The sequence below is a fragment of the Lygodium microphyllum genome, chromosome 4, assembly GCF_053477565.2.
Source record: "Lygodium microphyllum isolate KBCC chromosome 4, Lygodium_microphyllum_v1.1.10, whole genome shotgun sequence".
Lineage (NCBI taxonomy): Eukaryota > Viridiplantae > Streptophyta > Polypodiopsida > Schizaeales > Lygodiaceae > Lygodium > Lygodium microphyllum.
Window position 1 is genome coordinate 52,881,908 of NC_141138.1, and position 72,089 is coordinate 52,953,996.

Sequence of the window (72,089 nt, forward strand, 5' to 3'; positions counted from 1 at the left end):
TTGAGGTGGGAGACCCTTACATAGCATCTTTTGAAGAAGTTGTTCATGATTACATAGATAAATCTATGGATGGGTTTGTGTTTGTTGGCAACAAAGAAAGGGTCCAAACTTTCTCCTTGGGTGGATGGGTGAGATTTGAATATTTTTTTATGATGTTTTTTTTAAATGATGTTTTCGGGTCCACTCTCTTGTAGGGCACCTTTTCCTTTTTTTCCGCCTTGCGCTTTTCTTCTTGATGCCTCGTTTTCCACTTCCTTCACTTTGCAATAAATACTCTCTCTCATTCTTATTCTCTTGCTAGTTGGTTAGTTTAGTTATTTACTTTATTATTGTCTATTAATATTTGGTTATTTAGTTAGGTAGAGAGAGAGAGAGAGAGAGAGTAGTTTATTATTGTCCACGGAAGGCCAAATTATGACCCATGGGACCTTCCCAAATATACAATGATTCTCCTCTCCCATGGTAGGAAAGGGGTAGCTACAAAGAAAGAACAATTTATGCAGCGTGGTTCTCCCGAAAGCGTAACATGCGGGTGATGAGAGGTCCTATCTTCAATATAGGAGTAGTGGTCAAAAACTGGTGAAGTGGCCCCTGTAAAGGGATATCAAAGTCAGCCCATATGTGTGCATATGTTGGGCCTGTCATAATCATGTGCTCCTCTGATTCTAAACTCCGTAGTCCACATAGCTTGCATAACCTCGTCTCTCTTGCATGTCCACTCCATGCACCTGTCTCGATTAATAAAGTGTGTGATCGAGTTCAAAGTCGTGCAATACTCCGTCTAAATACCACCGAGAGCGGGTTGGCTATGTATGGTTGCGTGTGTGCCTCTACCTGCATGTAGGATTCCCGGCATGAAGGATAGATATGCATACTGTAATAAGTAAGTTTGCCATTTGCTCCCTTGCTTTGATGTTTTGGTTAGTTAGTGTGTTGGTTGGTTGATTAGGTGTAGAGAGAGAGAGAGGGTTAGTTGAACTTTGTTGGTACTAGATATGGGAGTTTTCGTTGTTTCTAAAATTTGAGAATATTTTATACATCCCTCAAGGTTAACATGTGCTTTTTATTCAATATGGAGGCTTCTACAGCAAACAAGAATATGTCTGTAGAAGATATTATACAGTGCATTCCTAAGGTGCAAATGAATGTAAGTAAAATAAAGGAGGTCACAAGGAAGAAGGCAGTTCGTCGTGCACTTAAGTATGTTGAAGGACATGATAGTTCCGTTGGTTTCTTGAGGTTTATTTGTCATTTGGATGGGATTGAAAAGCAAGTGAAGCCACTATTTTGGCATTAAAAAACTTTGATTTCTGTTTGTGAGAACATTGGTGACCATCTACAGAGGATTGAGAGAATGTTGGAAGAGAAATATGAAGGGCACTTTGCCGATGGAGTACAATACAGGGCGAGTTAGAAGAGATCATGGGTTATATAGGTGACATTTATGAACACATCCAGAAAAATTGGTGGCCGCGTGCTGAATCTTCAGATGATCAAGAAGAGAAGTTGAAAGACCTTCTTAATAGTGTGGGTCATATAGAGGATGGAGTATGTGAGTTAATTGCTCACAAGAATGAGAGCTTGGTTACAATGGAGAACATTGCTCTTGATGTGCAACTTACTTCTTTGAAAGTTTATCTTAATAGATTTTTAGCAATGTTAACACAAATGAATCACCGCGTAGACGCATCTTCTTGCACTGGAGAACATTGCCCTTGATATGCACTATATAACATTGCTTCTTTGAATTTTTATCACAATAGGTTTTTGGCAATGTTAACCAACGCTTATTTACCATAGTTTGCTGGTATATGTAATCCCTACAAGACTTCTTAAATGAGTTGTTTGATGGAAATCTCCATTTTGAAACACATTGTCCGTCTCTTGAAAATTATAATACTACTTTTAAACCATTTTAATAGTCCCTCTTTCTCTTTGCCTCTCTCTCGATTACTACACAATTTTGCTAATGTGCTTTTGTAACTTAGATAAGATTAGATACATAGAATGATTGAAGCTTTGACATGTTGGGACGTTTTGTATAGTTTGGTTTTGCAATCAGGGTACATATGCCTCTCTCTCTCTCTCATGTGGGTGGCTTATATGTGGCTCCCTCGCTATGTCTCTCTTTCTCTCTCATTCTTCTCTCACACACATACAGACACACACACTCTCTCCTCTCATTCTTCTCGTGCTTTTCTTCCTCCTCCTCTTCTTCTTCTTCTTCTTCTTCTCTCTCTCTCTCTCTCTCTCTCTCTCTCTCTCTCTCTCTCTCTCTCTCTCTCTCTCTCTCTCTCTCTCTCTCATGCTTAGTGGGTTGGTTGATTTGGTAGTTAGGTTAGCAGGTTTTGTCTTCGTTATTGTGAGTTGGTAAGTTATTGTAAGTCATCTCAAAATATAGTCCTATGGGATTGGCACCAATAAGTATTTCGAGACTCAGGACACCTTCCCGTGTAGGACACGCTCTTTTCTCTCAAGAATGTGCAAATGTAGATGAATGAACATCCATTGGCATGGCCTTTAGGCAATGCTTGGCTGGTGCTTGGTGAGTGCCATGTGTGCATAATGGCACTCATGCATCGCCATGCATGAATTGTTTAATGCATTTAGGGTTTGTGGTTGCAAATGTGACTATCGCTTATGTCTTGGAATAGCTTTGAGATTTATTTATTGTGTGACTCTTATGTTCTCTTTAAAGTTTGGTATAGCCAAGGAACAAAGCAAAGCCATAGGAGATATTTCTGACATATTGCTTTCAACTCCATTGAATGTAGTGGATTCAGTTGAATCAAACAAAACAGTGACAACATCATCTCTTCAATGCTTGCCAGCTTGGAGCTGTTCACATGGGTATGGAAGATAGTTGCTTTAATTGTGCTTGCATCATTTATATATTTAATTACAGCCAACTTATCAACTCTAATAGAATGAATTTGTGAAAAATGAAAGAGGTGGCAAGGGGACAAGGGACACATGTTGCTAAATGTACAAGAACCGCAAAGATTTGGAGAAATGCGAGGACTACTTCAAGTGCTTCAGATTTTAAAATTCTTGAGGCTAGGATGAATGAGTTAATGGAAATGTAGATGGGTTTATGCACAAATATTGATCATGCACTTGCCATGTACTCAATGGAGTTACATGAACATGCTAAAAGTTTGTGTGGTGTTGTGTGTGAGACAAAGCACACATAGAGTGTTCTCCAACAAGTGTCGAGTGATCTAGGTGGTGAAGTAGGGGCACTTTCAGTAATTATTTCTGAGACAAGTAGTTTAATGAATCTAGTAATGAATGATATGTGGGCTTTGTTCTAGGGGCTTGGAGATGACAACGAGCTTGTGATCTGCCGGAGGGGTTGTCGGTTGCCATTCTTGCAGTTTCACATGAATGTTAGTAGGTTTAATGCCTTGCTGCAATAATTGAGTCGCCACGGTTGCATTTGAGGAGAAAGAATTGCTTAGGGTGGAACTTATAGTTTTGGATTGCCTCACATATTTTAAAGTGGTTGGACTAGCACTTTTTGTGATAATATATACTTCTTTTTTGTGAAGCCTACGTGGAATGTGCTAAGATGTGCAATGATTTTGATATAACAAAGCATATTTCAGTAAAATGTATTGAGTGTATATAAGGTGAATGTCTCTTTCTCGAGGTTTACATGGAGCAATTTTGATAATCCATTAATGGTTGGTATATTTATATTTGATATTTGAATGTACACAATACATTTAATTTTGAAATCAAACCATGCCTTTGACAAAATGTGTTGATAACCATTTCTGTGGTTGCATGTTTACTTTGATTTATTTGTTAGTTGAAACAGATCAATTGTGCATGTGCTTATATCTAAATTCTCTATCTCACCTAAAAACTCTCTCTCTCTCTCTCTCTCTCTCATGGGTGAGCTCAACGTCTTTATAGACAAATACATTGACTGAGCTATAGGCATTGACTCAAATACATTGACTCGGTATTGTGTGTCTTGATATTTAATATTTAATGTGTCTGTACATATATGTTGTGCCATGCCTTTGATGGAATGTGTTGATAATAATAGATTGTGTGGCCATCCAATCAATATGGGGTGTTCGCAGCAACGTCCACCATAGCCATTGCATGATTTGTTGCATGGTATGCACTATCAGAGTAAGATATTTAAAAATATCATACAAGCATAGAACAATGATCTTGCATTTGTATCACTTGGAGCTAATGTCCACGAGCTGCCTGTTGTCGGGAATGGTTACACCAGAGTGCATGGCTCTGTTTATCACCATGTAACTACTTTGCTTCCTGATGTGCAACGTTGTCAGAGGGGTTTTTGTGGAAAGGTCGAATCCACCGGGGATCAAAGGTAGAAGGAAGTAGAGATAGGAGATGGAAGAGAAGATAAAGAATACACAAGAGGTAAACACAATAATGACAAAGCACAATGAACCAAATCAATATGTATTGACAGAACCTTAAATCCTTTGTCTAGCACTACTCAGAAGCACTCTCCAGGTATTAGATCTCCTGGAGCTCCCTCGTAGAACAAAAACGTGGATCAGAAATAACAGCTCCTTTTCTGCTACTCAAAACCCAAATCTGATGCCTCCATTGGCTCCGAAAGGGGGGTAAAACCTTGAAACACTTGCTCACGGATCTCCCAGATCGCTCCTTCTTCCTCTTCCAATTCAAACCGTAGTTTTCAACTTGTCAACAACGATTCTGACACGCTCGATTTTGTCAATCTATCTTTTTTATGAAAATCCCATAACTGGCTGAAAAAACAACTTGCTTTTTGCATGCCATCCTAATCTAGAAGCTTTTCTGACTTTTTTGGATTTTTACAATAAATAATATTAAAAATATGCTAAAATTATCCAAAAATCTAGTATTTTTGGATAATCCATGCCATGAACACTAGCACTAATGACTCAAATCACATTGATTCTCTTGATTAATAAGAAAGTCGAATGATAATGCATTTCATGCTTTTTCACACTGTGTCCGCATAGCATCACGACATCCACCCCCTCTGAACCTGCACATCCTCCTGTATGTGCCAAAATCCTAGTTGTCACCGGATTCTTAGTCCTCCTCATCCTCTGTAACCATATCCTTTGCTTCTTCATCTTCCATATCTTCCTGGCTACCCCCTGTATCATGGCCACCATTTTCTTCCAATTATGGCAACTCATAGGCAGTAGATTCCCGCCTCTTGAATAATTTGATTCTTTTCCCTACTATCGAAAGTTTTATGGCTGTCCCATCTAGTTCATTTAATGCATAAGTAGCATTATCAAACATATGTCTTACCACATAGGGCCCAAACCATCTTTTGGAAACTTTACACATGGCACTATGTTGGTTGTCTAAACTGCTATCATAAACCAATACCCAATCCCCATCTTGTATGGTTCTTGGTCTTAGTCTATGTCTTTTGTCAAACCGTTTCTTGTTCTGTATCCTTGCTGCCCTTAACTTTGCAATTGCTACCTCTATGTCTTCTGACTTTCTTTCCAACTGTCTAATGCGCAAGGCCAACAACTCCTCTCAATTCAACTCCTCCTCCCAAGGTAGCACACTCCATGTGATTGTCATATCTTCTATTGGCATGATAGATTTTTGACCATACATTAATTCTGTAAGCATATATCCTATAACGGCACTATGAGTTGTTATGTCAGCCCACAAAGCATAAGGGAGCAATCGTGGCCACTCTTTTACCTTCTTTCCACATGCTTTTGCCAATGCCTTCACAATAGGTGGATGACCTCTTTCACTTTTTCCATTTCTTTCAAGGTTATAGGTTGAAGTCAAACCAAGCTTTATCCCCAACCGTGCAAAGAAATCATGAGCTTCGTTTGCATCCAACTCACCCCTATCTGCTGTAATTTTGCCCACATAGCCATACCTACAAAAGATCTCTTCTAAGAGAGAGTACACACATCATTTGTTGTCTTAGTACACAAAGCTCTCCCTTCCACTTGATTAGTCAAGTCTTCACAGGCAAGCACAAGATACCTCATTTGCAAAAGACCTGTAGGCATTGTGACCAAATCCACCACCCACTTAAAATGAAGAGACAATGGATATGTGGGCTGCAATCCATCCTGATGTCTCACAGATGAATACATTTGACATGTCGTACATGTTTCCACAAAGTGAGCAACATCCTTATACATACCCTACCACCAATGTCTTTCTTTGATCTTTGCAAAAGCACCCCAAACACCTGTATGACCACCCCACAAACTTTCATGAAATTCTTGCATAACTTTTACTTGTGAAGCTCTGTCACCCAAAACTCGCAATGGCATATCCTGTTTCTTTTTAACATGTTTCCATAAGTATCCATCTTTTAAGAAAAACCCATAGGCTTTCCTCTTGATCTTCTTAAACTCCTCATCTGACCATTCATCTCTCTTTGTTAATGTACTGAGGTATTGACCAATTCTCAGCCACTCTCCTACATATTTGTCTTCCAGAAACACTTCTACACAAGATGCAAAACAACTAAAGTGTCTTCTCTTTGTTGTCCAAGCTTTTGTTAATGCTGTAGCAACACCTTGCATTGCTAAATTCACTCTTACAACATCATTTTCAGCCACAAGAAAGTCATCTTCTTCCTTCTCATTCATCATCCCATCTTCATTCTCACAGCGTGCTTGAGATAACATGTCTGTCATTGGGTTATCTCTTCCTGCAATATGCTAAAATTTAGGGTTCAAAGATTTGATGTATGCAATCCACTAGAGCATAGCAATGTCCGGAGTAGCACAGCTAGTAACCATGCCCAATACCGGCAAACAATCTATCTCAATGACTACATGAGCACCCATAAAATACTCCTTATCATATTTAAGGACTGTCACAATTCCCCATAATTCTCTTTCAACCTATGGATATCTTCTTTGTCGTTCAGTCAATACTTTAGCACCAAAGTGTATTGCATATCTTTGCCCTTCCTCAACATCTTGCCCAATTGCCCATCTAGTCCCGATTGGGCTTGTATCAACAATAATAATGATAGGCTTTCCATGTGAATAGTCAACCTTTCTCAATAGAGGAGCAGATTTTAAGAGTTGCTTCAATTTCTTCATTGCTTTCTTATGCTTCCATTCCCAATGAAATCTCTAACCTTTCCTCAAAAGCTGATATAGAGCATCGGCTACATGTGCAAAGTGAGGAATCCATATCAAATAGAACACACATGCACCCAAGAATCTACACACCTCTGATACATTAATGTATACATCTTGCATTCTATCTATCCCATCTATTTTTGCCGGTGATGGACTTCGCCCATAGGGCCCACACATATGACCAACAATCAAAACCTCTTCAACTCCAAAGATTGACTTTTGTCCAGAAAGAGTTAAATGCACCTCTTCTAGACGTGCTAAAATCCTCTCACAATCCACAATATGGTCTACAACAAATTGTCTACATCCATGAGCATCCATCTCTTCATTCTTTTCATCCACTGCACACCCTTTGATTGGAACATCATCCAAGAAGGGCATTGTCAATTGTGGTATAAAATCCATGAGTACCCTATTCATAGCATTTGTCATGTGTGCCACTGAGTTTGTTGCACCATGTGGGAGAGTACACATCCATACTAACCCCAAGGGAGTCTTCATAGTTGTGATATCCCTGCTTTCAATTATAAGCTGAAACTGATCATACCCGTAAAGATCACCCAAAGAATAGATCGCTCTACTTGCAAAAGCCTCTACAAATTCATCAATCACAAGACCTGCACCCACATTTCTTATTGTCACTTTATTGACCGGTTGCATGTCTTGAATAAATCTCAAAGCCCCACTCTTTTTGGGCATAGTAAACCAATGATTTGAGTATGGGGCTGAAGAGGGCTCCAAGATCTTCATGTGAATCTTTTCATTTAAAATCCATCAGCTTTGGCAAGTAAACCAATGATTTGAGTATGGGGCTAAAGAGGGCTCCAAGATCTTCATGTAAATCTTTTCATTTAAAATCCATCAGCTTTGGCAAGTAAGATTTAGGCACTGAAATAGGCCTCAAGTTCCATGGCACATGTGGCACAATAAATATTACCATAGGAGAGACAACATTTGGATCCACACAACCTATTTCACTTGGCTGAAATGCAAATGCCTTTCCATGCCTAGCCAGCATCCGCATAAAACAGTCTCTCTCAGCAAGCAAAAGAAACCCTTTTGCACCAACTTTCGATTGTAATGTTTCAGATGTAAACTGATGACCTATATCTTTAAGATATCGTAAGCTTGTCTACCTTGACACTTTTTCATACAAACCCTCACTCTTTGGTGGAAGTGGTAAAGCAATTGGTTTCATTTTTTTGTCAACTGCCTTATACTTTGTCTTCACAAGGGCTTTATCCCATTGTAATCCTTCCTGCTGAGCAAGCAATGCTATAACATCATACATGTCCAAAGAACATACTAACAACACTTTGTTTTCAACCTCATTTTCTCCATATATAGTTGCTAAAATTTCAGCCATAGTGTCATTAATATTCAGCCCATAAAAGATACCTGAAATGCCTTCATTTTCAGCTAATAGTCCCAATGCTTTCAGTTCCTTAGTAGCCTGTTTCATAGATATGCGTTCAGCTTTGCACATAGATTCCATAGGCTTAAACCAACATGAACTATTTATTGTAAATTGAGAATAACCAATAGTAAATACATGCTTCATTCCATCAAGAGGCAAGTACACCCTCTGAACATCACTATTGTAGCCCTGCATTACAACAGTGCTTAATGAAAATCCAAGTCTTTGAATTCCCTTGCATTTGGAGCCAAAGGAGACTCTCAAAGCATATCCTGATTTCTAGGATGATTAACACAAATAGTAAGAAATTGGATTGCTTTTCTCCTATCCTTGCTTTTAACTCTTGCATAAGCAGAACCATCATCAAGCACCTTTGTTTCCATACGCACTCGTATAATATAGGGTTGTCCCAAAATCACAGCATATGATGAATTATCTTGCACAAAGAAGTGTTGCTCTTCTTGTACATCACCAATCATCACTTTTACATTAGGACATGCAGCATAGAGCTCCCTTGAAGAATTATTTGCGGCCCTCATACGCCAACCATGATCAATATTTACATGCCATGCACCATTTTCATACAATCCATGCTTATCTCAGACCCATGGTCAAGTAAAGCAACACAAGGAATTTCATGCTCCCCTATTTTCACTACCGTTTCAATGGTAGATCTAGCCCAATGATTTCTTGTGTAGTGACTTCGAGGAATAAATCCTAGAGTTTCTTTCCCATATTGTTGCATCTGCCTTACACCACCATGCATATTGCTACAAGACAATGCATTTTCAACCACTTTCTTCTCTTTTCCACATGCTGTCCACTGATTAGTAGCATCCTGCATAGATAATCTAATACTTACTTCATGCTCATATTCAGCCCGAATACCCAACAAACCAGTTTCCTCTTCAAATTGTAGCAATGTACTAATGGTATCACCAAGAAACTGACGCTTTCTCTTAATTATGTCAATGATCTCATCATGAAATTCTCGCTTGGCGATGCCAAGCACTTCTCCCAAGGTGAATTCTATCTGACTATTTAAGATCCATTCTTCAAGAACCTTCTTAAGATCTATGGCTGTCTCAATGTCAGATTGCAACTTATATCTTGGCTGCTTGCCCTTCTTTTTGCTCTCTTATTTGCTATCATGTTTTTGCTCATGTCTGACCTCTTCCATAACATGCTCGAGAGGTGGGTGATTTGTAGCTTTAGGCTGATCCACACTTCTTCTTGTCATTCTTTTAGATGTCCCTGCATTATCTTCATCTCTCTTTTGTTTTTCTTCCACAAGGACATCTGTGTTTTGTACCTTTTCTAAATATGCATACACTGAATATACATCTACCGATGATTCCCAATCAGTTATGCCACGAATGTCTTGCCCTGCATGAGAAATTTCACTATCAGTGACCTTTCTCTTTTCAATTGCATGTAAAGCATGTGTCCATATTTTAGCCTTTGGACCAACCATCAGTTGGTCATGCATTCCATCCAACTGTATACCAAAAGTAGAAGCATGTACCGCAGCATAAGCATTTCAGACAGCCAAGTCTTCCAACAACTTCTGCATACCTCCCTTTTCGAAATTCAAAGCAAGAGGTGATCCCGTTTCTTGTGCATGGATCTTGCCAACTTTCCAAAAGATGAGTTGTCGTGCCAAGGACTCCTGATAGGCATCAAAATCCTTTCTCTCATGTTGCAAACTATCACACCACATACATCTTTTCTTGGCTTAGGGGCTACTGCCTGGCCCCTTTCCTCTTGTCCTTTTTCATCCAATTTTGTAACCTTCAATTGAAGATCATGCATGCCTTTGACCAATTCATCTAAGACATCTTCCCTAACAGAGGGAACAATAGCAGATACAGCCATAGGGTTAGCCACAGAAGTAGGTGGCTTACTGGATACATCAACTATTTTGCCTGTAATAGTGGGCAAGCTAGAGAAATGTAATCTTTCTCTTCTTTTATGCTTCTTCACAAGTGTAGTAACAGCTTCCTTGACATGTCTCCACTCTGTTTTAAGACTTGTCTCTGTAGTCTGATCCTCCAGCAAATCATCAAGCTTCTCTTGAAGCTCAGGATCAACTGCCTGTAAAAACAATTCAATTTTCTGACTTGCAAGAGCTTGTTGTTTTGCAAGATCCAATTGCTCAAATCAACTTTCAAATTCTCTTAACAATTCTATAGCCACAAGACCCTTATTGGGTTGTAAAACTCACTCCTGAAAAGTCTTGCACGTAATCAAACTAGTATCCTCAATGTAAAATTCTTCCTTGAGTGTCTTCTTGAAAGCTACCCAGTCAGCATCCTGCATATATAATTCAGTAATCCGTGCTTTCAGTTAATGTATAGTAACACGTATAAAATATCGGCTCTATGCAAGTTGAGCCACCCCAAAGAATTTCATCTTCTAAGCATAGGTATGTACATATGCAGATACATTCCTGCCATTGAATAGCTTCACCTCACGCTCAACTCTTGCAAAGCATTCATCACAACACTTTCTGTTTGAGCAAAAGCTTGCATCACCTGTTGTCGTTGTTGTACCTGCATAAGCATATTCATATTTTGTGCAAATTGTTGCAAAACATCACTGGAGATTGTGTTCGAAGGTTCTCCCATCTTGTCTTTTCTTCTTCTAATGACCTTTCACGTCAAGTTCACTAATGTCAGAGGGGTTTTTGTCGAAAGGTCGAATCCACCAGGGATTAGAGGTAGAAGGAAGTAGAGATAGGAGATGGAAGAGAATATAAAGAATACCAAGAGGTAAACACAATGATGACAAAGCACAATGAATCAAATCAATATGTATTGACAAAACCTAAAATCCTTTGTCTGGCACTACTCAGAAGCACTCTCCAGGTATTAGATCTCCTAGAGCTCCCTTGTAGAACAAAAACGTGGATCAGAAATAACAGCTCCTTCTCTGCTACTCAGAACCCAAATCTGATGGCTCCATTGGCTTCAAAAGGGGGGTAAAACTTCAAGACACCTCCTCACAGATCTCCTAGATCACTCCTTCTTCCTCTTCCAGTTCAAACTGCAGTTTTCAACCTATCAACAACGATCGCGATGTGCCCGATTTCATCAATCTGTCCTTTTTTATGAAAATCCCATAACTGGCTGAAAAAGCAACTTGCTTTTTGTATGCCATTCTAATCTAGAAGCTTTTCTAACTTTTTCAGATTTTCACAATAAATAATATCAAAAATATGCTAAAATTATCCAAAAATCTAGTATTTTTGGATAATCCATGCCACGGACACTAACACTAACGACTCAGATCACATTGACTCTCTTGATTAATAAGAAAGTCGGATGACAATGCATTCCATGCTTTTTCACACTGTGTCTGCATAGCATCACGACAACGTCAAGAAAGGCCAAGATTTGCACCAACTCTATGTTTATGATACCGATCATGAGTTGCTTAATCGATTGGGTGTTATGCATGATTTATTACCAAATTTTCCAGGGAAGCTTCAGTATATGATGCATCGACACAACATATATGCATAGGCTTTTAGGTCTATCGGTTTGCAATTCCAAAATAATCCCATGCAAGAACTAAGAATTAGTATTTTTGGTGTTCAAAGAATTAGGAAACAGTACTCTGCTCCTACAACAATTGAGGTTGTCGCTATCATGTCGGGGCAAGGTGACGAGGATATTCTTGATCGTCGGGATATTCACGTTTACACTCGGGGTGGTCGATGTGTTGCTATTTCAAACTTGCATATACATATATATATGCCAATGCTATATGTCCTCCTTTTTCCTATGGAAGATGATGGTTGGCATGTAAAGGTTTCCTACAGTAATATCAGTGTTTCTGTTAACACATATGAATTTCCCAATAAAAATTGTGTTATCCAAATGCAAATTGATGCATTCCGTCTTCACATGCGAGAATATATTGAGGTGTGCATATTGTGTAGTGGTCGACTATTGTAACAATTTATTGTTGATGCTTATTGTAGTATAGAGCAATGCAGGTTAACTTGGTGTTGCTAGAATCAATTATCTTGAGATCAGAGGCCTACAAAGTCCTAGCAAACATGGTGGGGGAAAATGATAATGGGCCAATGTAGATTGTTGGTGCCTTTATTGGCAAGAGGATAGTTTTACCGTCATCATTCATAGGTGGCGGGGCCAAGGCACGTGTATCAACTATATCAAGATGCCATGGCTATAGTGCGATGCAAGGGGAAACCTGACCTTTTTATAAAAATGGCACACAATCCAAAGTGATTGGAGATAACTAATTCTTTGTTTCCTGGGCAGACTCCTTATGACCGTCCGGATTTGACTGCTCACGTATTTCATAAAAAACATGTTGATTTAATGTACACGTTTGCGAAAGGACCTCTTTGGAAAGATTGCAGGCTATGTTACTATGATTGAATTCCAAAAGAGGAGGCTACCACATTCTCATACTTTGCTACTTTTAGAGAGGTCTTTTGAACCTTCAGAAGCATGTCACTACGATAGATTGGTTTGTGTTGAGTTGCCAGATAGAGTTAAGCTTCCAACCTTATTTGAGACAATTTCAAGTGCAACATTCATGGCCCTTGTAGAGGATTGAATCCCAAGAGTCCTTGCATGGATAAGGGTAGATATACTAAAGACTACCCACGAAAATTAGTGGGCATGACAACTGTTGATAGTTTTAGCTAACCCATCTATCAAAGACGAGATGATGGAAACTATGTGATCATAAATGGTAATGTTATTGATAATCAATGGATTGTTCCATAGAATCCTTTCTTGAGTAAGAAATACAATGCACACATAAATGTGGAGGAGTGCTCGACAATAGTGGATGTTAAGTATTTGTATAAGTATGTGTACAAGAGGCATGATTGTGCAACTATCAAATTTTCTGTTGGGGTTGATTCAACACAGAATGGTGGCAATGTTCACGAGGTGGACAAGATTCAAAGTTATTTAGATGCACGATGTGTTTTTGCCTTTGAGGCATGTTGGCTGATCTGTGATTATGCATTGCACAATGAAAAGCCTGATATACAGCATTTGCAGGTGCACTTACTTAGTAAGAATTATGTGGTGTTTCGAGATATATATAGTATACCAAATGTTATGAAAAATGAAGACCTCCAAAAAACTACTCATACTGAATAGTTTGTGCGCAATCGCATTCATCTAGAGGCTAGGACTATTCACTATCAGGACTTTCCAATGTATTGGGGTGTGGAATGCACGGCGTAAGATGTGGACTAGGAGGAAGCTTGGGAATACATGTGGTGGGATGTATTTTGTGGTGCTTGCATGTAGTAAGCTCTATTATTTGCGGATTCTTTTAACAGAGTGCCAGAGATGTACTTCTTTTGAAGATCTATGTATTGTTGATAATGTGATCTATGATACTTTTAGGAATGCTTGCATTGCAAGGGATGTGTTGGAGAGTGATGATGAGTATGTTGTGTGCTTGGAAGAAATTGCCTTTGTGCAAATTGGTGCTCAATTTCATACTTTATTTATTGCAATTTTGGTCTTTTGTGAGCTAATTCAGCCTGGCAATCTATGGGAAATATTTTTGGTACCAATGATAGAGGATATCGTGTATAGATTGTAGCTACAACACATACACGCCTCTCTTGGCGTTCTATAGCATGAGGCATCTAACATGGCTTTGTTACATCTACAAAACCTTTTGCACCATGTAGGGTGAAGACTCTCTGATTCTGATGGGCTACCTGAACCTCATCAACTAAACTAACAATTGCATGCTAACCCCCTTTTGCAAGATGAATATGCATACAACACATCAGAACAAAGTACGGTTTTTGAATCCATGGAGGGAATCTTGAATGAGGGCAAAGAATTGCCTTTAGTATAGTTATGGATGCTCTTGATGCAAATATTGGGGATATATTCTTTTTGGATAGTCGTAATGGGTCTGGGAAGGCTTTCTTGTATAAATGTTTACTGGTGAAGGTATGCAGTGGTGGCTGTATAGCATTGGCAATAGCATCATGTGGCATTGCTGCCTTGCTTTTATTAGGTGGTCATACAACTCACTCACGGTTTAAAATCCTAGTAGAATTAAATAATCAATCCACTTGCAACATTCATGTTCAAAGTGATCTTGCTCAGTTATTGAGGTAATCGAGCCTTATTTTGTGAGATGAGGCTCCTATGACCCATCAATACGCCTTTGAAGTGGTTGATAGAACTTTAAGAGATGTTATGAGTTGTGATAATCCATTTGGTGGAAATGTTATTTTATTTAGAGGGGATTTTAGGCAGGTCTTGTCGGTTGTGGTAAAGGAAACACATGAGGATATTGTTAACGCTACATTGTGTTACTCTGATTTGTAGCACTACATAAGGGTACTAAGGCTATTTGGGAATATGCGAGTGTTAACAACTAGTAGTGTAGTGGACAATGGGTTCATTTGTTGGATTCAAGGAATAAGGGATGGAGTGGGTATTATCGAAAATTGTAATAAGTTGTGTGTTCCACCTAGCATGGTGTTGGAAGGGCAATCTATCGAAACCTTGATTGGTAGTATCTATAGTGACGTGTCCAATGTGGGTGACTACACAACGTATTTTAGTGACTGGGCTATACTTGCCTCGCGGAATACAGAGGTGGCTACTTTGAATGATCATGCATTGCAACTAATGCCAGGGGAGGTTAAGCAGTATTTTAGTGCAGATTCGATTGTAGAGACACATGACTCAATTTTGTACTCTGTTGAGTATTTAAATACATTGGACCTTGGAGGTGGATTTCCTCCTCATTTTGTTGTTGAAGTTAAATGCACCTATTATTCTTCTTAGAAACCTAAATCCATGAAGGGGTATGTGTAATGGTATGCGGTTGATATGTAAGGCTTTCAATAGGAAAGTGATAGATGCTAAGATAATAACAGGGACAAATGTGGTTGTTTATTCCCCAGATTACTTACGTTTTCAATGTTCTACAATTGCCATTTACAATGAAATAGAGGCAATTTCCCATCCAGTGGACATTCACTATACGACAATCAACAAGTACAAGGACAGACTCCAATTGTTGGGCTTATTTAAAGGCACCAGTATTTACACATGGTTAGGTGTATGTTGTATTTTCAAGGGTAAATTTTTTGCATGGTATGAAAGTCCTAGTGGGTAAAAAGGATGGGGATATGACTACAAACATTGTATACAAGGATGTACTTTGAAAGGTGCAATAATGTGCATTGCTCTCTTTGCAGATATGTAGTTATTGACGACTATGTAGGGACATTGGATTTGCATATATGTGAATTGCTCTCTGTGCCATATTTGGTTGGTATATACTCTCTTAGAAGTATATTATTTCTCATATTTCACTATTTATTTAACTTTTGCAAATACCTACGCTAGAGTGGCACTATTACCCAGCTTTTGACTATCAAAAGGAGCTACAGTACGCACGTTGTGCGCAACAACGAGTGATGATATCATAAGAATGACACTTGCAAGGGTCATCAAGTGTTTATATGATGATGTTAATATTGACATCAAACTCCTAGCTTTTATTGAACTTGTACATTGTGGATATACACAATGTTTTTGGGTACATATGTACAAGGTTGACCATAAGAAGAGATTTCAATGCTCTTATAGTGATAAGATACCGAGGCATTGGTTTAGGTATGGGTTCAAGGATTTGGGTCATTTTGTGACGCTACATCTGTTGACAAACATGGATCTAGAGCATGGCTATGGTGGTTCAAAGACGGGAAGAAGACTCATGTAGACATAGACTCAGACACTGACTATCACACAAGTGAATTAGGTTTCAAGATTGAGACTTGAACTCATAAACACAATCTTGTGTGTGGACAATGACACTGACACTTTACTGGAAAGAAAAGAGTACTATCATTGCATTAAGAAAAGCGAGTACAATGCTTTATAGGAAAGTAGAAAACTGCAGTAGGCATCACTGTGCATATGGGATAGGTAAGCCTGCATGTCCTTGGCCTTGAAGCTCCATACAAAGAGACTGTTAGTGAGTGTGATTTTTGAATCTCAACAACATCAACGTTTGTTAGTACCTACTGAATGGTTCACAAATGTTCGACTAGGTATTATTATTGTTAGAATGAGATGGTCTTTGTTGGTTGTTCCATGTACTTATATTGTGATTTTTGTTCCAATGTAGGTGGTAAAGAAAGAGATAAGACTATTGCATCGCCCATGCAATTACCAACAGAAAATGTGGGATCATTCCTTGCTTCGCCTTCACATGTTTTGCTCAAGGAGAAAGATTTCGCTAATGATTTTTCAAAGAAGATGAAGCTTTCTTTCTATTAGGCATCTTGGAGACATTGTCTTTTTGTATTGGCATCAGCCATTTGCATGTGGTGCTTGGAAACAATTAGTTGTCGCCTTATACTTGGCTTTCGTGGCTTGCTAATGGAAGGTAAATTGTTTTATATCTTGCCATCATATCATGATTAGTGGAAAGAGGCAAAATATATTGAAGCCTAGCTCTACTTTACTAGTGAGTGTCTTGCTTGGAGATAAGAATGAATCCTCAAAAAAAGAGAGAGCTTCATTTTGACTAGGTCTCTTATAGAAATTCTTTTTGTGGTGCTTGGCCTTTGTTTTAGTTATGACGCATCTCAGTATAACATTGTTATTTCTAAGTATTGCACGAAGCAAGTATGTGATTCCTTACATTCATGTTAAGAGGAAAGTTTGTATAAGTATGGTGCATGGAAGAGATTGTTTCTATGTCTGGCATTCTGTGTTACAAATTTTATAAACTACTTTTAGTTTTAAGTTTGGAGAGAGAGAGAGAGAGAGAGAGAGAGAGAGAGAGAGAGAGAGAGAGAGAGAGAGAGAGAGAGAGAGAGAGAGAGCAAGCATTGGTCTTCTTACGCTCGTGTATAGGTGAGATTGTATATAGTCTCATGTTTTCCCTTGTGATAATTTATGGAGTAGTTAGACAAACTTTGAAAAGTCTCTTTCAGCTAATTGTAAAGCCCTAGTTCTCCTTAGTTAAATATGTATAGAGAGAGGGCTCTAACTACTTACTTTTTTTAGTTCATCAAAAGAGAGGGATTCTTTTGATGGTAGTTTTCCTAACGAAATTGGGGGTATAGATGAGAGGGTTTGAAGTTCCATGATTGAACATGTCATAAGTGAGAAATTGTGTATAATTTATAGTTTCTCTTATTGAAGCACATATGCATATTGAATTAGTAAAGCACATTTGGCACACCAACACTAAGTTTTAATTAGTTGCTATTTTATAAAGAGAGAGAGAGAGAGAGAGAGAGAGAGAGAGAGAGAGAGAGAGAGAATTAGAGAAAATAAGATAAAAAAAAGGCAAAGATCGAGAGAGGGAGAAAGAGGATTTAGAGAGAGAGAGAGAGAGAGAAAGAGAGAGAGAGAGAGAGAGAGAGAGAATAATAGAGAAAATAAGATAAAATAAAAGGCAGAGATCGAGAGAGGGAGAAAGAGGATTTAGAGAGAGAGAGAGAGAGAGAGAGAGAGAGAGAGAGAGAGAGAGAGAGAAGAAGGAAAATAGGAGGGAGCAAGAGGAGAAGTGGATTATTGAGCGATAGCACGACAACTTTGCTTGCTGCTTCGTGGTAGCCTGGCGTGCGAAACTGTCACGAAGCGGGCTAGTGTTCCGCACACGGAACACTGGTGTTACTTCATAGAGCAAAAGATTTCAAAAACTTATGTTGCATTTGTTAGGCAAACAAGAATTTTTTGTGGCATTTTAATGTAAAGGTACAGTTCCGTGTTTTTGCGCAAAGCCCCTCGACAACGTCCATTTGATGTGCATGCGTGGAAAGCACAATAATTTAAATTTGAACGATCATTAAGGAAGAGAACACAAAAAAAAAGTTCCTCCTGGCCACTTGGGCCCGCCCAACCTAAACAATGGCCAAAGGTTGGGTCGTTGGTTGCGTGTCTTTTTGGTTTCGGTGAAGGGTTCCATTTCACAGCAGCACACGTCGATCCTGGGCTGGGAGGCGTTTTACTGGAATGGGGATCGGAGCTACTGCGATGACGATGATGATGCTGGTGGGAGTCGATGATGCATGAGATATGGATCCCCTGTGACAGCTTCTGAGTTCCTATCAGCTCATCATCTCTCCTTCCGCCATGGGCAGAATTGCTTTGTAAGTTCAGCCTCCAATCCCCCCCAAATTAACTGGTTTCTTCCAGTCATTCCATTCGAACATGCCTCTTTATGACCAGGCAATCTCGCTGGCTCATGCTTGCATTTTGGATGCAGGCTTGCTGGTTTCGCCTTCATGTTTTCTGTCGCTGTTGTCATGCAAATTTTGGTTGGTTGGTCTTTTCTTTTCCCGTCCTTCCCTAGACTGAAAATGAATCAATCTGACGTCCTCTTACAACTTCAGCAAATTTATCAGCTATAGAAACTTGGTCTTTCTTGCAGGCATGCGCACTCTACAATAATTGGTGGCCCATGTTGACTGGTGAGAGTTTGTATTCGGGTTTGCATTCTTACTTTTGGTGGCTACAGCGTTGCCGATCTAAAAATGTTACTTAGTCTGAGGATCACTGAGTTGCAGACGCTAAAACAATAGGAAATAATTGAGTTAATTTTTTGGATGAGCTGAAATACGTTGAATTCACTGCTGTCTAGAAAGGAAACTATCCCTGACACGTGAGTAGTGACACCCTCTAAAATTGAAGCAATGAGATTCCCCTTAGAAGTTAGGAGCCCCTCTGAATACCCATGTAAAGGAGATAGGAAATCTAAAAACTCATGTATCATAGCCTCTAAAGTGTTTGATGAAGAGGGATTTGTGAACCAAAAGAAGGTGAATTACATTATTCATATCCTACCTTCATTAGCTCACTGAACAGTCCCCAAACTCAAATGCAGTTGGTATGTTTTAGTGTTCCGTAAGCAAACTCCCTACTTTTTGGTTGGTTCCTCACCTATAAATAGAGTGCGCTAGATCACTTGAATCCTGTGTTATGTAGGTTACCCCTGCTCATCCTAGCCTACCTCCATTAGGTGCCTCATGCAATTGTTGCTGTGATGATTCTTGGTCGATGTCCATTAGTTTGGTGATGACATTAGCTGATGTTTCATCCCTACTTGTTGTCGTCATTAAGTCTAGCTCCTATAGTGGCCATCGATAGTTGTCATCTTCATCTTGGTGACTTCTTCAATGTGTGCTTTGCCTCAATTAGTGTCCTCACCATTCAACCTACTATTGTGCTAATCTTTAGCTATCTCCCTTTAGCTTGATGACTCCTATAGGGTATCATTTGCTCCAACTTGCTAGCATCATCATCATCTACAATAGGTTGTTTTTGCATTTTTAACACTTTTCCTCATTAGCCTCTATTGTGATTGGTTTGGTTAATGCACTTGGGATCCATCTCCAATGGATGACATACGTCGATAGCTCCTTGAGCCCATCCTACAAGAGCCATCGGGTATTGGATAGCTCTTCCCTTGAGCATTTTGTATATTTTCATTTATGTATTTATTTATTTTCATTTTGTGTGTTTTTATATCAGTGTTTGAGTTCATTGTGTTTTAGTTATGGTCATACACTCAGTGTTTTCTTTTGCAAACCCTGGTGTATCTCCACGTGGTATTAGAGCTAGTGCTTTTCTAAAGAATTAGTTGAGGCTATCATGGATTGCTTGGTTTGTTCTTGATTACTTTATATGTCACATGGATTCACAATGACTTAGACCACTTCATTTTCAAAATCTTTGATGTTCTCTTAGGTCACTCTTCTAATCGAGGCTATGATGAGGGATCACAATCTTGATTTGGAGAACACTGCTCCATATACTAACCTTTCTTCTAGGAATCTTATTGAGGCCTAGCTCTTCTTTGTTTCATATTCCTTTACAAGGTGCAACTTAGTTGGGGCATTGTACTAATGAGATTGTGTTAGCAAATTAGTTAGCTCAGGTGCGAGTTTGTGCTGCAAAGGCTGTGGCATTTCATGTAGTATTTTTTTGGCATTTTCTGGTGCCCTTTTTAGGGCCGGGGAACATTTAATGCTGGCCAACCAGCATTAAATGCTGGCCGATTGCATTTATTGCTCCCCCCATTTTATGCCTATATATTGCTAGGCTTCTCCATCTCTTTGAGTACTTCAGTCATCACTTGTGGATTCTTCAAGGGAGAGAGGAGCCGGTGCCAGGGTGCCCACATAGCCAGTGACTCATTGTTGTATGTTGTTGTCTCGTGTTTGATATGGATTCTGTTTCCCAAGCATACAACTGAGTTCTCATTTGTATTTGTGTTCATTCATTCATTCATTCTCTTGTCTTGTGTTTCAACAGTTTATTTTAGCATGTTGTTTATGCTTCCCTTGTTGCACCACTTCTGACATGGTATTAGATTTTAGGATTTGTGTTTTTGCTGTGTTTTCTTGCTGATTTCAGGACTGTTTTCCCTCGTGCTGATTAGGCAGTTGCTGCTCCAATCAGGCGACCAGTTTTACCTGCGTTTTTTGTTGACGTCAGCATCGTACAGCCTGTGCATTCATTTCAGCCTGCATTTTGGTGTTTCTACATCTCCTCCTGGCTGGGCGCTCACATCATCAGGCCGTTTTTGTTGTTTTTGACAGTTTTTGGCTGATTTCTTGATATTTTACAGCAGTTTTTGTCTTCTTTTGATCAATTTTTGGGTTATATTGCATGTGAACTCTTACTTTTTGCAGTCTGTGTCGTGGTTTGGCTGTGTTTCCTCTCCCAATCCCTTTTTTTCTCTACTTCTTTTCTAAATCTTCTCCAGATAGCTCCTCCATGCACATCCACTGATGACAAGCTCTATGGAACTGATTATTATACGTGGAGTGCGGTGATGAAGGCTTGGTTTATCCAGAAGCGGTTTTGGTATGTAGTTGGTGAAGCTATGGCATGTCCTCAATAACTTTCTCTTGTTTCATCCGATTTTGATGAAGACATCCATGAGGAGGCAGTGCTTACATGGGATTCAGATGATGCCCGTGCTTATTCGGCATTACTTCGGTGTATTTCCAAAGAAGTTCTATTGGCGGTCACCTCTTGTACAACAACTTCAGACGTATGGTCAAAGTTACAGTTGATATACGAGGCTCCTTTCACCATGAGGGCCGTTACTCTCTATGGCCAGCTCTAATAATTGAAGTTTGAATCCAAAGATACGATTCAATTCTTCCTACTTCGTGTTACCCAACTCCAAGACTAGCTTCGCACTCTATAGTTTGCCCTATCAGAGGCACATCTTGTTGGTACGGTACTTTACAAGCTTCCTTCGGATTTTGATGAAGTGGTGAATGCTTTACGGGCGCAGACATCTACGACTCCTATCAGCTTTTTTCACATGTCCTCTATGCTACTTGAGCATGAAGCTACTTTGCGACTACAGGGGAGGCTTCCGTCACATTATGGAGGTTCAGGTGAGGCTCCTGCAGCTTCAGAGAGGGGTTCGAAGATGAAGTTGAAGGCCCAGTGTTACCACTGTGGTAAGAAGGGTCATTTAAGGAAGGATTACAAAGAGTTAGCGGCTTCCAGGAAGAAATAGGAGCAGAAGACGAAGCGGAATATGGACTCCTCCGATGAGCCATCCTCTGCCTCAAATTCCGATTCCGATCCTCTGGCCAAGTCGAAGTCCAAGGCATGGAAGAGATCCTCTTCTTTGGATCGTGGGAAGGGCTTGGTGGCCCCCCTTTCTCCGCTGCCTTTTAGTGGCGGTGATGAGGATATCCCTCACGACTCTCCAGTGCTAGAGAGGGAGTGTGAGAGGATAGTGAGAAGGGGCAGCCGTGCCTCATCTATATGTCTATATAGATGCACAGGATCCAGAGAGGGATATCCTTGATGCATCGACCGAAGTCTGGCAAGGACAAATCTTGGAGTTGGGATTGACATCCAGGTTTATGATGGGCTGGTTACTTGACAAAGAGCGGGAGGCTTTTGTCTGGAGTTCACATGAGGGGACACTTTGGCAGTTTTGGCCGAAGGCGGGGATTCCATGGTCACATGTTCAGAGACATGTTTGGCACATTGGTCTTGTATGTCTTGAGTGACATAGGTGACATCACACAGAGAGCTACTATGATTCATCTCTATTTTCAGGTGGTGCTGTTATGATCGACATCAACGTCAGATACTCTCCGAGGCATCTTGGTGGTAGGTTGGTTGGCCACTCACTGCTTGGATATCCATGGTTCTTCTGGTGGTTCTATGTTGTATAGTTTATGATTCCCCATCATTGTACTATTGTATTGTATCAGATTACCCTTGATCTGAGAGGGTGTTAGCAAATTAGTCAACTTAGGTGTGAGTCTGTGCTGTAGAGGCTGTGGCATTTCATGTAGTATTTTTCTAGCATTTTCTGGTGCCATTTTTAGGGTTGGGGAGCATTAAATGCTGGCCGACTGCATTTATTGCTCCCCCCATTTTATGCCTATATATTGCTGGGCTCCTCCTCCTCTTTGAGTACTTCAGTCATCACTTATGGATTCTTCAGGGGAGAGAGGAGCTGGTGCTAGGGTGCCCACACTGCCAGTGACTCATTGTTGTATGCTGTTGTCTCGTATTCGATATGGATTCCGTTTCCCAAGCATACATCTGAGTTCTCATCTGTATTTGTGTTCATTTATTCATTCATTCTCTTGTCTTGTGTTTCAGCAGTTTATTTCAGCATGTTGTTTATGCTTCCATTGTTGCACTACTTTTGACAGATTGGTCACCTCTTAGTTGAGGAAAGACTATCCACTCCAAACACAATTGAAAGTTTAAATTCTTCACAATCAAGCCTAGTGGAAGATTTGTAGAATCCATTTTTGCGTGATCTTGACTATGTCTACATTGTTCCTTTAGTTATGCAGGGATTGATTGTAAGTCATTGTGGAGACCTAGATTGGTACGAGTTGGATTAGAAGAAGACTCTATGATTAGAGATGCTCTACAAGGTAATCCTTTATCTTTTGTTTCATTTGAGTGTGAGTTTGGTGCCTTCACATTCACCCTCACATTTCCTCCCTTCCCACTGACTATCACTTGACATTTAGATTAATTTGCATTACATCTAGAGCCCTACTTTAGACCTACCATTCATTATCGAGTCTTATCATCCATTGTCTTTGATGCACATTTAGGCTCTAGGCCATCATTGAACAGTGAGAGGTGTACCACTTTGCACCTTGGTGCTTTGCTGGGAATTCTACTCATGCATTACACACCTTGATCCTTTGTTGTATCGCCTAGTCCTTTGGTTTGGATGTGTGGGGAACCCCCATCTAGTTAGTGTACCACCCTCCCCGGTTGCTTGAATGCACGGATCCCCCTATTGTGCTGATGAGTCCCCCCCATTAAAGGAAACATGGAGTGGAAAGGATTGATCTACACATTTAGGCCCAATCTCATTGTCCCTCATTGATCCTAAAATACAAACCATGTTCTGATGTCAATGCTCAATCTCCTTTATGGAAAGAAAAAGGGAGTGGTGATTTGGTAAAGTCCAAGCATCTCAAAATCACTTTTGGCTTTACTTGCCTACAAAGAATAGATTTTGTACCTTTTGCCAAAAACTCGTCCTTGTAGATGACAATTGTTGCTCAAAGGCCAAGGATATTAGACTCACACCCAAAGTCACACCATCCATAGCTATGGGTATTCTATCCCCACCAAACCTAAATCCAATCCCAATTCCCAAACCAATCTTTGTCCGATGGTGGTAGTGCCACTCCAAGGAGGTTGAGAGGGGGTCTTCTCTAGGGAGAGAGCACAGTTTCTCCACTCCTAGTATTTGTGTCCATCAAGCCATGATGTAGTGGATTGTGGATCCTTAATGCCTTATGGCATATTTGACTTGTTTAGTCATTACCTATCCTTAAGGCTAGTTTCTAGGAACCTTAGGCTAGCTCCATTTCCTTCAAGCCACCATAAACTTAGCCGTACTTCTGCATCTTCTAACTAGTTTTCCGTTGCAAACTTAGCCACTTACTTTTCCATCTCTTTCTATTGCATCTACACTTAGCTTTATTTTTTCCTTTAGCATAGTATCCAAAGCATCTCAATATGAAACAACTGGTATGTAAGTTTCTTTTCGATCCTTTCATGTTGGGTTTTGTATTTTAGTTCAGAACTAACATTTCAAGTATTTACCAGTCCTAAGTGGGTTGAATGTTTGCTTTTTTGGTTCTTGCCTTGGTGAGCATTGTTCTCCATTAGCATGTGCCATGGAGACAAAGGTAGTATCTTCTCTTCCAAGATTGGGCCTTGGGCAACTTGTTCTCTTATCTTGGCATTGGTCTTTCTTTCCTTTCAGCTGATTGGTTTTCATAATTTATCATCATTTACTACACTACTAGCTTGTTTTTTTTTCACATCACGTGCATTGGTACTTTGATGGTTGTGCCAACTTACTCGGTTGACATTGGAGCCATCTTTCAAGATCAAGTATGGGCCCCTCCCGATCACCTTGATGGCTGACTACCACGAGGATGTGAAATTATATTGCTTTACTTAGCATTTGTTTAAAAGTTAATCAAATGTGATAATGTGACTTGCACATGTGAGATGCAAGTTAATTATTTCAGAGTGTGGGACGTGTGAGAGCGTGCAATAGAAGAGAAACACGAACGAACACACACACACACACACACACAGAGTGCAAGAAGAGAAGATGAACAAATACACTGCACTGAATCTGAAACGAATGCTGAATACAGAAGGGAGGCATGCAGCCCACAGCAGTGAGGGCACCAGATCAGGCTGTGAATGATGATGACAGCAGCAGAGTCAGACACATATGTTGGAGAGGGAGTGTGCTGAAGCTTTGCAAGATAGAATGAGCTGCCTCCTATTTGACACTGCTATAGATAGCAGTAAATGTCAAAAACTGGCTGATTGCTGCCAGTAAACGCCAGAAAACCTGGCCAATTGCAATAAATGCAGTCCAACTGCAATAAATGCAGTTGCAATGCTGACATGGCATGTGGGGCAGCTAACTGGCATTGACGACTCAAACAAACATTGGCATAGGTAGCAAAACCCTAGGAAATGCACACATTGAATACATACTGAATAGTGCAAAGACAAAAGAAAAGCACACACAACTTATCAGAGTTCCTTTGTCTCTATGAGACTTTGATAAGAGCTCACAACCTAGAGACGATAGACTGACATACAATGAAATAGTTAGGCTAACACCCCCTCTCAGATTGTGGGAAAGTTTGAAGACCCAATAACCTCATATGATGAAGCATGAAAGCCTAAGGCAAAGGCTTTGTGAAGAGATCCGCTGTATTGTCCGCTATGGGATAGTAAGCCAACGCCAACTTTGAATCCACAATCCACTCGCGTACATAGTGGTATTGAATCTTGATGTGCTTCATACAAGCATCAAACACTGAGTTCTTCATCAGAGCGAGGGCACTCTAGTTGTCCACAAAAAACTCCATGGGTCCTTGTTGGGAATAAAGGCTCACTGTGCCTTTTACAGTGTTCGGGCGTGAATGCACCCTTGCACTCTTGTACCTTATATATTATCTAAACCTAAAAGTGGTACACTCGTCATTGTACCAAAATACTAATTTTGTCGTGCTCTTACACCTGCTCACTCTTTTATACACTTCTTCCTGCACTCAGTTTGTATATCTCACTTGGTCTCGATTCTAGCAAGGCCAACAAATTGGTATCAGAGCAGGTGATTGGTGCGAGTAGTTGATAATTCGACATGTGGCATTCAGGACCGATAGGAGACGAGAATGTGGTTCGACACAGGAGACAGGTTGTTGGTCAACATCACAAGCAATAGGTCGCAAGCAACAGGTTTGTTGGGGCGATAAGTCATAGGCTGTAGGTAGTAGGTTTGACAAGCATGGGCAGTGCAGGCGTCAGACGCTGGGGCAGCAAGTCACAAGCTACAGGCAACATGTTCGACGGGAATAGGCAGTGCAGGTGTCGGACGTGGTTGGTTGATCAGGCGGCGCCAAGCGGGCGACATGAAGCAGGTTTGACCGGTGGGAGATGGTCTTGTTCAATGCCAGGGTAGGCCCATTTTCCTTTTTTCTCAATTTTCTTTAAATTTTGCCATTTTTCAATCTTCCCTTTGCCAGGCATTCATACGCACAAGCACACTGTGCAAATTTGCCCAATAAATTGGCTTTTTCCCGGATTTGGGGACTTCAATGTAGGACAAGACAATCTGACTCAGAAATTGCACATTTGGTGCACATTTGCTCGAGAAATTTTGGGGCTTTTCACATTTTAGTGGAATTTCTTCAAATTCACTGAAATTTGTGCACTCCAGACATAATAAAATTGGGGCTTTTGCAAAATCCCTTCAATTTGTTCAACAACTGTTTGGTATATGTACTTGGGTACATGTATTGATGCAATCTGGATGGACTATCTTCTAAAAATTTGGGGTTTTTGATCAAAATTGTCAAATTTGTGCCCAAGAATGATTTTGGAGCAGAAATTGCAGTGAAATTTTGGGGATTTCACATGTAATTGTTGCCTTGGTCTCTAAATGTGTCAGTAATTGCTGGAGGAGTGCAGCAACAAACAATCTTTAATTCTGAAAATCTATTTGCAGATCTGAAATTTCTGCAATCTCGGGATTTTCATTGCTGGTTGGTACTTGCAGTGTACCATGGTTACTTGGTTGAAAAAATTAATGGACTTTCGCATGAAAGAAGGTACAGCCATGCTTGTACATTTGAACGAGTTCAACTCAATTTTCAGTTAGCTGATTGCTTTGGATTTCCATATTGATGATGAGTTCAATGCTACTTTCTTGCTATGCACTTTGCCTGAAAATTGGGATACTTTTAGGACAGCTTTGAGTACCTTGAATGCTTAGTTCTTATATTCTGATGTGGAGAATTCTTTGCTGATGGAAGAACTCAATAGGCAAAATAATTCAACAAACAAGTCTTCCAATGCATTACACACTAGAGGCAGATTTCAGCAAAAGGGCAGGTTTGAAAATAGAGCACGCAACAAGTCTCTTGGCAAAAATGTGGAGTGCCATCATTGTGGCAAAAAAGGGCACTATAAACGGGACCGTTTTCTATTGAAGAAAGAGAAAGATAAAAACAAAAACACTGAAGACAACAAGGCTGAGAAAAAAGACAGCCAGCCTGCAAAGAAGAGCAATGTGAAAATAGAAGGGGTTAATGTAGTCACTCATGAGAATGACAATGACGGTGATGTACTTTTTGCTTCTTCTTTGAGTGCACATGCATTGATTGTAGATTTTGAGGATGACATGCATACTTGGATACTTGATTTAGGCGCGTCCTTTCATGTCACACCACATCATGAGTGGTTTTTTGACTACAATGGTGGTGCACGTGGTGTTGTCCACTTGGGGGATAACTATGCATGTAAAATTGCAGACATTGGCAGTGTGAAACTAGAATTTCAGCATGGCTCCGTGTTTGTTTTGCATAATGTGAGACGTTTATCTCAACTCAAGACGAGCTTGATAAGCACAGGGTAGCTAGATGATGAAGGCTATCACACCACCTTTGGGGATAGCAAATGGAAAATTTGTAAGGGCTCTCGCATTGTTGCCAAGGGCTCCAAAAGTGATACTTTGTATCCTTTGCATGTATCTAGTGTTGTGCGTGACCATGTAGTCACCATAACCAAGCAGCCAAGTGTTTCTTTGTGGCATAGGATACATGAGTCAAATTGGAATGAAAGAGCTTTATTGCTTGGGCTATTTATTGTCTTTGAGGTATGTTGATTTTGAACAATGTGATCATTGTATTTATGGTAAACATGCTCAAATGTCACATAAGAAATCTCTTTCTCTAAAGTCTTTATCCTTAGAGTTGGTACATTCAGATGTGTATCAAATGCCATGATTATCTCTAAGAGGGAAGAAGTAATTCATTATCTTTGTTGATGATGCCATACGCAAAGTATGGGTTTATCCAATCCGTTGCAAAGACGAGGCCTTGGATAAATTTAAAAAATTCCTAGCACTTGTTGAAAATCAGACCAGCAAGACATTAAAGTGCATTCGCTCTAATAATGGTGGGGAATATGTGTTTGAAGCCTTTCAGGACTTTTGTGACAGCAAAGGGATTAAAAGGGAGCTCACAACTCCTCATAATCCACTCCAAAATGGTATTGTAGAGCGTATGAACAGGACCATTCAAGACAAGGTTCATACAATGCTATCACATGTTGCTTTACCTCATGGATTTTGGGCAGAGGCTGTTATGATAGTTGTATACTTGATTAATTAATCACCAAACAAGTCTTTAGGGGGAGGGGGGAGTCCCTCAAGAAGCATGGTTGAGCAAGCCACCTTTGTATGCTCACTTGAGAGTGTTTGGCTGTAAGGCATTTGTATACATTTGCAAGAAAGAACGCAAATCTCCATAGATGTAGAACAAAGGGGGACATGATACTTAGTCTCTATAGAAAAAAGAGCCACAATAGGTTGCTTCTTATTGCTCCAAGAGATAGATCGCGATCCAAGGGAGAAGGTATAACCTATAGTGGACCGTCTTGAATCCACATCACCTACCCAATTAGAGTTACTCCATCTATAAAGAGTGACCTCCTCTCCATACACGATCCCGTAGGATCGAGTCCCTTATAGATGGTATAGAACGCACAGAGCGGCTCTCTAGTGAGCTTGAGTAGGAGTCTTGATGAAAGAAGACAACAAAGCTACCACGAAACGAAAATCCGGCCTAGTGTGAATGGGCCAGATCAATGAGCAAACAAGACACTTGTAATGGGTGGCATCTCTTAGGGGATCTCCAATTGCTACAAGCTTGGGCTTTGGGTCCATGGGGCAAGGAATAGGTTGATACGTGGCCATACCAAACTCCGAGAGTAACTCGGAAATGTACTTGCGTTGGGAAATGAATGCCATGTACCATCTGATAAATCTCCAAACCAAGGAAGAAGTGTAGGTTCCCAAGATTCGTCATGCTGAACTTCTGTTTCAATATCTCCGGAGTCTAATCAACCTCTTGTGTGTCGCTCAGTATGATAATGAGGTCATCAACATACAAGATGACCAAGACACTTGTCTTCCTTAACCTTGTAATGAAGGTTGGGGTCATGATTTGGTCGATGGAAGCCATTGTTCAAGAAGAATCGATCAATCCTTTGATACCAAGCCCTAGGAGCTTGCTTCAAGCCATAGAGGGCCTTCTACAACCTGTAAACATGGTCCTCCTTTCCTTGCATGAGAAAACCAAGAGGCTGAGAGACATAGACTTCCTTCTCCAAGATGCCATTCAGAAAGGCCGATTTTACGCCCGTCTGATAAACCTGTGAGTGCACAACGGAAGAGAAACACATAGAGAGAGAGAGAGAGAGAGAGAGAGAGAGAGAGAGAGAGAGAGAGTAGAAGATGAAGAAAGAGTACTGCACTGACTAAAGAAGAATGTCGATACAATGGGGATGGACTGGTCAGGCCTTGCAAGTAGCCCACAGCGTTAGTGAGGGCACTAGATCAGGCTGATGACAATGGTAGCACCAAGCACAGAGTGTCGCAGTATGCACTTGCAAATGGAAGATTGAAGACTGTGTTTGCCAAGTGGGGGGTTAGGCTATAAATAGCCAAGAAACCCGAAATCTAGCCGATCATGCACGAGTAGGTGCCAAAAAGTTGGATGCTGACCAACATTAAATACTGGTCTGTGGTCACACTATAGAAAATGCTAGAATAAAATAGGGAAGGCCTCGAAAAAATGCTAGATGACAATGACAATGTTAGGCAGGTAGAGGTAGATTGTGGAAAGCAAAAACTGGCCTAGGATTGCACATCAGGAAGCCGACAACTGAAAAAAATGCACCTAAACGGCTAGAGCTTCTATGTTTCCATCGGACTCTAACAGGAGCTCCCAACTAGGAAATGACAAATTTACACCCTCTCTTAGATCTTGGGAGTGTTTGAAGCCCCAACAACCTCATCTGATGAAGCATAGAAGCCAAAGGCTTCGTGAAGAGAATTGCTACGTTTTCTACTGTGGGACAATAGGTCACCGCTAACTTGAAATCCATGATTTGCTCTTGAATATAGTGATATTGAACCTCTCTGCTTCATGTGAGCATGAAACACAGGGTTCTTCGCTAGAGCTAGAGCACTTTGGTTGTCCACACGTAGCTCCATAGGTCTAGGCCGGGAAAAGCCAATCTTTATCAACGTGCGGCGAAGCCAAATCTCCATAGTTGTAGAACACAATGCATGGTACTTTGCATATATAGAAGAAAGGGCCACAATAGGTTGCTTCTTACTACTGCACGAGATAGCTCCTAATCCAAGGGAGAAGGCATAACCTATAGTGGACTGTCACGAATCCACATCACATGCCCAGTCAAAATCACTCCAACCATGATCTTGTAGGATTTAGTCCCGTGTAACTAACGAAGAAGCAAGGTAGCTCTCGTATGCTTCTGAGTGGGAGTCTTCATGAAGGAAGATAACAGAGTCAAACACAAAAGAAATATCCGTCCGTGTGTGAATAAGCTGGATGAGGGAGCTAGCAAGACACTTGTAGCGGGTGGCATCTGTAAGGGGAGCTCCGGTAGCATAAGCTTGGACTCTGGGTCCATGGAGCATGAACTAGGTTGACAATAGGCCATACCAAACTTCGAGAGAAGCTCGGTAATGTACTTGTGTTGGGAAATAAAGATGCCATGTGCCATCTGATAGAAGTGTATAATCCTCAATCTGTCATGCCAAACTACTATCTCAAAATCTCATGAGTACGATCAACCTCTTGAGTATAGCTCCGTGTGATGATAAGATCATGCACTTACAAGATGAGAAAAACTCACTTGTCACCCTCAACCTTGAGGTATAGGTTGGGGTCATGAGCCGATTGATGGAAGCCACTGTGTAGAAAAAATCGATCAATCCTTTGGTACCAAGCTCTAGGAGCTTGCTTCAAGCCATAGAGGGCCTTTTGCAATGTAGGTCATCTTGTGGGCTACGTGTTGATGTCCTTTGATCCATGATCTGGGCTCCTTAGGCATTTAAACTACCATTAAATGCAGTTGTTGCCCCTAGTGTCCTAGTGTCCTAGCACTAAGTGACACTAGGGGTAGGGTTTATTTTAGGGTTTCGTATGATGGTTAAGCCATTAGGGTTTCATATTTTATTATTTAAAGACACTTCGTGCTTCATTTTGCACAAGTGTGGCATTATTCAGTGTGATTGCCTAGAGCGTTGTACTCTCTCTCACTCTCTCCACACACATTAATTCATTACTTCTCATTCGTGATCGAGTATTGTTGTGCATTGATTAATTCTTTCATTCTCCTTCATTTTCCATTAAATTAATTGTACAATTACTCCGCACCTTGGCCAATAGTGGTATCAGAGCAACTTTCCTTCATTGCCCTCGCTATTACTTGCAATCATTCTCCACCAGCCATCGCCATTGAGCTCCTCCCACTCGGCTGGCTGTCCCTTGAGCCATTGGCCCTTGCGTCAGTTCAAGTTTCATTGGTGATTGTATTCCCTGTCGCCATCTTTGCGTGACACTGTCTTGCTGGTCGCCAACCAACAGACTGCAGTGTTGACGTGCCTATCAGTCCCGTAACTTGCTGCGTATCTGTCCGCCAAATGCCTTTGCCCTGTTCATCATGCCAGACAGCCACACCCTCGACCAATTGCCCCTTGTGTGTCACCCACACCACAATTAGTTCCACCTTCCAATTGATAGTCCATGCACTAGTTGTCACCTTTTTTTTGCCCAACCAAACGTGGCCTGACTGTCAGCCAGGGGTCACCACCAGTCCCTCACGTTGTCCAGCCGACACACGGTGTTGCTGTCCTTGCGCAAGGCATCTCGTCACCAACGTGCCACATCCACATGGCAACCTGTCGGTTTGCCACCTCTGGCCTGCGACACAATTATTTTCTCGATTAAAAAGAATAATCATATTCTCTTACTTTAGACATCAACAAGCCCTTGTTCTTGTGTGTTGCCCTACCCAAGCACACATTTAGGTAAATTTGAGCATTTTCATCATAATCACAGAATCTGGTCGAGACTTCATTAGAAATTTGGGGGTTGTCACAATTCTACCAAATTCTTCATCAAATTGAAAGAAATTTGGCATCAGCCATCATCAAATTTGGGGCTTTTCAAGAAATTGACCAAATTTCACTCCAAATTTGCCACCAAAATTGAGGCTTTTCAAGAATTCGGCATTCTTCATCGAGGTTGAGGTAGAATTCATCATCGGGCATGACATTCGGCATCATATGGGCAAAATTTTTACAAAAATGGTCAAATTTCTCTTCAATCTTCCGATAACATTCGGGGCTTTTCAACATTTGAGCCCAATTTCACCCAATTCCTTTGGAAAATTGGGGCTTATCTGAAATTCATTAAATTTCATCAATATTGAGGCTCAATCAAGCTTAAGACACTGCATTCGGCATTAATTGGGCAAAATTTTTACTCAATTTCTTCAAATTGTCTTCATTTTTCAGGTAAATTTTGGGGCTTTTGCCCAATTCCACCACTGAGGCACCCAAAATTTGGGGCTTTTGCCTCAATTCATTTTCTTGGCCCTCGACGTGCTCCAAAAGTATATTATTTGGTTGCTGGCCCTGTTCTTTCCCGACATTGAAGACAAATTTGATCATTTTGGCATCTTATTGGGCAACTTTTCAGTATATTCAGCTGCTGTCCACATTATCGGAGCATTTCCAGCCATTAATCTCTGATTTCAGCATGTTGCTGATTACCGCCTTGATTGAGTAATATTTGTTTCTGAAAATAATTATTTTCTGCATAATTTTATCTCTCCTCAGCAGAAAAACAGCAAGAGAAATTATTGTTCTCCATATTATTCAACTTCATTGAGGCAAACAACAATTATTCTATTAGTCACTTATTATTAATCGGGCATCTATTTTCCCTCTCTTCACTTAGAAAATATGATTTTATTGCTAATCATCACTCATGGTCAGCAATAATAATGATTTGTTGGGCATGCTTGGTGCCGGCGACAAGCTGGATGGCACCAATTACCCAATGTGGGCTTACATGATGCGACATGTTCTTGTTGCGAAGAGTCTATGGCATAGTGCTGACGGCATTGAGCAAAGGCTGGCCTCTCCAACTCCGGCACTACCTCCCGCTTCCACATTGCAAGGTGGCTCTCATGATGCTGAATCATCTTCTTCTTGGACAACACCTTCCACTCAAGATCAGATTTGATGGGATGGCCGTGGTGCCCAAGCACATACCTGAATCGCTTCATCCACGAAGAGATCCATTATTCCACACATCCGATCATGCAAGACATCCAAGGAAGCATGGGATAAGCTTGCTTAATTATATCAAGTGCACAATGAAGCACTCGTTGCTTACCTATGTAAGCAACTGGAAGATGTTCGCATGGAAGGAGGTAATATGGATGCCTATCTCACCAGTATCAAAGATCTTATCGAGCAATTATTAAATATTGAGGGAGAAGTTCTTGATAACCAGCTTGTTTCCATCACTCTTAATGGTCTACCAGAGTCACATTAAGGTTTTGCTACCACCTTGCGGTTGGTAACTATGGGCAACCAAGCTACCTACAGCTTCGACCAGCTTGTGTCTCTTTTGTTTTATAGGAGGAGCAAAGCCGTCTCAACTGCAATGCCACCATGGCATCCGAATGTGCCTTTTCCACCCATCATCGTGGAAAACCCAAGCCCAAGCTAAAAAACAAGGTTGCTGGTCAAAACACAACAAATTTTCATGCTGGTCATTCTTCTTTCTCCACCCCTTCTACATCGAAGACACCTTTCCATGTAGGTCCATCCTCTTCCAATACTTCTAAGGGTTCAGTCAACAAAGCTAAGAGGTGTAATTATTGCCAGAAGATAGGGCACAACGTCATTGAATGTCGTAAGCGTATTGCATTAGAGAAGGAGTCTGGTCTTGCTCGTACACATGAGACCGCAAACTATTCTCAATTTAAGGATTATACCTTTTCCATTTAGTGTCAATATAATCCTTCTATTTATGATATGGTCTTGCTCGTACACATGAGACCGCAAACTATTCTCAATTTAAGGATTATACCTTTTCCATTTAGTGTCAATATAATCCTTCTATTTATGATACTTATTTTTCTATTACTGATGTAGCTTCTACATGGTACTTTGACAGTGGTGTATCTAAGCATATCATCTCTTGCCAAACATTATTGTTATCCCTCTTTGATGTACCTAAGAGGGGTATAGTTATGTGTGTTAACAATGCCTCTTATGCAGTTAAAGGCATTGAACATGTGCAGGTTGTATCTGTCTTTGGCTCTCCTTTGACGTTACATGATGTTCTCTATGTGCCCGGCATCCAGAAAAATCTTATCTCCATTTCAGCCATTGCTACTTCTGGGTTTCATATCATTTTTGATGGCCACCAATGTGCGGTATATGATGATTATATGTCTTGTTCCATTGACTTGACAGGTACCCTCACTAAAGGTCTCTATCATCTTGATACTTATGATTAGCAACTTGCTGAAAATCCTATTGACATTGCCTTATTAACAAAGGAATCTTTTCATGATACACATTTATTGCATCAGAGGCTTGGTCACATAAACTACAGTATGTTTGCCGTAAGGTCACTACTTAGTGTACTAGTCACTATGAGATGTATGCATCAATTTTGGCTGAATTTTGAGACAAAAATTTTGATAAGTTTCAGCTTAGTTTTTAATCAGCTTGAGAACCATTTATGGTCACTTTTGGGATCAATTTTACATGAGTTTTTGCATTGATTGCTGGTCAGTTTTTGCAATGAGTTTGTGATCAGTTTGGGGTCACATTTGCAACAGTTTGTGATCAATTCTTAGATCACCAAGTGATCAGTTTATGATCAGATTATGCTCAGTTTTCAATGGTTTAGATTTGGTTCCATGGATAGCAGCATATGTTACGATGCCATTGATGTTTAGCCATGGTTTATGCTTGGTTATGCTATGCTATGATTTGGTTTTGCTAGATGAGTTGAGCTCATGAGAAATAGACATGCCACATGATAATCTGACAATGTTTTTAAGATTCTTTGTGAGTCTTATGTTATATTATGATTGACCGGTAATTTTCAGCATGTGTTGGGCATATGAAATGGTTGAGCGATTGTGTGCAATGTTGTGTTAACTATGATGCCTTGTGGAATTGCAATTTACTATTTTGCTTTTGATGCATTTGGCAGTGCAATCGAGGACGATTGCAAGGATTATAAGGGGGAGGGCTAGTCAAAATGACTAAGTGACTAGAGAGACAGTAGGGTTCCTTGAAAGCAGGGTAAATGCCAATCCTCGAGTAAACTAAGGGGCAAGTTGGTTGGAGGCTTGCTAGTCAATTTTGATAGCAAGTGGCACTTGGATTAGTGGAGTTTAGAGGGTCTCAGTTGTACTCCATCCATTTGTAATAAAAGTTAAAGAAATACTACAAGGGGTGCTAGTTTTGGGGCCAAGAGGATCTCAGTTGTACTCCATCCATTTGCAATAAAAGTTAAAGAAATTTTGCAAGGGGCGCTAGTGTTGGTGTCAATAGGTTGTCCATTGTCCAAGATTAAAATGGCTTTGCATTTTCAATTCATTAAAGTGGCTTTGCATTTTCAGTTTATGTGAATTTCATGCTTGCTGTAATTACTATTAAATCCAGTCATTACCTAAGAAGGAAGGCTGGTTGCAGATTTGGCTTGGGGGAATGAAGTGGTGATGTTGTGTTCAAAGTCATCTTGCCCTCTTGTTGTTCCTGTTTCTTGCAAAGGGCTTTTAGATCAATGGCTTAGGTTCCTTTGAAGAGATTTGGCTTTGATACCATGTAAAGAAATACCCTAATGACCCTAATGCAAAAACATCGCTGCACTTGGGGGGGGGCGGAGGGTGGGTGGGGGTGGGGGTGCGCGCGCTAGTATTTTGGTTTTTGGAGAAGCTTGAGAGGGTCACTCCTCTTGTGTTTTTGGATGAGGTCTTCTTCGGAAAGTCAAAGTGCACATTGAGGCCAATGAAATCTGGACCCTGGACCAGTTATGGGTAGCTTGAGAGGGTCACTCCTCTTGTGTTTTTGGATGAGGTCTTCTTCTGAAAGTCAAAGTGCACATTGAGGCCAATGAAACATCGCGGCACCCGAGGGGGGGGGGGCGCTAGTGTTTTGGTTTTTGGAGAAGCTTGAGAGGGTCACTCCTCGTGTTTTTGGATGAGGTCTTCTTCGGAAAGTCAAAGTGCACATTGAGGCCAATGAAATCTGGACCCTGGATCAGTTATGGGTAGCTTGAGAGGTTCACTCCTCTTGTGTTTTTGGATGAGGTCTTCTTCCAAAAGTCGAAGTTCACATTGAGGCCAATGAAATCTGGACCCTGTACGAGTTATGGGTAGCTCATGCAATCACTAATTACCTGTATTATCCCCAATCGACTGCAATTGGAAAGTCTCCTTGTATGGTAAGGCAATATAATATAAGCTCTTAACTCAGCAAACGCAGGTGCTTCTTCTGTGGCGAATCCTTATCCCAATGCCCTACCCCATAAGTTTGTGTTAATCAATGTTGGCCTTGCTTGTTTTGGGTTAGGCATGTGTTGATTAGAGAGAGAGAGAGGTGTTACCTGCAGCACTTGCCTTTTGAACAGTGAGTCTTACATTTGGAGAGCATTTTTTTTGGTGGGCATGCTAACTGTAGTTATCATTCTCATTTTAAGTTTGATCTCATCTGGATAACTGCAACGAAGGGGTATCATGTAATGAGGTGACATGAGAATAGATGCTTCTTGTCTGACCCAGCTGGCCAAAATATATGCAGTGAAGCAGTTAGGTAGTTGTAGTGTCCCTTTCGGTACTCAGCTATGATTGCAAGGTCTGATGGATCTGCTTCTACTTGATGACGGAGTCTTTGGATTCTCAAAATGAAAGGTAGATTTGTTGCAGTATTGACGTGTACAAAATAATCATGTTGGGCTTGGGGCAAGTTCTGGAGTACAAAGCTGGGAGTGCAATGCAATGAATTGGGTGGCTTAGGTTGGGTATTCAGTTGCAGACAGGGTAGTTCAATTTAGTTTGAACTTCTCTTGTCGGAGTGAGGCTAAATTATGCCGTGAGCAAATAACTCAACTGAGTAGAGAAGACCTGGCTAGGCAGTAGATACCAAGGTGTGAGTTTTGGATGGTGAGGGTTTACTGATGATTGGTGAACTTTTTCCACAGGTTTGATGTACATTATAGTTCCGATGCCTTGTTTGTTTTTTGGGGGTGGCTCAGCAGACTTCATCAGCTCACGTGATGCTGGAAAGTAAGTCTTACAATAGTATTTCAGATGCGTGCTTACTCCTGTTGTTATGATCCAGAAATTTAAGTTGTCAATTTACACTGGTTGATTGCAAGGGTAGTTGGGCAGATGCAGCAAAATTTTTGACAGGGTTTTCTGCTATTGGAAGCATTGCAATTCCTTCAATCTTGTATCATACAGGCCTTATCCCAGCTGGTTCAATGTGTATGACATTTGCATCCTTCACTGTGTTAGTTTGTACTGTTCTCCTTTTCAATCAGTTTAGTAAAGAAGATGAATGGTGATTTCTATTTTTGTCATCCATCCTCAGATCATGTTTGTAATGTCATGTAATAGTTTGTAATGGCTGCATATAGGTAATGCCATTTGGATTTTGTCACTGCTGCACATTGTGAGTTAATCAGAAATGTTATTTGTATGTTTCTAGAAATCCTGTTGCAGAATTAGTGTTAGTATTTGAAAGTATCAACAATGAATAATACTCTATTATCAACATGTGAAGTGTATATTAGGGCTTTTTTTTCCCACCTCAGTTTTGTCATAGCCTTATGCCATTTAGGCTGAGGCATACTAATATGAGGGAAGTTCAACTAACCTTAGAAAGGCTGAAAACATTGCAATCTGGCCAAGAAATAGCAGCAGCTAGGAGAGCCCTTTGAAAGGTGAAAGGTCACTTGCCTCACCCACACCTACTTGGTGACTTCTTTTATCGTAAGGTACACATGCAAACACTCGTATGTATAAGCTTGCCTGGAAAAGTGTCAATACATGGGACATTGAACTTATATGATGATGTTGACTGTTTGAGTGATATTTCTGAAAGAGCATATGATGTATTGTCTATGAATGCTCATGGTATCAGTGCATTTGGTGGGGGCGATCTTGATCGGAGAAATACTTTTTTGTGCTTTGTAGAAAATGTGAAGACAATATTATAAGTGTAGGGCATTTGTTGTATTCCTATTAGACATTGTGTAGGATGAGATGGGCATTGTTGCAAATTGGACTTGAAATAAGGCTATGTGGTAACCTCTTGTTGGCCTAGTGGGACATGCGCGCGCACACAATGCATGTGTGTATGTGTGGAAGAATATTGAACATAATGATGACCGATTGAATGCTTTCGATCAAAATCAATTGAAGTATGTTAAGTGAATAATGATCGTAGCAATAATGTGCTACAAAACACATCTTCAAATGGCTAACCTAAGACTACTACTATCATAAGAAGCCCTAGTTCTAAGTATGCTAGATATACTAACCATTTGAGGAGTTGTGTTTAGTGGACATATGATACAAGTGAATATCTTTTTGACTTGTGCTCATAAACATAATGACAATTCAATTCAATATACTGTGTGCGAGCATAGAATATTGGATATTGTGCAACGCCAAAACCTTTTGATTATTAAGAGCTATTGGTGAGGATGAAGATTTGTTACTTTTGAGCCAAATACACTCCCAATACAATTATAAAAGCTAGTATATACTTGTCTTCAAACTAGGAATTAGCAATGATATTTTTTTCTTCGAACTTGAAAATTTGGTCTAGTGTGACATAAATGAGACGTCTAACGGCTTGTTGATAAAGAGTAGTGCCAAAAGGTCCATTGCCATCATTAGAAGAGATGAATAAATTGACTCCAAGGGTGTAGACATTGACTTATATTCTTGAAATTGAAAATGTTGTAAGACTTTGTTGCATATATTGGATTATGACAAAATGATGGCCCCCTTAATGGTGGTAAGTTGAATGCCAAAATAATAGTGAAATAAACTCAAACTTACCATGGTAAATGTTTGTAAAAATTTAGTTTAAAGGTTGTAGTTTGGCCATTCTTCCAACAATCCCAAAGTTATGGAAGAAGTCTACTCATATTTAGCCATTTTTAATAAATGGATGCTTACAACATGATGTGTTGCTTCAATGGTTTAATATAAATTATGAATTGCCATTGTTCCTAGTAGCCAGCATGTTGCCAACATAAATAATCAAGATAAACTCCTTCAAATTGTAATGTTGGATACATGCAATAGGTTTTGTGGGGTTACTATCAGAAATCAAAACTAAAGCAAAATGTGAATAAATATGGACATTCAAAGTCTTAAGGAGCTTGCTTTAAGCTCTAAAGTTCTATAAGTGGCATGCTTTTTTTTAGTGCCTTTGACTTCAAAACCTATTTGTTAACTTTTTTCATTAAGTAGCCATAGAGAGAGGTGGTCTTGATATGAAGGTGGTGTACATGCCAACAAAAGTGAGTAGTAAGAGTAAATATATCTAATAGTGGTGATAAGGGAGGTAGGAGTAGATGTCTCCTCAAAATCAGTACCTTCTTGCTTTATTCTTGTCCATCACAAAATTATTAGATTTTCTTTTGGTTTTTAGAGTCCCACTTTGTGCATATATTATGCTTGGTTAGAGGTAGGCCACATAGCTCTCAATTATCATTCTAATGGTTCAAATCTAAAATTCAACTCTGATAGCATCCATCTATAGGTAATATGTAAATGTATCTTCATGAGATAGGGGTTTCTCATTACATGTTAGAGCCATCAATACATACGTCAAAAGATGACTTTGTTCTCGACAAGCTTCTGGTCCAATACATATGTCAAAAGATGACCTTGTTCTTGACAAGCTTTTGGTCATGTGTAGACAATTGATATAAGGGATTGTCTATTGTTTTGAGTGTCTTAAGTAGCCATTTGGGAACTTTCTTTAGTGGTTGAATTTTGCTAGGTTCCTACTCTACTCCAAAGCTTCATGTAAAAGAGATTGACCATTTGGAGAAAAATTAGACTAATTGGGGTGCTATAAATTAGGTTGATTTAGTAGCAAAGAATGAGCCATAATTAGTGGACATGAAGGTTTAGAAGGCCCATCAATTGTGGTACCATTTTTGAACAAAGGGAACAAGCTGTCAAATACATTATAGACATCAATAAGATGTTTTTGACTCCAACAAAGGCATATTGAAATGCTTAGTAAAAACATCTCTATTGATGAGAACCTCTAGTAGAAGGATGGAAGAGATGATAGCCTTAGCTAATAATACTCTAGCCAATAAAGATGCATTTTACAAAGGGGAGATCCTTCACAAATATGGCTACTTGGCATTTGTGTCCTTAGATATTGATTAACAATATTTTAGGTGTGTAACTTTAACAATGTGCTATAATTGAGGTGCCCAAAAGTTTGATGCTATAGATGGGTGATTATCATGGATTCTCACTAGATGAAATTGCATGATTCGCATTATTGTCAATAAGTTGCTAGTCATATGCATTAGCTTTATTAGGACTTGTAGTTAAACTATCAGTCATTTTGATGTCATAGACAACATACTTGGAGCATGAATGCATGAAGTAGCAATGGTTAAAGTAGAAATCAAAATTTTCTTGATGCTTGGCACACAGAGAATATCTTGCAAGAGTAAAGGAGTACCCAAAACATGAATGGCACACACTTGCCTAATGCCTTCCACAGACATGAGGCATTATTACACATAACAATGCCCCCCTTAGGAACATGAGAGACTAAAAAAATAGTTCTCAAGAAGTGATGTGCTTTGGAAGCACCACAATCAAAATACAAGAACTTGTAGCATTAAAAACAAATAAATAATCTATATGAATGATTATAATTATATCGCATAAATGTAAGCTATTCCCCATTGAAACTTTAGAGGAATTATCAAGCAGTTAGCCAAATCCTTGGTTGCACAAGCAAAGCTATGTTACCCCCTTTCCATGAATTGCATGCTTAATTGAATGTGGGAGTTTTGGTTCTACTTCAAGGGAAAATATTGGACATTCACCTTAATAGCAGCCTAACATCCATGTAAGACAATCACTATGCATTGAGTAGAGATGAAAATAGCTAACATTGCACTTGATCCAAGAGAGTTGACAATTGTTTTGCAGGCCTCATACACTAGTACCGCCTTTATGTAAGTGTCATGATCATTGGGTTCTAACCCTAAACAATAATGTAAAAAGCAACTTGCTTTATCAGGTCCACCCATAGGTCCTTGGGTTCATCGGAACCTCCATCCACCTACTTTGCACCCACTCACATTGGAATCTTTAGTTCTCTAAATAGTTTATGTTGCTGCATGTTTTTGACATATACAAATGACTTCCTTAATTAACTTGTTACACATTGCTATTGTATGATCCCTTTAAGCATTAACATTAATAAACCAATGCATACATATTCTTTCATGAGAAAATAAGCAACGTTTCATTAATATAAAAACCATTAGTCTCATAATTAGCCAAAAGAAAACTATTGCTAACCTAGGATTCAACCATCTCTTGCACTAACTTGGTATGCCTTAAGGGATCATACACCTTGTCTTAGGCAATCGGCAATGTGACTAGTTGGGTGATAACCTTGCCTAGACCCAACACTCGACTCTACTTCTCCGAGGGATGTCTTATTCACCACCTATCTCATGCCCATGATGCCAAGTGGTTTTTAAACAATGCATCCACTCTTAGTGGCCACCCCACTCCAAAGCTAGAGGGATGTCTTGATCATATCACAATCAATCCTCAATAACAATTCTCATTGGCTTTACCAACACAATAAAGGAGTTTGTCAAAACCCAAAGCAAATTCCATACAAACTTAGCATACTACAAAAACAATAAGCATTACACTTTTACTACATGAAAATATCATTTTCTCCAAGCCATGATAAATCTTTCTTTAATTCAACTATCATTCCTAATTTGAGCCTTAATAATTTTCTTGTTGCTCATTCTTTTTATGTGATTTGAATGATTGGAAAGATCTTGAATGATACAATTTTACTTCAATATATGCCCACATTTGCTACACTAGACTCGACATTCTTGATGCTCAAAAGTTGGTATAGAATGATTGGAGCCAAAGCCTCAAATACTTGTTTGCAAGTTGAGAAAGTAAGAGGACAATGTCAAATTAGGCAATATGTGAGACAAGGGAGTTTTGGAAAATGCTCCACTTTTTAGGATGGAAAAGGTCCAAAATTGTTGGTTGATTGGGTGGCATTTATGGAGTTGAGGATGGTGGAGCAATTTGGGTAGCTTACTTGGTGTGCCTAGGTGGTTACTTTTGGTGAGATTGGCAAGTACCAACTTGAGAGGTGGTTGAGGCTCGAGATGGAGTTGAGGTTGTATGACCATCAACTCCTATTGAAAGTGAAAGTTGAAACAACGTCAATGGCTCAAAATGAGAGACGATCCAAGGATGGAGCTCAATGGCAATGGTTATTTGACTGTGCACATGGGTAGAAGTGGATAATAATGGCTATGGTAAAGTCAACTTTGATACTATTGAGGACCTATGCATATATATGTGTGTGTGTGTAGAGAGAGAGAGAGAGAGAGAGAGAGAGAGAGAGAGAGAGAGAGAGAGAGAGAGAGAGAGAGAGAGAGAGAGAGAGAGAGAGAGAGAGAGAGAGAGAGAGAGAGAGAGAGAGAGAGAGAGAGAGAGAGAGAGAGAGAGAGCACAATAATATTTCAACAAAGATGATAAATTAATGTACTCAACTGCATGCAATGAATCAAGAATGGTCATAGCCATGATATGCTAGAATGTACAAAATGTCTTTGAATAAAAAACCCTAATGCTAATTGTACTATGTGTCTTAAGAGATCATATTGTCTTAATTTTCCCGAGTGACAGTGTGATTAGGAAGCTTGTACCAAAGGACAAAGGGCATCAATGAATAGGCCATCATATAGACAACAACTTCTGTCGCTTGTTTGCCTCATTTACATTTGGTTTGGTTGGATTCAAAATCAAGGACGAATAAATTCATTGGTTTTATTCATGGCTAAAGGAGTCTCCCAATGTCAATATATCTAATCCTCTTGTATTTCTTGGGGGGTTCTAAATCAAGGATGAATGAATTGAATATTTTTATTTATGGCTAAAGAAATCTCTCAATATGGGTTTACTTGATACTTGTGTATTGAATCCTCAATTGTATCGCTATGCCATAAACTAAATCCTCAAGTTGATATACAATGTTTGCTAGTCACCTTCAAGCTATGCTTTGCAAATATCACATTGTAGGCTCTCATAAGCTAAGCTGCTCATAAGTGAAGTTCTAACAAGCCTATCATACTCAACCTTGCAAGCCTACCAAATCAAGGAAAATGACTAAAGATGCGAGATTGGGAATGAGCCTTGTCTTGAACCTTCAATCTATAGAGAAAACCATTTCTAGTCTCCTAAGACTTGAATCATCAAGCCATGAGCAAAAGAATCACATTCTAAGACAAGCAAAGAGCTTCATAGACATGGATATGGCTTGGGTTATTACATATTTCTCCCTATGAATTGAATAAGCAAAAATCCTCAATATTATGAACAAATTCTCAACTTGACCTAGTTGCTTTCCAAGTGTAAGGGCATATTTCTCTTTTTATGTGTTGTGGTGTTCAACATTGTTGTTATTATGCCAACATGCCTATTTCATTCACAGAGTTGGTGGTCTAATAGTGCTTGATCTAAAGTTTCTTGGTCTATATTTTTGCACCATTGCATTGAGAAAATGGTGTTAGACTAGTTCTTTATAGGTGTTAAAGCTAGATGTGTTTTCATTTGCTAAGAATATGATGACAAAATGGACAATCTTTTCCCACTAAACCTTTCGAAATAGTAAGTGGAGCAATGATCAATCACAATGACATAATGCTTCTGAGTAGATTGGTAAATGTGATATTGTGGTGCTAAAGGGGACTCCTTTGTCATATTTTCCATCCTTGCATTGAGATGTTTGGGGAGCTTGAACTAGTGGCACGTTAGATTCTCCATAGAAGATTTAATATTAACTATTGCTTGAGCTTCATACCGCTTAATGAAGAAGTGGTCAATCACCAAGCATTGGGTAGGGATCATGCTTGTAAGCATGGTCAAAGCATCTTCAAATATTTGGGGTGCAATCAATTTAGTATTGTTTTGCTTTTAGTTCCATGGGCTTCAAAACATGTCCTAACTCCTAAGAGAGGAGAGCATGAGAGTAAGAGCGGTATGTTGTTAGCTTTTGGATCAACAAATTCACCCACCATTATGGGTTATCTTCTTGTTAACTAGTAAATTGGGATTATAAATTTCACGATATGATTCTATCATGGATTCTATGCTTCCATATGTCCTTTTATTTGCATGACATGGTATCTTGTTGCAAGAATTCACATGTCTAAACCTTACTCATGAGAAAACATGAGCTCATTCTTTAGTTTTGGTTTGTCCATTCAAGGACAATATACAATGTAGCACACAATAATTGTATCAAAGGCTCTAAGCATTTTTTGGATACGTAAGAAAATTAGTTAAAATTTTAAAGTAGACCTTTTTAGGCAACACCTTTGCATGTGCCACCACTTGTAAATAGTGAGATCACATGGAAACCAAGGAGTTATATACCGAGTCACACTGATTGGGGTATAGAAGGTGTCTCTCTTTCTCTCTCTTCTCTACAATCTTCTTCCTTCTCTCACCTCTCTCCTAGGTTTTATTCATCATAGTTGGTATTCGAGCTGTGTGCTTTGATCCTTTCTCTCCTTTCAAATCTACTTTTCCCTATTAGAACAATGAAACCCCTAGTTACTCATGTAGTAGGTATAGGTACAGCAAGGAGGACTATAGTTGATTGGTAGCTTTCTTGAGGACAAGCAAGAGCTATGGTTGATGTTCTTGACATATCTGGAGGTAAAATCGTTAAATTAGTGAGTTGTCACACTTTCTTATGCAAATTTTAGGGGTTCCATGGTAAATTTGGAGCCTCAAGAGTTAGAGGAGGAGCAAAAACCCCAATTACTTTTTGCTTTAGACATTCTCTCTCTCTTCTTGTTCAAACTACCATGGATTCTTAGCTAAGAGATCTTCATTTTCTTGCTGCACCTGCCCTTCCCATGCCTTAGTGACCATATAAGAGCACTCATTACATGATCTAAAGCATGCCAACACCATTCAGACTTGCAGTAGAGCCACATGGATAGCAACAAGCAACCTACAAAATGTGCCACATTTGGCATTGATGGCCCTCTTTCCTTCTCCTCTGCACGCTCAGTTCTCTAGCTAATCAAGCTTCAAGTCCTCTCTTCCCTAAGAAAAGGGCACTCTTCATGGCCATCCTTGAACCTCTTTTCCCTCTTTCTTGTCAGTCCTTTCTCCTAAGATAAGCAAATCACCCTGACGTACACAGTTTGGGCAACAATTGAAGCTTCTCATGCCAAGCTATTAGGACCTTTCAAAAATATCTAAAATCCCAGCCACCAAGAACTTCTTCAACCATTCTCGAGTTTGGAGGGGATTGATGACATGGAGCTTTGAATGCCAAGATTCTTCATGGGCATCCATGAAAGCTTCACTTAAAGCTTTCAATTCTTGAAGAAGAAGCTAGACCAAGCTTACAAGAGCCCCAACCATCAGTGCACACCCCAAATAATTGAAAAGTATGACTTATCAAATGTATTTTGCTTCCTCGGACTAAATTGATTGAGGATTTGGGCCTCTTGATCAAAGAAGTTTCATCCATCTACTCCAAGCATTGAAAAGATATGCTAATTGAATCCTAATCTCTCATTTGAATCCATTTCTTGAGCTAAATCATCTTGTTGCAGAGATTTAAGGATTGAATGTTTCCTTGTAATTAGAAACTCTACTTGATGCATGCTGTCCATTGAAATCAATAGCTTGATTGCCTTTACCATTTCATAAGGAATGCAATTAGTCATGGAAAATTTTCTCATTTGGTTTATATTTACCCCTAATATTCCCTTGTGGTGTGTTTATTGGTTTAATCCCAAAAGAAATTATTGAGCCATTGTAAAAGGATAAGTTGGCATCCAGTGAGTCATTAGCCTGCCAAGGTAAGCTCCTCTCTCACCCAAACCATTGTCAATTCCATGCAATTTGTGAAAAGGCCCAAATTTTCTTTTCCAGCATGCATCTCATGCTAGTCGATTAATTTCAAAATATCTTTCATGCATACTCTAGCCAAGGAAAAAGGCCAATGCTAGGCAAGGTGGTAAGCCAGTAGAGAGATGACCCTCCCTTACCACTTAAAACTCTGAAGGGGTGTACCACTTGGGTTGATGGGAACTTTGTCCACCTATCAGTGATTTGGAGCTCGATACTTGTGTGTATGCAGTCAATGCAAGATGTATGGTAACGAGGCCTTCATATGCAATGCTCGCAAAGTAAATTGATGCTTGGATGGATGTGGTATCATTATTAATTTTTTATGTATGATGCTCAGTGTTTTCAATCCTTAAGCTACTCAAACCATGAGAAATCAGGTAAGGATAGGTAGTGTGCTACTTATAGGAATATCAGAATAGTCACAAAAAGCTTTTTGCAATAAAATTTGTATTGAATTTGGGAAGTAACATTATATCTCATCTTGAAGAGGGCATCTTCCCCATTGATTTGAATAAAAAATCTTCCTAATATCAGAGTTGTGGCCTAGGAGATATCACCATTTTTGTGCACAAGGGTCATTGTGGACATGGTGTAGAGATTGCTCCAAGACAATCATAGAGATTCATTAACAGAATTCTCTTATTATTTTGTATCATAAATCTTAATATATTATCTTGAAGAGGGTGTTGTCGCCTTAGATTTGAAATAAAAATTTCCTCAATTAGAGTTACCTACTACTAAAAGTTACACCCATTTTATGGATAGTGGGTCATGTGGACTACACTAAGATGGCAGGGTATAAAGGTAAAGAAAAGGCCCTGGATGAGGTCCATAGGGAGATTAGAGACTCTAGGACATCAACGAATGATGAAACTAGCTCCACGCAAGATCATAATGGTGACATGCAAGAAGAGCTGCATGATATGGACCCATTTTACTATAGTTTATATTGACAAGAGCTTTGTCACATGGAGCAGCACAATGACATGGTTGGCAACCGTTGTCACATGCTCTCTAAGATAAATCAAGAGATTGAGCAAATATCCCTCTCCAACTCTAAGAATCAATAGGCATTGGAGCAGCTTACCACTCTTGCAACCCAATTAGCCACCACTTTGGTGCAAGAGAAGGCCAATGGGTCTAACCACCAAGCGTGATAGCCTCCACCACTGGAGCCCATGCATGGCCCATAGGATATCCTTGGAGCTAGGGGTATCCAACCTAGCACTTATGAGGATGTTGAGCCCTCCCACGTTAATGATGAGCCTCTTTTGCACTCTCCAATCCTCCAATGAGGCCCTTGCTCACCATTGGTAGAAGCTATCCCAATTTCCTTAGGAACCCTAATAGCACTTATGTGGCCCAACCCAATAATTGATAGTAAGGTATTAATGACTAGTATGTCAATAGTGGACATCATGGTTATCATGGGAAACATGGGATAAATGCACATAATGGTATGTATGGATAGCATAATATGTATGGGTAGCATGGTATGATGGACAACAAGGTTTCCATGGACAGTAAGACCCTAATGACATTTGTGATAAGATCATTCTTATCGAGTATGATGGAGAATCACCATCCCCATCCAACTTGGAAGAATGGACTTCCAAATTGGAGTCATATTTCAACATCTACCCATGCATTGATAATCAAAAAATTATATTTTCTTCTCTCCACATGGAAGGTTTTTTCCACACATGGAGACACTACATCAGTAGAGAGAACCATCAATTCATTGATTGGGAAGACTTGAAGATGCACATGGTTCTAGTATTTGTATCCCTGGTGTAAAAAGGAGTGGTTGGCAAGATGATGGTATCAAATTGATTAATGCAATCTCATAGTAAATTAGTTTATTAACTTGAAAATGTATATTGAGAGCATAAATGATGATACCAAATTGCACAAGTACATCTATGGGTTAGATCCAAGTTATCTGCTGATTTAATGGCTCAAAATACTTCTACTATATTTGATGCAATTGGATTGGCTGAAATATATGCAAGGAAATACCATAAGAACAAGGATTTGGATAGTCAAGAACTCCAATGAGGCAATGCCAAAATGATGGCGTTTATAGAGGAAATCCTATGCTTATTAACAACCCCAAAATCCCCATTTATTCCTCCTTGAATGTTGAAAGAAAATAGGGCACTTTTGGGACATCACTTAGCCCAAATGGAGATGGCAAGTATATTGAAAACAAAGCCCAAAATGCATCAGGCTCCTCAAGTGGTCAAAAATTTATGTATCGAGATGTTGTGAATCATAGGAAAGAAAAGGGATTATGTTTTAAGTGTGGAGATAATTACATGGTGGACCATGCCTCAAATGCCCCTACAAAATAGCAAAGGCCAAAGTTCACAACGTGTATGTTATGGAGGATTGGGAAAATGAAGATGAGGAATCACATGCTTTAAATGTTGCAAATACCTTGGTACGTGCTAAAAATGAGGATTGTGTAGAGGATTTAAACCAAGAACAGTTCTATGACATGGATGATGGGTTCGACCCAAGTAGTTGCTTGCCTAATGGTGATCACTCCTGCTATACTCCCTCAAGCTACCACTTCTCCTTTCTCCATCTCTATAGATGCATGGATAGGTTCTAGAAGCCCCATCACACTATGCATTCAAGGAAACAATAATGGAAAGCACATATTTATCTTGGTGGATAGTGGTATTACACATAGTTTTCTCCATAAATTAGCCACTAATTGGCTGAAATGTTTTTCTCAAAATTACAATACCCCTTGAAATTTCAAGTGGCAAACAATGATAAAGAAATCAATACGCATATATGCTCAAAGATTCCCCTATGCTTGGCTGGAAACTATGTGGCTTGTATTAGAAATGGGCTCCATTGACGTTGTCTTAAATTGTAACTACCAAAAACACTTGGGAAAATTACCATGAACTTCTCTCAGTATATCTCTTCTCCCTAAGAGGCAAGTGGATTACCCAATTGATCAGGAGTCCCATTCTAAGCAAGTGAACAAGCCTCCTTACAAACTCTCTAAGTATGAACATGAAGAAGTTGCAAAGCAAGTCAAGGAGTTACTTAAGATGGGGTTTATTTAGTTGAGTTCCTCACCTTATGCATATCTAGTCTTACTAGTCAAGAAGAAAGATGGCTCTTTCCACATGTGCATTGACTACAGGGACTTGAATAAAATCACAGTCAAGAATCAATATCCTATCTTGAGGATTGATGACTTCTTGGATGAGTTGAAATGGGCATGATATTTGAATAAAATTGATTTGCACTTTGGTTATCATTAGAAATGTATATGGGAGGGTGGATTGATGGTGGACTCTGCTGTTTCCTAGTGATGCCTTTTGGATTGGTGATTATCCTTGCCACATTCTAGAGCCTCATGAATAAAATCTTACACCCCTTCCTTTTCAAGTTTATGCTCCTCTTCTTTAATGACATTCTTATTTATAGTAGATCACAAGAGGAGCACTTGGCACATGTTAGAAGGGTGTTTGATGTCTTGAGAGAGCATAGGCTATCTACTAAGGAAAGTAGGTGCATCTTCATGTATACATCAATGGAGTACTTGAGACACATTGTTAGTGAAAATGGCATACAAGCTGACTCCAAAAAGGTGCAATGTATAAAGGACGGCCCACACCATCGAGTACTACTCCTTACATGGTTTCCTTAGTCTATACTCATTTTATTCGAGTACTACTCCTTACATGGTTTCCTTAGTCTATACTCATTTTATAGAAAATTCATCAAGCATTATGCCACAATTATTGCACCCTTGATAGATTGCTTAAAGATGAAGTCTTGTTTTTGGGATGCCATTGCTGATTGCGGCTTTAATCAACTAAAGGAAATGCTTCAAACAAGGGCAACATGCTTAGACAATTGGTCTATTGTAGGACTTGCCTAATCCTAAAGGGAAATCGATACATATCAATATGGATTTTGTTATTGGACTACCCATAACTAAGAAAAGATGAAAGAGCATATATGTGATAGCTGACAAGCTCACTAAAGCTATCCACTTTATTCCCACTTAAAACTCTATATACCACATCTTAGGTGGCCACTTAGTTCATGGAGCATGCATTTAAATTACATGGGTTACTATTGGTCATATTGTATGATAGGGATGCTAAGTTTATGAGCAATTTTTGATAGATAAATTTCACATATATGGGTATTAAGCTTGCTCCATCTATTGCATATCACTCACAGACTAATGGTAAGTTTGAGAGGGTCAATAAATGGCTTGAGACCTATCTAAGGTACTTTTTTCATGATGTACATCATAGTTGGGATATTTGGCTTGACTTGGTTAGTTTGCTTACAACAACTCCACCCACTCTAGCTTTTTTGGGGTTTCTCCTTTTAAGGCACTATATATGTATAAGGTTTCCCTCCCTATGATCTTGTTGAATGACAAGATAAACCCTCAAACGAAAGAGGAGTTAAGAGTGCATGCATGCCCTTCTTCAGCAATGTAAATTGAATCTTCGAAAGGCACAAGATCACATGAAGCTTACGGTGATGAGAGGAGAAGGCACATTAAAGTCCAAGAGGGAGAGCTAGTCCTATTGAAAGTGCCAAAGTCCCATTACTCTACTCTCAAGGATGGCAACAATAATAAGCTAGCCCATAGATTCTGTGGCCCCTATTAGATCATGAAGAGAATTGGTGACTTGGCTTATCTATTAGAACTCCCCTCCACAACCAAGATTCGCAATGTATTTCATGTCAACGACTTCATTGGCACCTCAATGGACCTATAGGCAAAGAAGGCATCATTCAATATATCCTAGAGGCTATCATTGGCAGTGAGGTAAGCACTCGAGATCTCGATCCATCAAGGAATACCTCATCAAATGGCAAGGCCTACTCTTGGAAGAAGTCCCTTAGTGGCTAACCACCATTTTAGAGGAATTTTGCCAGTTTAAGAGAGGCCCAAACTAATTGGATATGCCATGTTTTGGTGACCCCAAACTATTGCATGTAGACTACACTCTATTTTAGAATTATTTTGTACCTGCATTAATTACATCCAAGAGATTCATGTATAACCAAAACTGCTTGTCATAAGCTCCGTTTTGACATGTGGCATGCCCTTTTCAGAGGAGTAGCCTATCAAAAGTTATGTCAGATTTACCTCATAGTGCTATGGTGGACAACATGATATCCATAGTCTTCATGATCTCATTTATGATAAATTGGTGGCTGAGTTCCCTTGAGCCCATGCCCAATTCATGCATAACATCTATGTATAGCCATATGCCCCAACTCTTCTTGGATAGGAGCTCCCCATCCACATCAAATTCTCTCATTGCAATGCTGATTATAGTAGTACTTTGCAGTCCCACTCCCTAGCTACTCTGGCAAGTCCCTCAAGTTTCTTTGTGTTCTTTGGGGAAAAAATTTTTGGGGTGAGGATGAAGTGTAAATGGTGAGACCACATGAGAATCATGGGTTTACACATCCAATCACATTGATCGGGGTATAAAAGGTGTAAGAGACCCAATTTAGGGCATCCTCATATTATCAAGAATTGAATCTTCACCTTCCTTCCAGCTTCCATGGAATCCCTTCTTTCTTTCTCTCTTCCTATCTTTCTTTCTCTTTTGTTAGTCTTTCTCTCTCTTGTTCTCTCTCTCTTCTCTGCAATCTTCTTCCTTCTCTTACCTCTCTCCTAGGTCTCCTTCATTATAGCACTAGAGGAATAGAGATATACCAAACATCTACCTAAAATGGCATGATTAAGGAATTAACCCCAAACAAAAAATTTGGTGTATAATGATTTAGAAAGTCAATATCTAATAGCCTAAATCTTAGCTTGAGCATCATCTACCATAAAGGCATACCTTCTATGATTATTGTGATATAAAGGCAATGCCTCAACATATGTAACCAAGCTTTGGTTGGATCAATCTCAGAGGAGGTACCAATCCCTACAATTCATATAAAATAGCACTTGTAAATAACAACTATTACAAAAGTAAACAAGATTCACATTAACAATTTCAAAACTTGTTCATAAAATGCAATTGAGTGACGTAAGACTATAGATAAACTTGGTTGGTATTATTGTCATTATTGCCATCCGATAAGTTGCTGATCCCATGATTATTAAGGATCTCACATTGCCAAGGGTTTTGGTATAGAAAACAAATAATTTCCCATTTGTCTCATCATGTGTTTTGAAGATTTTTACCTTTCTTTTTGATTAAAAATCAAATAATGCATGCAACAAGCATAAGCTTAGATTTCTCAAAAGAGTTAAAGTACTCATGGTTGCTTGCAACATTCACAATGGTGGGTAGAATAAGAAAGATATTTCTTAAGGCATGTATCTTTTTATGTTACTACATTTGTTTGGAGAGGGAATATATGATTTAACACTTGTTGAATAGTAAAACCCTTAGAATCTTTTTGTGTCCTACATCTATATGGAGAGGATATATGATCTACCACTTGTTGAGTGATAAAACCCTTGGAAATTATATCATGAACCTACAACCTCTCTTGATTGCTAAGATCTATGTTGAAGCCTTAGTTGTGTAGTGTAGTCCATGCAGTGTATTACTCTGGGAGTCACATATAATGGTATTACACACAGCTTAGTTGATCTATGGAAGGTCATAGATGTAAGTTTAGAAGTGTAAGCAACCAAGGGCTATGCCAAGTGTTAGGTCTCAAACTACTCCTTTAGGATTTAGTCTTTGATTTTATATGCTATGATGTAAAACATTCCTTTACCTTCAACAAAAAGGTGGCTATCTAGTTGTAACCAATTGTGAATTATGTCGAGCCAAAATCAAGTGCAAGTCTATTTGGATGATATGTTTAAAATGGTATTCACCATTGAATGGGGTATATTTGTGTATATAGTGATGCCACTTGACACATTCCCCTGTCAAGATTGTGGGAGAGAAGGAAGGAGTCTCACTTGTAGCTTTCTTGCTTGCACAATGGGGGAATACACACAAGGGTGGAGGCTGAAAACAGTTTTCCTCTTCTTAGTTGTGTAAGCCAAAAGAACTCAAGTACAAAGAAATAGAAGAACCCTATGTATGGGTCTCAAACCAAACTCAACTAACTAAGGTGGCATACTAACTGAGCCACGAACTAGAGTAGATAAGGATAGCTATCATGTAGCTATTATTCATGGGCGGTGTACCAACCGCGTCTGCAACTGACAAGTCGGTGACATAAATACACAACGGTCACCCTGGCGTATCACGAGTGGAGCTCGATATCTCAACAGCCCCTACCACTTTCCAATAATTAATGTGCATGATATTCAAAGACATGCTCCATAAATGGTTGGAGGTGTTCATAGACAATCTCTATGTCCATATCAACTTGGCTAAATATCTTAAAAAACTTCAAGTAGTCTTCGAACGTTGTAGGCAGTACGGTCTTTCCCTGAATCCCTTAAAGTGCCAGTTTTGGGTCAAATGCTGATTCATCTTGGGGCACATGGTTTTGAAGAATGACATTGCTACTAACTTTTTAAAGTCCAAGTCATTGTTGAACTACCACCACTAACAAACTACAAGGGATTTCACACATGATATTATCAACAGTTCATGTTGAACTATATACTCATTACGCGACTACTTTAAAAAATGTTGATCATATTCAAGTGGAATGAGGAATGCCGATGTGCTTATGAAGAATTTAAAAAGGCTTTGATTAATACTATTGAACTAATATTATAAGCCCTAGATTGGAGCATAACCTTCCACATGCACATTGACGCTTCAAAATTTGTTGTAGGAGCAATTTTGTGCCAATCTAAAGAACATAGTTCATATTATCTAATTAGTTTCGCTAACCACCAACTCATAGACATAGAAATGATTTATTTCACCATTGAGAGGGAGTAATTAGCTATGGTGTTTGTTGTGAAAAAGTTTCGACATTGTTTACTATCAACCCCTTTTATTTTCTTTGTGTATCATTAGGCTCTATTGTACCTTGTGAACAAACCATGTGATATAGGGCACATAGCTAGATGGTTATTGCTTCTCATTAAATTTGACTTCTTAGTGGTTGTGCAAAAGGAAAAATAGCATTATATGGCAAATCATCTTTCTTGCATTCATAATGAGAAGCCGATTGAAGAGGGCATCATGGATGACCTACCAAACACTCATCTATTTGGAATTTTGAAAGAAGAAGACCTTTTAAAGGCAGATATCACTCCTTATTAGGCTGATGATATTGCTGAGATATTAAAAAAAGAATACCATATAGATTGATAGAAAAAGCCAAACTTTGTCTACCCATGATCAAAGTATGACCATATCAATTGATTGCAAGACAATAGTACCATTTAGGCTAGGATGGGTCGTTAAGATGCTTTGTTTGTGACCATGAGATGCATGAAGTCTTAACAAAAGCACACGCAAGAATTGCAAGAGTCTATTTTGATGGAGATTATGCTACTCAAAAAATCTTACAATCCTACTTGTGGTGGTCCATCTTGTTTCACAATGCTGCAAGGTTTGTGAAGCATTGTACAAGTGCCAGTGCACCAAAATTCCAATAAGAAAGGATAGAATGGAGCTTAACCTAGTAATAGCAAGGCAACCTTTTGAAAAATGGAAGATTGATTTTGTCGAATCCATAGGCAAGATACATCATTATTGCCATAGATTATCTCACCAAGTGGGCGGAAGCTAGAGCCACCAGGAAAAAGGATGCAAGTACCAGGGCTAAATTCTTATAGGAATAGGTGATCTCTCAATTTAGCTATCCAATTGAGATAGTAAGTGACCAAGTCACCCACTTCATTAATGAGGTAATTGCATACTTGATGTCCTCCTTTGTGATCATCCACAAAAAATATTTCCCCTACTATCCCCAAGCCAATGGTTAGGCAGGGTCCACAAACAAAATGTTGATTAATGTCAAGGCCAAAGTTGTCTCAACTTCTCAAAGAGATTAGGACAATAAACTCATGGCCGCTCTACAAGCATACCAAAGAGCCTACAAAACGGTGACCTGCCAAATCCCTTTAGACTAACATATGGCACATACACAATCATGCCTATAGAATTCTTTGTTCCAAGTCTAATAATAGTTATCTAGGAAAGATGTGAGGGACGAGTAGCATGGACTAATCTCTTGCTTAAGTTAGAGTGACTTTCTGAAACACGATTACCAGCTACCCATGTGCTCATTTGTGAAAAAGCACAATGGAAGGCTTGGTTTGACAAACATACCAAACAACAAGATTTTGAAAAGGGTGGCCTTGTGCTATTATACTCCATTAAGGGGCATAGAAAAAAAATGAAATTCAAAGGTCTAGGTCCATTTCATGTATGTACCATTAGTAGAACCAATAATGTTAAACTCAAGACATTTGATGACAAAGGCTTAGGCTTTTTAATGGCACGTGAATCAAAAAATATTATCCCCTAGCACATCCTCTACATGAAGCCCTAGTGGCACGGCCACCCATTGCTACACAAGCAATTAGAATCACCAAACTTGAACTTGAGGATGGAAGCCCCATACCTATGGCTTATTTGATATCACCCTAGCTACAAGGACATCTTGCCACATCACTACCTTGATTGATGAAGGTGTTGATTGTAACATCTTGACATATTATGTTTGGATAGGAATTGGGCAACCACCACTCACACCTATGATGACAAAGGTGAATCCATAGGGGGAATCTCTTTGTGCATTATTAGGAAAATCTCAGATCACTTTTACCATCGAGACTAAAAGTCTACCCACCATCTTCTACATGATGTTGCCTAACACTGAAGGAGTAGGTATGAGATATTGTTGGGATGCCCATTTAAATGACTCACCAAGCGTATAGTTAGCCTCAAACTACAATGTATGCATTTGGAGCCACACAACATTTGAGATTATGGTGACTTTTAGCAAGGGTACTAGTGCCTCAATAGAGAAAGAAGTACCATCGATGCTCCCCACAAATCCCAATTCACCTTTTAAAAAGAGCAATGATGCTCTCATTGGCGAATTGCTCAAAACTTAGGTAGCCCATCTAGTCACATTGTATATCCATCCATGATGAACCATCAACAATGAATGCCAAACTTGAATAGGAAAAGGCAAGGTGCCACTCACATGCATGTCCCCAGGATAGGCCATTCCCTAGCCAAGTATGGCGGTGACACAAACGATGTACCCCAAATCCAACTCGATGGATTCCTAAAGCCTTGCTCAAAGTATAAGGCTATTAGACTGGCGATAGGCTCATTTGGTTGCTGAAGCTTATGCACTAAACTACCCTGATATCCCCATACATAAAATCTTGGGGCACCAAGCCCCCAAAACCAAGGAATAAGCACCACAACTATCTTTACCCAAGCACAATCCTCACATCAATCCTATATAGAGCCTAGCCTTTGAACTCCAACTACTAACTTGCAAGGGATCACAATCCAATGCATTGTTGGAACCCCATCGATTGCCTATCCCTACTTGTGAGGAAATGTTGAAGACCACTAAAATATTTCCCCAACCTCATTCACAAAACCAAAACCAATCATTGGATGGCAAAACCCCAAATGTGCCTAAAAGCATCCTCAATTCAATGCCTATGATAAGCCAAAGCAAAGCATTCACACCACTCAATCAAATCAACTACAAAAATCTAAATGTCCTACTTGACCTCAAGCCTTCTTATTATGAGAGACAGTCTCTCTTGGAACTAGCTATCAACATGGCTACAAATACTAATGATGATATAGTCACATGTATTTGATGACTCAATAGTACCTTCACCCTATTCACCTACAGCTACAAATGACTCGACCTAGGTCTCCTTGATGAAAACACTGTAGACAATGTGAGGTCTCTACCATGCTCATGGCAAGAATATGAACTCATCTTCACCAAGGCTACTTCAATCACCAATGAGCTTATTGCAACTATGGTTCACAAGAGCAAGCCTTGAGAAGAAGATTAATCACCTCCTTAAAAAATGAAGCTATGTTGAGCTCATGTCCACAATAAACTAGCCAACCTCGATTACTTTACATTGACCAATTCCTTGTTCTTGTAGCATTGGTTTACTCTATGAGCACAATGGGAAAAAGAGGGATGTCAAATCATGACCAACACAGAGCACCAACATGCCATTTAAATGTCAGAGTGTGATCCTACCTATGTTGCCTCCATATCCTTTTGGGTACTTACTCTCACCTGTAAATCCACACTAGAAGATAATATAATGGTGCATCCATACATCTGATTGAGTCCTTAGCAAAGAAGATCTTCATATTGCTAGTCAAATCTATACAGAGGAACTCCTTACTAATGTTCTAACTTATATTACCCATATTGGTATTTGTCCAAACCATAGGATATGGAACATTACATTACCATGGAATACAATTCACACTTTTGTGAATGGTGGTTGCAAATATAGTTGTTACGACTCTTACAAAATCCTTGAAGTATTGCAATCCGTTGGGAGAGGAGGGGTTTGCATAAACTCAATTTGTAAATTGAACACTCTTTGAACACCTTTCAAATCATTTTTTGACTTTTTTGATACACAAAAAATCATTATGTGAGATGAAAGCCTTAAGCAAAAATTTGAAAATTTCTTTATGCCTAAGTAAGGCATGAAGCTTTAGTTTTTCTTGGCAAATAGTACATATATATTTTTCTCTTAATAAATTTAGTTTTTCTTGAACACTCACCACAAAATGTTTTTAGACTTTGCATATGGCAAGACAAGGAGACAGAGCCACACACAAAATGATGGCCAAGTCCCAAACACCATTTTCCAAAGGAGAATAGGTTGATTACAAAAGTTAAAGGATATTGTCACTCGTAGTACAAACAGATCCACAACCTAAAAGAAGAGCAAACACATGTTAGGGAATTAGTAGACTAGCGCAAATTGCACAAGTATGTGGAGAAATTTGAAGGGGAGATAAATTATGAACAGTGTATAGAATTTCTCATGACCTATGATCCTGATAGGTAGAGTGGATTGATTATAGTGACCAATAACCATGGATGGGAATAGGTGGAGATCCCTGTTAATCCAATGGTGGTGCACCACCATTGGATTAATAGGGATCTCCACCATTGGTTATATGAGAAGTGACTAAAGAGAGAGGTCTATGCAATGCTAAAGATGGACAATCAAAATGTTTGCACCAATGATGGCATTATCTTGGAGGACATTTCTAATCCCTCAATTAGGATTCAAGCTAAATTGATACATGTCCTATTCTCTAGAAATAGGTACAACTCCTTGATGAGCAAAATCCAGGTCGCAATGTTGGAAAGTGTGGCTACTGGGGCAATGGATAACAAAAACCTCAATACCTACATCATAAAAACCATCCATGATATAGCAAAGGCATTGAGCTTTGGTACATAAGAGTTTGAGAAATCAAGATCCATGCCAACAATAGCAGCAAGCAAAGAGGCAAAAAGAATGAAGGTAGCAACCAAGGCCACTTGAATAGGATCTAGTAGGGTACTAACAACCATTATATAAGAAGTCACCAAAGAATCATATCTAGGAGCAAAACCATTAGCACATCAACCACAAGGCATAGCAATGTTAAAGGTGTCATTCACCTCACTAAAACTCTAGAGCTGTGACCCAAAAAGGAGCAAGAGAAAGAGGAAATCATGAGATTGAAACATGAGGTAGAGATTGCAAGGATTTAGATTACTCTAAAGAGCTTGGTTTCTTACTCCATTTGAAACAAGTGGGCATTCAATATATTGTTAGTAGTAGTAGCAGGTGTGGTGGTGGTAGTGGTGGTGGTGGTAGAAACAATAGTAGCAGTAGTAGTTACTACAAACCTTTTAATCCATAATGTTTTTTAGTAGTTCCTTAGTCCATTCATACGTAGTAGTGGTGGTGGTGGCAGAAATAGCAGTAGCAGTAGTAGTTACTACAAACCTTTTAATCCATAATGTTTTTTAGTAGTTCCTTAGTCCATTCATACGTAGTAGTGGTGGTGGTGGTGGTGCTAGTGGTAGCAGTGGCAGTGGTGGTGGTGATATTGGCAGTGGCAGTGCAATAGTAGCAGTAGCAACAACAACAGTGGCGGTGGCGGTGGTGGTAGTGGTAGTGGTAGTGGTAGTGGTAGTGGTAGTGGTAGTGGTAGTGGTAGTGGTAGTGGTAGTGGTAGTGGTAGTGGTGGTGGTGGTGGTGGTGGTGGTGGTGGTGGTGGTGGTGGTGGTGGTGGTGGTGGTGGTGGTGGTGGTAGTGGTAGTGGTAGTGGTAGTGGTAGTGGTAGTGGTAGTGGTAGTGGTAGTCGTAACAATAGTAGTAGTTACTGCAAACCTTTTAATCCATCATGTTCTTTATTAGTTCCTTAGTCCATTTATAAGTAGTAGTAGCAGTAGTAATAATAGTGGTAGTAGTAGTATACCTTTTAATCCATAATGTTCCTTAGTCCATTCATAAATTATAAAGCAAGTTGCTCATAATATCCAATATGGTTGTTGATAAAGCATTAAACTCCCTTAGCATTTGTCATGGGGTGGAATATTAATATTGAACTTGAATATGAAAAAAATCTATTGTAATTTTATTCTTTGAAATCACATGCCCTAAAATATAGCCATGTTTAAACCGAAGCGCAGTTGTAGCCTACTATTGCTAAGCTCACTCCTTATGGAGGCCAACCCTACACACTTTTGGGAAAGTGTTAGGTTGCAATTTTTATCGAGTCTGAAAGCATGTCAATGATCTTCTATGTGTTTCCCAACACTAAAGATGCAAGTACCAAATCACTGTTAGGATGAACCTTCAAGAAGTGAGCTCATTGTATTGTCAACTACGAGTCACAACGTATCTACCTAGCCATAGGCAACATTCGAATAGTTATATCTTTTAGCAATGGAAGCATGACTCCTTCCAAGTCCTCAAGGCCATTGGTAGGAAACCCCACCATCAAGTCTAAGGAGGGGGGTGGTGACTCATCATGACTCGCCAGACCTCAATGCCGACCCAACACTAAAGCAAAGAAACCCCAGTTTAAATGGGTACCTAAACAGTGAGGACCGTAACCTAGGAATAAAAACCCATGGCCTTGCAAGGCTAATGACCCACACTCAAAACCTAGGAAGCTAAGACGAAACTATAAACATCAACGTACGGTCTACGAAGGGTCCCTTAGACCTTATTGCAGGCGCAAGGCTACTATGTAGGTAACAGCTGGATTTGGCTACCTAAAGCCAACACAACCAAAGGCCCTACTCAAATGCTACCCTCAAGCTTGACCACACAAAACATCATGCAAGAGACACTCAAATCACAAGAGAATCAGGCTACTAAGTCCATAGAATCTCCAAAGCCTAGCTCAACATGGCCTGAACCAATCTATCGCCCGAAACCACAGCCTGTTACTAACAAACCGCCCAAATCTAGTCCCGGTGTGGTGCCCTCTCAGACCTCAAAAATGCCAAGTAGTGTGTCAACCATAGCTACAACCAAACCCATCGAACATAAGGCCAAGCTACAACCTCAGGAACAAACCAAGTAGCAAACATTAGCTGATGAACTCTCTAGTGCTGTCAAACCTCAACCACTTGTTGGGCTTAGACCCTCTTATGAGAGGCAATCAATTCTAACCTTGGCCGCGGACTTAGCTGAAAATATTGGGGACAACTTGGTTTCTTTCCTAAGATGCTTGGATGCTACTTTCATGACATTGGCTAAAGGCTACAATCAACTAGACTTAGATCTCTTGGAAGAACCTCGAGCAACGGAAGTACGAACACTCCCTTGTTCTTAGGAGGAGTTGGAATTTTCATTTGTTAAGGCTTCTGATGCAGCCAAGGAGTTAATTGCAACTAAGATATCCAAGGAACAAGCAATCAAACAAGGTCTCATTACATCGTATAACAAAACCGCAGTCATGGCCACAAACCAAGAAATAGCACGGTTGCAACAACTTGCCGACCACACATCCTCCTTCTTGTGAAAATGGTACACTCTTTGATTGCAATGGGAACTAGAAGGATGCCAAATCATGACCAACGTTGAGCATCGACGCGCAATCAAGTCATCGAAATATGAACCAATATATGTATCCCCAACTTCCTATAGGGTGTTGACTACCATTCATAGCCGACCCCTGGAAGAACACATTAAGGGACATCCTTATTTAGATCGCATCCTCATTGAGGAAGAGTTGTCCATCGCTAGTTGAGTGGACTTTGGCGACTTCTTGCTTGATGTCCTCACTTATATTACGCATATGGGAATACGCCCTTTAGACATGGACATCTATGATACTCTAGAATATAACCTGAATTTCTATGCTTGGCTCATGTGACAGTTAAAAACTAAGATTATGTGCTGCAAGCCCTTCATCCTCTAAACCCTTACTCCTAGGAAGGATTCTTCTCAATTCAGAGGGGGAGGGGAGAGGAGGTAAGGTGAATCAAACCAAACACATAAGGAAAACAATAAAGGAAAAGCACACATGAGGGACCTCAAGGGTATGATAAAACAACTTGTGATTGAGGAAATTTCAATAAAATTTGAAATCACTGGACTATTTGGAGGAAAAAGTCTAATTCTGTACTAAAAACATTTTAATTTGCCAAGCATGAAGTTTTTTCTTCCAGCAAGTGACTGTTTGGAAAAGTACTAATGATAAGCTATGGCTTATGATAGGAGCTGAAGATGTTGCAGCAAGACCGAGCCCATCTCCTACCCTTCATGGAAGAGGAAAGAGCAAAATACTGCCTCTCCCTTGAGAACCATGGTGTACAGCTAGCTCAAGTTTAGGAGCATCCATAACATTGAAGGGGTAGTGACCAATAAGGAGGCTGTCAGGAGGATCATGGACTAGTGCAATCTTGCCACCTACATTGAAAAGTGAGACCACACTAAGTGTGTGGAATTCTTGAGGACATATGATCCCGATAAGGAGAGTGAGACATTGCCCTTGGCAAGCAGAGAAGAAATCAAGCATGTGAAAGTCCTGCTCAACAAGGCCTTAGTAGAAAAGGCATTGGGATTGGAACCAAAGGTGGAGAAGAGGCATAAAAGAGATGTCTATACCATGCTAGGGATGAGAAAGGAGAGTGTCTTGGCAAATGATGGCATAAGCATCTATGACATTCCCAACACAGAGGTCAGAGGCTGCAAGCCAAGGTGATCCACTCCCTCTTCTCCAGCCAATGATACAATTCACTCATGCATAGGATTAGCGTGCCCATGTTGGAGAGCGTGGTGGCTCATTTGCTGCATGAAGTGGATAGGAATAGCTACATCAGGAAAACCATAGATCAATCAACCAGGACACTAGCCCTTGGAAGCAGACCGATGAGTGGAGAATCCCCAACATCGAAGGGAACCAATAGGAAGAAGTCCTTAGCTAAGGCCTCATTCATAGGGTATGGAGAAGTCTTGACTACCCTTATCCGAGAGGCGATAAAAGAGGTGCAAGACAGAGAAGAGGAATCATATGAAATGCCTAATAGGCCACCTCCTCATCACGTTGACAAAGAACAATCAAGTGAGAGGACGGTTAGTGAAGAAGAGGGAGAGCAACAAGCTTAATCCAGCAAGAGAAAGGCGAAGATGCCTAGAAAGAAGATGACATAGAAGAAGCAGGAGGAAGAGAGGAAGAGAAAGGAGGAAGCGGGCCTACTGAAAGCCAAGACTGAGTCAAAAAGAGCCAAGGAAGAGAGGAGGAGAAAGGCCACCAAACAGGAGGAGTTGAGAAGAAAAGAAGAGCAAGACTTGGCATAAACTATGCACATGTCCATAGAGCAGCAGTGCAGGTAGGAGGAACTAGCAAATATTGAGCCCACCTAGGTAGGATAGGCCAAGAACCAGTGGCCAAGCATCAGAAGACTTACCTCCACCCGTCCTAGAAGAAAAGGGCAAGGCCGCACTCCACCTTGACCCTGCTTAACCTCTTGCCAAATACCATGACCATCGCAGCAATGCGAGGCACTCCAACCACAGTGGATGCCATCAACCTCATGGCATGGGTGCAATTCTTGGTCGATAAGGCACATATCCCAATGCCCATCTCCAGTGTAGGAACCCCAATTTCATGAATGAAAAGATTGACATCTGCATATTTCGAATCTTTACAGGGGCCCAAGAGACCAAGAACATGTCTATTACCACGAAGCTGCAGCCTGCTGACCAAGACGAGCATGCCATGGAGCTTTATACTCGATTGGAAAGGGAAAAGGAGGAGAAGAGAGCAGGAGTGGTGAACCTAGAAACGGAAAGGGAAATTTCAAATGCCTTCTAGCTAGAAAAGACCTGCCAAGTGGCCTTACAACAAAAATAAATCCACGTGCTAAAAGCGGAGCTGAGGGCCAAGGAAGATGAAGAAGAACAGTGGCGAAAAAGACTAGAAGAAGAGAACTAGGAGCTAGTCGGAATGCAAAGGGAGTACAAACTCCTAGTTTCGGAGCTCAAAACACAGATGATAAAACTCCAAGAGGGCGTGGAAGAGCTTGCCACAGTGGAAGTAGAGAGAGCACAAGAACAAGAGGAACGGACAAAAGAGAGGGAAGAAGCAGAGTGTGGAATGCAAATACAAAGAGAACAAGCAAGACTAGAAAAGGAGATTGGGCACCTAATAGAAGAGAAAGAGGAACTTGTACAAAAATGGAAAAGACAGGAGTTGGTGATAGTGGCCTTATCACAAAGGCAAGGTGAGGGCTTGGAAGAGGGCAAAAGAATGGGCTAACCAAAATGAGAAAAGAGTCAAAGCCTTGGCACACAGTCTCGCTCAAGTTGAAAAAGAAAAAATACTTGCTGAAAGCATACCAGAAGTCACCTAAGTGAGATTCCAAACCCAACAACATGTCTTCCTAGATACCCTATTGGACGTCATGTAGGTAGAGGAGGGAGAGTCCATAGAGGCAATGAAAAAGAATCTGGGAATGACTCGTAGAGCACTGAAAGCTAGACTGTAGATGCCACCATATCCTAGTGGAGTTGGTCCAAGCTTAGAAGAGCAACACCATTATCTCCTATTGGCAGGCCTAAACTTGCAGGAAGTGGATGCACTCAGGTTCATCGAAGAAGAGTAGTAAGAGCCAAGCCAGGAGAGGGAGGTGGACATAAACTTTGGAATGGGACCACACGAAGAAGAGCTTGTCCCACTGCCTCCTTCCCCGTGGCCTGAAGAGCACCAACACACAGACACCTCCGTAGAAAGAAAGGTGGCAGTGAAGGAAAGAAGAAAACAAATGGTGGAGGAGTCAAGGAGAAAATATAATGCCAAGGGAGTGAGGGCACCCCAGGTACCTATCCCACCATGCGAGGATGATGCCCCATCGAGCTTCCACAATGACCTCGTAATCTGGAAGAGGCAAGAAACATCTAGGAGCCCCTTAACTTCAAGTTTCCCACCACCTTGCATAGGGTCTTGTCCATTAAGGGGGTGGAGGAGGCAATTAACATCAAAAGCAGACTAGGACAGAAATGGGTGGAGGAGAGAGAGCAGAATCCCATCTTATGGGCCATTGAAGATGCTGAATCTTGGCAGAATAAGGTTTTCGAAGTGCCAAGGTCTTTGGTCGGCTACGAATGTCAACCTAAATGGAGAAGAAGGGTTTGTGACTCCAACCTGGACACTTGGATAGCCTTTTGAAACACTCAACCCTTCGTGCCTTACCCTCAAAGGGTGGGAGTGGATTTTGACTCTAGTGTCCATGAGCGCTACGACTTCCTTATAATCTATAATCCTCATTGTACTACATATGAAGAGGCCCTCGTCTTCACATAAGAAAACTTGTATGATACTCTTATCTAATTCACTAATGAATTCTCTTCATGCACCTCGCCTTTATTACTACTTGTAATTAGCTTAGATTGCTAAGGATACTCATTAGGCAAGAACCCACCCTGTAGGAGTGTGGCCTTCCAGTACTCCAATTTGATCCTAACGCTATAGATAATTGTGCGATGGCTCGACTAATGATGTGAGCAGCTCTATTACCTTCATTTTTCCTATCCCTTCTAGAGAACATGAATGATAGTCACTTCACCCATTGCAATCATCCATTCCTCTCCACCATCACCCTTCAGGTCTCCCTAAACCTCAAGGGGTATCTCCAAAGCCTCTATTTTCTTAACAAATCTATTAAGCCCTCTTCTCCACCTCACTCCGATGACGAAGACTAACTTTTGTCATGACTATGTAACTTGGGAAAAAAGAAAAAGGAAACAAAAAGAGGTATCACATGTAGACAGCGCAAGCTGCACATCGATCACAATCAATGCACCTAGGGGTCCTCAAGTTAGGTGTGTCTGGTGGCCTTGATTGGCCGGCTCTGTGCCTAACCCCCTAGCCCTTTGGATTCCCCATGACACTTGCTTAGGGCACATTAAAGGGAGGACGTACCTAGGAAGGTATTTCTTGCCTATGGTTAGAACTTCACCCTAAGCCCCATGCACCGCATCTCCCATGTGCACAAACTGGGTCCTCAAGTGTGGGACACTATCAAGGGCTTGCCCAAAGTTAGACCCATCTCCTAGTTCCACAAACACGGGCACCACACACTCCACAGTAAGGTAGAAACACCCCTAGGTAGTGCACCTTTTTTTTTTCATCGATGCAATGCACTCCCCATCTTATGCGACATGTCATCATGCAGGCACAACAAAGCAAGGGGCAGACACAACAGCCCTAGTCAAAAAGTGAATGAAGAAGCTCATTTGGAACAACGCAGAAGAAGGCAATCATGGAGGGCTAGCAGAGGGATCTGTCCAACCCGATGTTCCATTCTAGTACCATAGATCCCTCCAACACACCTTTCACCAGGGCTCATATAAAAACTCAAAGGGCCTTTCAGAACCATAAATCCCTCCAACACCAGGACTCATATCCAACTCAAGGGCCTTTCAGAAACCATAAATCCCTCCAACACCAAGGCTCATTCCAAACTCAAGGGCCTTCCAGAACCATAAATCCCTCCAACACATATTCCACCAGGGCTCATATACAAACTCAAAAATCCACATGGCTACCCCACCAACACCATCCAAATCACCACCCAGTAGTGCCAAGGGACTAGCACTCAACTAGGAGGGGGGTAATGTTTACTGCAAAGCGAAGGAAGCGAAAAATAAGGAATCAAGAGAAAAAGCACAAGGCGAAAAAAAAGAAAAAGACACCCTACAAGAGAGTGGGCCCGAAAGAAATCTAAAAGCACGGGAACAACCACCAAGAGTACAAGACACAACCATGGAAGTTGCAAGAAGCCAAAAGCAAGAAGGCATACCTTTAAATATAAAGGTGCAGCCAAAACCTCTGTAAAAGAGCACTAGGATCCCTCTTGTGCAATTTGTAACCATGAACGGGCGGTAGGTCTAAGCTAGGAAGAGAGGAGAACAATGGGAAAAAGGGCCTAGGCCACGGCCAACCATGTAAAAAATGGGATAAGGGGATGAAATCCCAAAAGGGATTTAGGGTTTTGTATATAAAGTTCAAAAAGTGAATGAGAGCTCATTCTTTGGTGTGGTAAAGTGGACTCTTATTCTTCTCTTCTTCTCTTCTCTTGCTTACTTGTGAGTGCTTAAGGGAGGGGGTGTGAGTGAGTGAGGGAGTGGGTGTGTGAGGGTGAGGGATCTTGGAGGTGAAGCCCTCCACCATCTCCTCTCTTCTTCTTCTTGTCTTCTTTCCTCTTGTCTTGAACATGGCTATGGAGGATGGAGCTTGAAGGAAGAGGCTTGAGGATGCTTGAGCGTGCATCATGAATTGTGGAGCTATCGGAGTGCTTGAGAGAGAAAGCAACTCAATCGGGCATTAAGGTAAGTTCACTACACTCGTAGAGAGGGATATTGTGTCGGCTATATGAGAGGTAGCCATTAGTGCTCACTTGAAACAGTTGAACAATAAGCGGTCCAAGGTCTTGGCAGTTGAGCTTGCCTCTACACAGAGAGAGAGAGAGAGAGAGAGAGAGAGAGAGAGAGAGAGAGAGAGAGAAGAAGAAGAAGAAGAAGAAGAAGAAGAAAAAGAAGAGAGAACTTGCTAATAGGTAACCAACTAACTAATATCATATAGATCTCTCTCTGTAACTACCTAACCAACTAACATTCTAACTAAATAACCAAGTATTAATAAACAATAATAAAGTAAATAACTAAACTAACCAACTAAGCCTACACTAACCAACCAACTAAGAAATAGAGAGAGAGAGAGAGAGAGTAGGGGGATGAAGAAGAAGAAGACAAAGAAGACAAAGAAGAAGAATGAGAGAGAGAGAGAGAGAGAGAGAGAGAGAGAGAGAGAGAGAGAGAGAGAGAGAGAGAGAGAGAGAGAGAGAGAAGAAGAAGAAGAAGAAGAAGAACAAGAAGAATAAGAAGAGAGAAGATGAAGAATAAGAAGGGAGAGAGAGAGAGAGAGAGAGAGAGAGAGAGAGAGAGAGAGAGAGAGAGAGAGAGAGAGAGAGAGAGAGAGAGAGAGAGAGAGAGAGAGAGAGAGAAGAAGAAGAAGAAGAAGAACAAGAAGAATAAGAAGAGAGAAGATGAAGAATAAGAAGGGAGAGAGAGAGAGAGAGAGAGAGAGAGAGAGAGAGAGAGAGAGAGAGAGAAGAGAACCTACCAATAGCTAACTAACTAACTAATATAAACACAAACTAACATCATAAAACTAACCAACTAACAACCAAACTAACCAACTAACCAACTAATAACAACTAAAAACAAATATAAACCAATCTACTCTCTTACTAATATAACCAATATAAAACTAATCCATACACACACACACACACACTCTTTCGTTCCCTCTCTCTCTCCAACCACCCAACCAACCATCCTACCAACCAACATAAACACAAACTTACAATAACTCACTAACTCATAGTAAAGAAGATAGAACCTACTAATATAACCACCCAACCAACCAACCCACTAACTAACCAAGCCACAAACTAAACCAATAATAACAACAAATAAACTAATGAACACATCAAAACAAAATTACAACCTAGAAGAGAGAGAGAGATCACAACCTGAATAATAGTCGTAAAAAACTGCCCCAACGAGACCAATCCCCCAAACAAAACTGTACCAAGCAAACCAAAACACCAATAAATTAAACCAACCTACCTCTCTCTCTCTCTCTCTCTCTCTCTCTCTCTCTCATAACTAACCCATAACTAACTTACAACAATGTACTCTAACTAATCTACCTAACCACTAAAACTAACTAAGCTACTAACAACTAACCTACCGACTTAGTAACTAATAACTAACTTACAATTATTATTATTCTCTCACCATCCCCCTCTAATAACTAACTTACAATTTAAACTAACCCCAAACAATTATAGTAAACAATCCCAAACTAATCGAACTAATTAAAGTAAACAACTGAACTAACCTACCTAACCACTAACTAACTAAGCTACTAAAACAACTAACCTACCAACTAAACAAATAACATAAGGTAAAAAATAAATAACCAACCAGTTGATTAAAAATCAAACTAATGCTAAACAATTAAAGTAAACACACAATTTAAAGAATCTAAACTAACTAACTAACTAGCTAAGCAATTAAAATAACATGTTCTCTGTGTGTGTGTGTGTGTGTGTGTGCGATAGAGGAGGATAGACTGCTTGACACCCAAACTAACTAAACTAATTAAGTAAACAACTAAACTAACCTACCTAACTACTAACTAACTAAGCTACTAAACAACTAACCTACCAACTACACTAATAACATAAGATAAACAATTAACTAACCAACCAATTGATTAAAAATTAAACTAACACTAAATAATTAAAGTAAACAAACAATTTAAATAATCTTAACTAACTAACTAACTAACTAAATAAACAATTAAAATCACACGCTCTCTCTCTCTCTCTAACAAAACAATTGAAGCTAGCCCCAAACAATTAAAGTAAACAACCCCAAACTAACTATAGTAATTAAAGTAAACAACTAAACTAACCTAACCTACCTAACCATTAACTAACTAAGCTACTAACAACTAGTTACAACTAACTTACAATAACCTACTGACTAACTCACTAATAACTAACTTAAAATTATTTTTATTCTCTCACCACCCCCTCTATATTCCTCTCTCTCTAATAACCTACCTAACCACTAATTAACCAAGTTGCCATCTCTCTCTCTCTCTCTCTCTCTCTCTCTCTCTCTCTCTCTCCTCCTCTATTTCCAACTTACTATAACATAATAAACTAAATATGTATAAACAATCCAATAACTAACTTACCATCTTTCTATTTATACATCTCTCTCCTCTATCTCTAGGTTACTACAACATAATAAACTAAACATGTATAAACAATTAAATAACTAAAATATTTAACTAATGAATCAATAAACTAAATCTATAAACTAATTAACTAATCGATAGAATATTAAACAAACACTAAACAATTTGAATAATCTAAACTAACTAACTAAATAAATAATTAAAATAACACCTCTCCCTCTCTCTCTATAACAAAACAATTTAAACTAACCCCAAATAATTAAACTAAACAATCCCAAACTAATTAAACTAATTAAGATAAATAACTAAACTAACCTACCTAACCACTAACTAACTAAGCTACCAACAACTAACCTAATGTGTGTGTGTGTGTGTGTGTATCTCTCTCTCTCTCTCTCTCTCTCTCTCTCTCTCTCTCTCTCTCTCTCTCTCTCTCTCTCTCTCTCTCTCTCTCTCTCTCTCTCTCTCTCTCTCTCTCTCTCTCTCTCTCTCTCTCTCTCTCTCTCTCTCTATGCCCAGGAGGGTGGCTAAAGGATTGTCCTGGGAGGGTGGTCAAAAGAGTCCTCCTAGTGTTTGAAACATGCTCCCCGCTACCCCTGCCATGTCAGCCTATAGCCATGCTAGCCGATACCTCATCATTAGAACCTTGGGATGCTGCAGCCCTTCCCGAACCTTGCTGAGCGTTGGAGGGCCATCCGTAGAGCAAGCCACCCAAAGCGCGCCTCCCACTCTTGCTAGTGCCTGTAATGCGTAGTCCATGAGATGCACGAGAGAGAGAGAGAGAGAGAGAGAGAGAGAGAGAGAGAGAGAGAGAGAGAGAGAGAGAGAGAGAGAGAGAGAGAGAGAGAGAGAGAGAGAGAGAGAGAGAGAGAGAGAGAGAGAGAGAGAGAGAGAGAGAGAGAGAGTAGAGTAGAGTAGTTTATTATTGTCCACCCATGGAAGGCCAAATTATGACCCATGGGACCTTTCCAGATATATAATGATTCTCCTTCCCCATTATAGGAAAGGGGTAGCTACAGTGAAAGAACTTGATCTATGCAGCGTGGTTCTCCCGAAAGCATAACATGCGGGTGATGAGAGTCCTTAACTTTGATATAGGAGAAAAATTGGTGAAGTGGCCCTTGTAAAGAGATATTAAAGTCAGCCTGTATGCGTGCATATGCTAGGCATGTCATAATTAAGTCTACACAACTTGCATAAGCTCGTCTCTCTTGCCTATCCACTACATGCACCTGTCTCAATCAATAAAGTGTGTGATTGAGTTCGAAGTTGTGCAATACTCCGTCTAAATACCATTGAGAGCGGGTTGGCTATGTATGGCTGCGTGTGTGCCTTTGCCTGCATGTAGGATTCCCAACATGAAGGATAGATATCCATACTGTAATAAGCAAGTTTGCCATTTTTTCCCTTGCTTTGATGTTTTGCTTGATACGCTTGTAAGAGGTCTGATTGAAATGTGTTCATGCATATATCTTCGGATGCTATATCTAGATATCTATCCACCCCCACCCTTTAAACCATTGTTGCATATCCAGCACCTATCCTATTGAAAGCACTTTACTTTTCCATGTTTTTTGTAGGCATGTGCTAGAATCCCATGTCCGTTTGGGGAGCCTATTGTCATCCATTTGACGTACTTGGGTGGCATATCTCAGTACTTGGATCATAGCATGTATCTCAATTGACCGACAGCCAGTTTCTAAAAGCATAAATACATATGGTGTGGTGCTTTAGATGCCCAAATGTTTATGAATAAAAGCTTTTTGCACCTTCTCAATGTCGTTCCATGCAAATGAGGAGATGCTCCCCCCCACACTTCCACTCCATATAATACCGTTTGTAGAACATATGCATCAAAAATCATACAGTGCATTTTCCAACATTTAGTATTCGTACGGTTGCAGTCGTTTTCAAAGTGATAATACTTGCTTTTCCCTGCCACTAATCGCTGCTCCACACATGTATGCCACAATTTTCTCACAAACTACCACACAATTATAGTTAAGCCAACTCTTGGTACCGCACAAAATAGCTTTTCCATGGCTAAAATGACCATAATTGTGTAGTAGTTTGTGAGCAAATTGTGATCTCCTCCCTTATACAATGGTTGTATCCAATTCTCTTGCCATTCTTGGGGAGAACCATATGCAAAAGCAAGATGTATCACATG

At 39.9% G+C, this 72,089-nt stretch overlaps 1 protein-coding gene across 2 annotated transcripts; it reads left to right on the forward strand.

Annotated features, from left to right (window-relative positions):
• The first annotated feature begins 18,456 nt into the window (after nucleotides 1-18,456).
• Nucleotides 18,457-38,880, forward strand: LOC148037039 (vacuolar protein sorting-associated protein 55 homolog). Of its 2 annotated transcripts, none has more exons than XM_087675979.1 (5): nucleotides 18,457-18,688; nucleotides 18,805-18,856; nucleotides 18,970-19,009; nucleotides 37,709-37,793; nucleotides 37,899-38,880. In XM_087675979.1, the coding sequence occupies exons 1-5, from the start codon at nucleotides 18,672-18,674 to the stop codon at nucleotides 38,053-38,055; spliced, it is 351 nt and encodes a 116-aa protein (XP_087532105.1). In that variant the 5' UTR covers nucleotides 18,457-18,671; the 3' UTR covers nucleotides 38,056-38,880. The 2 variants fall into 2 exon arrangements, with proteins under 2 accessions (XP_087532105.1, XP_087532104.1); XM_087675978.1 differs by having other exon boundaries at nucleotides 18,469-18,688; nucleotides 37,891-38,844.
• The last annotated feature ends 33,209 nt before the right edge of the window (nucleotides 38,881-72,089 follow it).

Coding starts and splice junctions, on each gene's coding strand:
- LOC148037039 (XM_087675978.1), top strand. Junction 18,857..18,969: donor CTGTTGTCATGCAAATTTTG/GTTGGTTGGTCT, acceptor TCTTTCTTGCAG/GCATGCGCACTCTACAATAA. Junction 37,794..37,890: donor AGCTCACGTGATGCTGGAAA/GTAAGTCTTACA, acceptor TTGCAAGGGTAG/TTGGGCAGATGCAGCAAAAT.